The sequence below is a fragment of the Triturus cristatus genome, chromosome 11, assembly GCF_964204655.1.
Source record: "Triturus cristatus chromosome 11, aTriCri1.1, whole genome shotgun sequence".
Classification (NCBI taxonomy): domain Eukaryota; kingdom Metazoa; phylum Chordata; class Amphibia; order Caudata; family Salamandridae; genus Triturus; species Triturus cristatus.
The window spans coordinates 93,430,701-93,502,458 of NC_140594.1; positions in this window are offsets into that span (position 1 = coordinate 93,430,701).

Sequence of the window (71,758 nt, forward strand, 5' to 3'; positions counted from 1 at the left end):
GGGGTGGTGTTTCAAGGTTTAGGGCAGTGCAGTGGTGCCTGGGCAGTGTACTGGGTTGTGCAGGGGATGGTGTTTCAGGGTTTAGGGCAGTGTAGTGATGTTCGGGCAATGTAGGGGGCTTGCTAGGGGTGGTGTTTCAGGGTTTAGGGCAGTGGTGTTTGGGCAGTGTAGGGGGATGTGCTGGGGCTGGTGTTTCAGGGTTTAGGGCAGTGCAGTGGTGTTTGTGTAGTGTAGGGGGTCGTCCTGGGGGTAGTATTTTAGGGTTTAGGGCAGTGCATTGGTGTTCAGGCAATGTAGGGGATTGTGCTGGGGTGTTGTTTAGGGTTTAGGGCAGTGTAGTCATTTTCGGGCACTGGAGGGCGTCATGCTGTGGATGGTGTTTGAGGGTTTAGGGCAGTGCAGTGGTGTTCGGGCAGTGTAAGGGTCGTGCAGGGGTGGTGTTTCAGGGTTTAGGGCAGTGCAGTGGTGCTCGGGCAGTGTACGGGGTCATGCAGGGGATGGTGTTTCAGGGTTTAAGGCAGTGTAGTGATGTTCGGGCAATGTATGGGGTCTTGCTGGGGGTGGTGTTTCAGGGTTTAGGGCAGTGGTGTTTGGGCAGTGTAAGAGGTTGTGCTGGGGCTGGTGTTTCGGGGTTTAGGGCAGTGCAGTGGTGTTTGTGTAGTGTAGGGGGTCGTGCTGGGGGTAGTATTTTAGGGTTTAGGGCAGTGCAGTGGTGTTCGGGCAGTGTTGGGGGTCATGCTGGGGGTTGTGTTTCAGGGTTTAGGGCAGTGCAGTGGTGTTTGGGTGTAGTATGGGGTCATGCGGGGGATGGTGTTTCAGGTTTTGAAGCAGTGCAGTGGTGTTCGGGCAGTGTAGGGGGTCCTGTTGGGGGTGGTGTTTCAGGGTTTAGGGCAGTGGTGTTTGGGCAGTGCAGGGGGTTGTGCTGGGGCTGGTGTTTCAGGGTTTAGGGCAGTGCAGTGGTGTTTGTGTAGTGTAGGGGGTCCTGTTGGGGGTGGTGTTTCAGGGTTTAGGGCAGTGCAGTGGTGTTTGACAGTGTAGGGGGTCCTGCTGGGGTAGTGTTTCAGGGTTTGGGCAGTGGTGTTCGGGCAGTGTAGGAGGTCTTGCTGGGTGTGGTGTTTCAGGGTTTAGGGCCGTGCAGTGGTGTTCGTGCAGTGTAGGGGGTCGTGCTGGGGCTGGTGTTTCAGGGTTTAGGGCAGTGGTGTTCGGGCAGTGTAGGGGGTCTTCCTGGGGGTGGTGTTTCAGGGTTTAGGGCAGCACAGTGGTGTTCGGGCAGTGTAGGGGGTTGTGCTGGGGCTGGTGTTTCAGGGTGTAGGGCAGTGCAGTGGTATTCGGGCAGTGTAGGGGGTCATACTGGGGCTGGTTTTTCAGGGTTTAGGGCATTGCAGTGGTTTTTGAGTAGTGTTGGGGTTGTGCTGGTGGTAGTGTTTTAGGGTTTAGGGTAGTGCAGTGATGTTAGTGTAGTGTAGGGGGTCGTGCTTGGGGTAGATTTAGGGTTTAGGGTACTGCAGTGGGGTTTGTGTAGTGTAGGGGGATGTGATAGGGTAGTGATTTAGGGTTTAGGGCAGTGCAGGGGTTAGGACATTGCAGTGGTGTTCAGGCAATGTAGGGGATTGTGCTGGGGTGTTGTTTAGGGTTTAGGGCAGTGCAGTCATTTTCGGGCACTGGAGGGCGTCATGCTGTGGATGGTGTTTGAGGGTTTAGGGCAGTGCAGTGGTGTTCGGGCAGTGTAGGGGGTCGTGCAGGGGTGGTGTTTCAAGGTTTAGGGCAGTGCAGTGGTGCCTGGGCAGTGTACGGGGTTGTGCAGGGGATGGTGTTTCAGGGTTTAGGGCAGTGTAGTGATGTTCGGGCAATGTAGGGGGCTTGCTAGGGGTGGTGTTTCAGGGTTTAGGGCAGTGGTGTTTGTGCAGTGTAGGGGGTTGTGCTGGGGCTGGTGTTTCAGGGTTTAGGGCAGTGCAGTGGTTTTTGTGTAGTGTAGGGGGTCGTGCTGGGGGTAGTATTTTAGGGTTTAGGGCAGTGCAGTGGTGTTTGGGCAGTGTTGGGGGTCATGCTGGGGGTTGTGTTTCAGGGTTTGGGCAGCGCAGTGGTGTTCGGGCAGTGTAGGGAGTCATGCTGGGGGTGGTGTTTCAGGGTTTAGGGCAGTGCAGTGGTGCTCGGGCAGTGTACGGGGTCATGCAGGGGATGGTGTTTCAGGGTTTAGGGCAGTGTAGTGATGTTTGGGCAATGTATGGGGTCTTGCTGGGGGTGGTGTTTCAGGGTTTAGGGCAGTGGTGTTTGGGCAGTGTAGGAGGTTGTGCTGGGGCTGGTGTTTCAGGGTTTAGGGAAGTGCAGTGGTGTTTGTGTAGTGTAGGGGGTCATGCTGGGGGTAGTATTTTAGGGTTTAGGGCAGTGCAGTGGTGTTCGGGCAGTGTTGGGGGTCATGCTGGGGGTTGTGTTTCAGGGTTTAGGGCAGTGCAGTGGTGTTTGGGTGTAGTATGGGGTCATGCAGGGGATGGTGTTTCAGGTTTTAAAGCAGTGCAGTGGTGTTCGGGCAGTGTAGGGGGTCCTGTTGGGGGTGGTGTTTCAGGGTTTAGGGCAGTGGTGTTTGGGCAGTGTAGGGGGTTGTGCTGGGGCTGGTGTTTCAGGGTTTAGGGCAGTGCAGTGGTGTTTGTGTAGTGTAGGGGGTCGTGCTTGGGGTAGTATTTTAGGGTTTAGGGTAGTGCAGTGGTGTTTGGGCAGTGTTGGGGTCATGCTGGGGGTTGTGTTTCAGGGTTTGGGCAGTGCAGTGGTGTTCAGGCAGTGTAGGGAGTCGTGCTCGGGTGGTGTTTCAGGGTTTAGGGCAGTGCAGTTGTGTTCAGGCAGTGTAGAGGGTCTTGCTGGGGGTGGTGTTTCAGGGTTTGGGGCAGTGGTGTTTGGACAGTGTAGGGGGTCTTGTTGGGGATGGTCTTTCAGGGTTTAGGGCAGTGGTGTTCGGGCAGTGTAGTTGGTGTGGCTGGGGGTGGAGTTTCAGGGTTTAGGGCAGTGGTGTTCGGGCAGTGTAGGGGGTCGTGCTGGGGCTGGTGTTACAGGGTTTAGGGCAGTGGTGTTCGGGCAGTGTAGGGGGTCTGCCTGGGGGTGGTGTTTCAGGGTTTAGGGCAGCGCAGTGGTGTTCGGGCAGTGTAGGGGGTTGTGCTGGGGCTGGTGCTTCAGGGTGTAGGGCAGCGCAGTGGTGTTCGGGCAGTGTAGGAGGTCATACTGGGGCTGGTTTTTCAGGGTTTAGGGCATTGCAGTGGTTTTTTTGTAGTGTAGGGGTTGTGCTGGTGGTAGTGTTTTAGGGTTTAGGGTAGTGCAGTGATGTTAGTGTAGTGTAGGAGGTCGGGCTTGGGTTAGATTTAGGGTTTAGAGTACTGCAGTGGGGTTTGTGTAGTGTAGGGGGATGTGATAGGGTAGTGATTTAGGGTTTAGGGCAGTGCAGGGTTTAGGGCAGTGCAGTGGTGCTCAGGCAGTGTAGGGGATGGTGCAGGGGGTGGTGTTTCAGGGTTTAGGGCAGTACAGTGGTGTTCGGGCAGTGTAGGGGTCGTGCTGGGGCTGGTGTTTCAGGGTTTAGGGCAGTGCAGTGGTGTTCAGTCAATGTAGGGGATCGTGCTGGCATGGTGTTTAGGGTTTAGGGCAGTGCAGTCATATTCGGGCACTGGAGGGCGTCATGCTGTGGATGGTGTTTGAGGGTTTAGGGCAGTGCAGTGGTGTTCGGGCAGTGTAGGGGGTCGTGCAAGGGTAGTGTTTCAAGGTTTAGGGCAGTGCAGTGGTGCTTGGGCAGTGTACGGGGTTGTGCAGGGGATGGTGTTTCAGGGTTTAGGGCAGTGTAGTGATGTTCGGGCAATGTAGGGGGCTTGCTAGGGGTGGTGTTTCAGGGTTTAGGGCAGTGGTGTTTGGGCAGTGTAGGGGGTTGTGCTGGGGCTGGTGTTTCAGGGTTTAGGGCAGTGCAGTGGTGTTTGTGTAGTGTAGGGGATCATGCTGGGGGTAGTATTTTAGGGTTTAGGGCAGTGCAGTGGTGTTCGGGCAGTGTTGGGGGTCATCCTGGGGGTTGTGTTTCAGGGTTTGGGCAGTGCAGTGGTGTTCCGGCAGTGTAGGGTTTCCTGCTGGGGGTCGTGTTTCAGGGTTTAGGGCAGTGGTGTTCCGGCAGTGTTGGGGGTCTTGCTGGGGATGGTGTTTCAGGGTTTAGGGCCGTGCAGTGGTTTTCGGGCAGTGTAGGGGGTCGTGCTGGGGCTGGTGTTTCAGGGTTTAGGGCAGTGCAGTGGTGTTTAGGCAGTGTAGGGGGTTGTGCTGGGGCTGGTGTTTCAGGGTGTAGGGCAGTGCAGTGGTGTTCGGGCAGTGTAGGGGGTCGTACTGGGACTGGTGTTTCAGGGTTTAGGGCATTGCAGTGGTTTTTGTGTAGTGTAGGGGTTGTGCTGGTGGTAGTGTTTTAGGGTTTAGGGTAGTGCAGTGATGTTTGTGTAGTGTAGGGGGTCGTGCTTGGGGTAGATTTAGGGTTTAGGGTACTGCAGTGGTGTTTGTGTAGTGTAGGGGGATGTGATGGGGTAGTGTTTTAGGGTTTAGGGCAGTGCAGTGGTGTTTGTGTAGTGTAGGGGGTCATGCTGGGGGTAGTATTTTAGGGTTTAGGGCAGTGCAGTGGTGTTCGGGCAGTGTTGGGGGTCATCCTGGGGGTTGTGTTTCAGGGTTTGGGCAGTGCAGTGGTGTTCAGGCAGTGTAGGGTTTCCTGCTGGGGGTCGTGTTTCAGGGTTTAGGGCAGTGGTGTTCCGGCAGTGTTGGGGGTCTTGCTGGGGATGGTGTTTCAGGGTTTAGGGCCGTGCAGTGGTTTTCGGGCAGTGTAGGGGGTCGTGCTGGGGCTGGTGTTTCAGGGTTTAGGGCAGTGCAGTGGTGTTTAGGCAGTGTAGGGGGTTGTGCTGGGGCTGGTGTTTCAGGGTGTAGGGCAGTGCAGTGGTGTTCGGGCAGTGTAGGGGGTCGTACTGGGACTTGTGTTTCAGGGTTTAGGGCATTGCAGTGGTTTTTGTGTAGTGTAGGGGTTGTGCTGGTGGTAGTGTTTTAGGGTTTAGGGTAGTGCAGTGATGTTTGTGTAGTGTAGGGGGTCGTGCTTGGGGTAGATTTAGGGTTTAGGGTACTGCAGTGGTGTTTGTGTAGTGTAGGGGGATGTGATGGGGTAGTGTTTCAAGGTTTAGGGCAGTGCAGTGGTGCCTGGGCAGTGTACGGGGTTGTGCAGGGGATGGTGTTTTAGGGTTTAGGGCAGTGTAGTGATGTTCGGGCAATGTAGGGGGCTTGCTAGGGGTGGTGTTTCAGGGTTTAGGGCAGTGGTGTTTGTGCAGTGTAGTTGGTGTGGCTGGGGGTGGAGTTTCAGGGTTTAGGGCAGTGGTGTTTGGGCAGTGTAGGGGGTCTTTCTGGGGGTGATGTTTCAGGGTTTATCAAAGTGCAGTGGTGTTTGGGTAGTGTAGGGGGTCTTGCGGGGGTGGTGTTTCAGGGTTTAGGGCAGTGCAGTGGTGTTCGGGCAGTGTAGGGGGTCCTGTTGGGGGTGGTGTTTCAGGGTTTAGGGCAGTGCAGTGGTGTTTGGCAGTGTAGGGGGTCCTGCTGGGGTAGTGTTTCAGGGTTTAGGGCAGTGGTGTTCGGGCAGTGTAGGAGGTCTTGCTGGGGGTGGTGTTTCAGGGTTTAGGGCCGTGCGGTGGTGTTCGTGCAGTGTAGGGGGTCGTGCTGGGGCTGGTGTTTCAGGGTTTAGGACAGTGGTGTTCGGGCAGTGTAGGGGGTCTTCCTGGGGGTGGTGTTTCAGGGTTTAGGGCAGCGCAGTGGTGTTCGGGCAGTGTAGGGGGTTGTGCTGGGGATGGTGTTTCAGGGTTTAGGGCAGTGTAGTGATGTTTGGGCAATGTATGGGGTCTTGCTGGGGGTGGTGTTTCAGGGTTTAGGGCAGTGGTGTTTGGGCAGTGTAGGAGGTTGTGCTGGGGCTGGTGTTTCAGGGTTTAGGGAAGTGCAGTGGTGTTTGTGTAGTGTAGGGGGTCATGCTGGGGGTAGTATTTTAGGGTTTAGGGCAGTGCAGTGGTGTTCGGGCAGTGTTGGGGGTCATGCTGGGGGTTGTGTTTCAGGGTTTAGGGCAGTGCAGTGGTGTTTGGGTGTAGTATGGGGTCATGCAGGGGATGGTGTTTCAGGTTTTAAAGCAGTGCAGTGGTGTTCGGGCAGTGTAGGGGGTCCTGTTGGGGGTGGTGTTTCAGGGTTTAGGGCAGTGGTGTTTGGGCAGTGTAGGGGGTTGTGCTGGGGCTGGTGTTTCAGGGTTTAGGGCAGTGCAGTGGTGTTTGTGTAGTGTAGGGGGTCGTGCTTGGGGTAGTATTTTAGGGTTTAGGGTAGTGCAGTGGTGTTTGGGCAGTGTTGGGGTCATGCTGGGGGTTGTGTTACAGGGTTTGGGCAGTGCAGTGGTGTTCAGGCAGTGTAGGGAGTCGTGCTCGGGTGGTGTTTCAGGGTTTAGGGAAGTGCAGTTGTGTTCAGGCAGTGTAGAGGGTCTTGCTGGGGGTGGTGTTTCAGGGTTTGGGGCAGTGGTGTTTGGACAGTGTAGGGGGTCTTGTTGGGGATGGTCTTTCAGGGTTTAGGGCAGTGGTGTTCGGGCAGTGTAGTTGGTGTGGCTGGGGGTGGAGTTTCAGGGTTTAGGGCAGTGGTGTTCGGGCAGTGTAGGGGGTCGTGCTGGGGCTGGTGTTACAGGGTTTAGGGCAGTGGTGTTCGGGCAGTGTAGGGGGTCTGCCTGGGGGTGGTGTTTCAGGGTTTAGGGCAGCGCAGTGGTGTTCGGGCAGTGTAGGGGGTTGTGCTGGGGCTGGTGCTTCAGGGTGTAGGGCAGCGCAGTGGTGTTCGGGCAGTGTAGGAGGTCATACTGGGGCTGGTTTTTCAGGGTTTAGGGCATTGCAGTGGTTTTTTTGTAGTGTAGGGGTTGTGCTGGTGGTAGTGTTTTAGGGTTTAGGGTAGTGCAGTGATGTTAGTGTAGTGTAGGAGGTCGGGCTTGGGTTAGATTTAGGGTTTAGAGTACTGCAGTGGGGTTTGTGTAGTGTAGGGGGATGTGATAGGGTAGTGATTTAGGGTTTAGGGCAGTGCAGGGTTTAGGGCAGTGCAGTGGTGCTCAGGCAGTGTAGGGGATGGTGCAGGGGGTGGTGTTTCAGGGTTTAGGGCAGTACAGTGGTGTTCGGGCAGTGTAGGGGTCGTGCTGGGGCTGGTGTTTCAGGGTTTAGGGCAGTGCAGTGGTGTTCAGTCAATGTAGGGGATCGTGCTGGCATGGTTTTTAGGGTTTAGGGCAGTGCAGTCATATTCGGGTACTGGAGGGCGTCATGCTGTGGATGGTGTTTGAGGGTTTAGGGCAGTGCAGTGGTGTTCGGGCAGTGTAGGGGGTCGTGCAAGGGTAGTGTTTCAAGGTTTAGGGCAGTGCAGTGGTGCTTGGGCAGTGTACGGGGTTGTGCAGGGGATGGTGTTTCAGGGTTTAGGGCAGTGTAGTGATGTTCGGGCAATGTAGGGGGCTTGCTAGGGGTGGTGTTTCAGGGTTTAGGGCAGTGGTGTTTGGGCAGTGTAGGGGGTTGTGCTGGGGCTGGTGTTTCAGGGTTTAGGGCAGTGCAGTGGTGTTTGTGTAGTGTAGGGGATCATGCTGGGGGTAGTATTTTAGGGTTTAGGGCAGTGCAGTGGTGTTCGGGCAGTGTTGGGGGTCATCCTGGGGGTTGTGTTTCAGGGTTTGGGCAGTGCAGTGGTGTTCAGGCAGTGTAGGGTTTCCTGCTGGGGGTCGTGTTTCAGGGTTTAGGGCAGTGGTGTTCCGGCAGTGTTGGGGGTCTTGCTGGGGATGGTGTTTCAGGGTTTAGGGCCGTGCAGTGGTTTTCGGGCAGTGTAGGGGGTCGTGCTGGGGCTGGTGTTTCAGGGTTTAGGGCAGTGCAGTGGTGTTTAGGCAGTGTAGGGGGTTGTGCTGGGGCTGGTGTTTCAGGGTGTAGGGCAGTGCAGTGGTGTTCGGGCAGTGTAGGGGGTCGTACTGGGACTGGTGTTTCAGGGTTTAGGGCATTGCAGTGGTTTTTGTGTAGTGTAGGGGTTGTGCTGGTGGTAGTGTTTTAGGGTTTAGGGTAGTGCAGTGATGTTTGTGTAGTGTAGGGGGTCGTGCTTGGGGTAGATTTAGGGTTTAGGGTACTGCAGTGGTGTTTGTGTAGTGTAGGGGGATGTGATGGGGTAGTGTTTTAGGGTTTAGGGCAGTGCAGTGGTGTTTGTGTAGTGTAGGGGGTCATGCTGGGGGTAGTATTTTAGGGTTTAGGGCAGTGCAGTGGTGTTCGGGCAGTGTTGGGGGTCATCCTGGGGGTTGTGTTTCAGGGTTTGGGCAGTGCAGTGGTGTTCAGGCAGTGTAGGGTTTCCTGCTGGGGGTCGTGTTTCAGGGTTTAGGGCAGTGGTGTTCCGGCAGTGTTGGGGGTCTTGCTGGGGATGGTGTTTCAGGGTTTAGGGCCGTGCAGTGGTTTTCGGGCAGTGTAGGGGGTCGTGCTGGGGCTGGTGTTTCAGGGTTTAGGGCAGTGCAGTGGTGTTTAGGCAGTGTAGGGGGTTGTGCTGGGGCTGGTGTTTCAGGGTGTAGGGCAGTGCAGTGGTGTTCGGGCAGTGTAGGGGGTCGTACTGGGACTTGTGTTTCAGGGTTTAGGGCATTGCAGTGGTTTTTGTGTAGTGTAGTGGTTGTGCTGGTGGTAGTGTTTTAGGGTTTAGGGTAGTGCAGTGATGTTTGTGTAGTGTAGGGGGTCGTGCTTGGGGTAGATTTAGGGTTTAGGGTACTGCAGTGGTGTTTGTGTAGTGTAGGGGGATGTGATGGGGTAGTGTTTCAAGGTTTAGGGCAGTGCAGTGGTGCCTGGGCAGTGTACGGGGTTGTGCAGGGGATGGTGTTTTAGGGTTTAGGGCAGTGTAGTGATGTTCGGGCAATGTAGGGGGCTTGCTAGGGGTGGTGTTTCAGGGTTTAGGGCAGTGGTGTTTGTGCAGTGTAGTTGGTGTGGCTGGGGGTGGAGTTTCAGGGTTTAGGGCAGTGGTGTTTGGGCAGTGTAGGGGGTCTTTCTGGGGGTGATGTTTCAGGGTTTATCAAAGTGCAGTGGTGTTTGGGTAGTGTAGGGGGTCTTGCGGGGGTGGTGTTTCAGGGTTTAGGGCAGTGCAGTGGTATTCGGGCAGTGTAGGGGGTCCTGTTGGGGGTGGTGTTTCAGGGTTTAGGGCAGTGCAGTGGTGTTTGGCAGTGTAGGGGGTCCTGCTGGGGTAGTGTTTCAGGGTTTAGGGCAGTGGTGTTCGGGCAGTGTAGGAGGTCTTGCTGGGGGTGGTGTTTCAGGGTTTAGGGCCGTGCGGTGGTGTTCGTGCAGTGTAGGGGGTCGTGCTGGGGCTGGTGTTTCAGGGTTTAGGACAGTGGTGTTCGGGCAGTGTAGGGGGTCTTCCTGGGGGTGGTGTTTCAGGGTTTAGGGCAGCGCAGTGGTGTTCGGGCAGTGTAGGGGGTTGTGCTGGGGCTGGTGTTTCAGGGTGTAGGGCAGTGCAGTGGTATTCGGGCAGTGTAGGGGGTCATACTGGGGCTGGTTTTTCAGGGTTTAGGGCATTGCAGTGGTTTTTGAGTTGTGTTGGGGTTGTGCTGGTGGTAGTGTTTTAGGGTTTAGCGTAGTGCAGTGATGTTAGTGTAGTGTAGGGGGTCGTGCTTGGGGTAGATTTAGGGTTTAGGGTACTGCAGTGGGGTTTGTGTAGTGTAGGGGGATGTGATAGGGTAGTGATTTAGGGTTTAGGGCAGTGCAGGGTTTAGGGCAGTGCAGTGGTGCTCGGGCAGTGTAGGGGATGGTGCAGGGGGTGGTGTTTCAGGGTTTAGGGCAGTACAGTGGTGTTTGGGCAGTGTAGGGGTCGTGCTGGGGCTGGTGTTTCAGGGTTTAGGGCAGTGCAGTGGTGTTCGAGCATTGTAGGGAGTCATGCTGGGGGTAGTGTTTCAGGGTTTAGGGCAGTGCAGTGATGTTCGGGCAGTATAGGTGGTTGTGCGGGGGTGGTGTTTCAGGGTTTAGGGCAGTGCAGTGGTGTTTGGGCGTAGTATGGGGTCATGCGGGGGATGGTGTTTCAGGTTTAAAGCAGTGCAGTGGTGTTCAGGCAGTGTAGGGGATGGTGCAGGGGGTGGTGTTTCAGGGTTTAGGGCAGTGCAGTGGTGTTCAGGCAATGTAGGGGATTGTGCTGGGGTGTTGTTTAGGGTTTAGGGCAGTGCAGTCATTTTCGGGCACTGGAGGGCGTCATGCTGTGGATGGTGTTTGAGGGTTTAGGGCAGTGCAGTGGTGTTCGGGCAGTGTAGGGGGTCTTGCAGGGGTGGTGTTTCAAGGTTTAGGGCAGTGCAGTGGTGCCTGGGCAGTGTACTGGGTTGTGCAGGGGATGGTGTTTCAGGGTTTAGGGCAGTGTAGTGATGTTCGGGCAATGTAGGGGGCTTGCTAGGGGTGGTGTTTCAGGGTTTAGGGCAGTGGTGTTTGGGCAGTGTAGGGGGATGTGCTGGGGCTGGTGTTTCAGGGTTTAGGGCAGTACAGTGGTGTTCGGGCAGTGTAGGGGTCGTGCTGGGGCTGGTGTTTCAGGGTTTAGGGCAGTGCAGTGGTGTTCAGGCAATGTAGGGGATTGTGCTGGGGTGTTGTTTAGGGTTTAGGGCAGTGCAGTCATTTTCGGGCACTGGAGGGCGTCATGCTGTGGATGGTGTTTGAGGGTTTAGGGCAGTGCAGTGGTGTTCGGGCAGTGTAAGGGGTCGTGCAGGGGTGGTGTTTCAGGGTTTAGGGCAGTGCAGTGGTGCTCGGGCAGTGTACGGGGTCATGCAGGGGATGGTGTTTAAGGCAGTGTAGTGATGTTCGGGCAATGTATGGGGTCTTGCTGGGGGTGGTGTTTCAGGGTTTAGGGCAGTGGTGTTTGGGCAGTGTAAGAGGTTGTGCTGGGGCTGGTGTTTCGGGGTTTAGGGCAGTGCAGTGGTGTTTGTGTAGTGTAGGGGGTCGTGCTGGGGGTAGTATTTTAGGGTTTAGGGCAGTGCAGTGGTGTTCGGGCAGTGTTGGGGGTCATGCTGGGGGTTGTGTTTCAGGGTTTAGGGCAGTGCAGTGGTGTTTGGGTGTAGTATGGGGTCATGCGGGGGATGGTGTTTCAGGTTTTGAAGCAGTGCAGTGGTGTTCGGGCAGTGTAGGGGGTCCTGTTGGGGGTGGTGTTTCAGGGTTTAGGGCAGTGGTGTTTGGGCAGTGCAGGGGGTTGTGCTGGGGCTGGTGTTTCAGGGTTTAGGGCAGTGCAGTGGTGTTTGTGTAGTGTAGGGGGTCCTGTTGGGGGTGGTGTTTCAGGGTTTAGGGCAGTGCAGTGGTGTTTGGCAGTGTAGGGGGTCCTGCTGGGGTAGTGTTTCAGGGTTTGGGCAGTGGTGTTCGGGCAGTGTAGGAGGTCTTGCTGGGTGTGGTGTTTCAGGGTTTAGGGCCGTGCAGTGGTGTTCGTGCAGTGTAGGGGTTCGTGCTGGGGCTGGTGTTTCAGGGTTTAGGGCAGTGGTGTTCGGGCAGTGTAGGGGGTCTTCCTGGGGGTGGTGTTTCAGGGTTTAGGGCAGCACAGTGGTGTTCGGGCAGTGTAGGGGGTTGTGCTGGGGCTGGTGTTTCAGGGTGTAGGGCAGTGCAGTGGTATTCGGGCAGTGTAGGGGGTCATACTGGGGCTGGTTTTTCAGGGTTTAGGGCATTGCAGTGGTTTTTGAGTAGTGTTGGGGTTGTGCTGGTGGTAGTGTTTTAGGGTTTAGGGTAGTGCAGTGATGTTAGTGTAGTGTAGGGGGTCGTGCTTGGGGTAGATTTAGGGTTTAGGGTACTGCAGTGGGGTTTGTGTAGTGTAGGGGGATGTGATAGGGTAGTGATTTAGGGTTTAGGGCAGTGGTGTTTGGGCAGTGTAGGGGGATGTGCTGGGGCTGGTGTTTCAGGGTTTAGGGCAGTGCAGTGGTGTTTGTGTAGTGTAGGGGGTCGTCCTGGGGGTAGTATTTTAGGGTTTAGGGCAGTGCATTGGTGTTCAGGCAATGTAGGGGATTGTGCTGGGGTGTTGTTTAGGGTTTAGGGCAGTGTAGTCATTTTCGGGCACTGGAGGGCGTCATGCTGTGGATGGTGTTTGAGGGTTTAGGGCAGTGCAGTGGTGTTCGGGCAGTGTAAGGGGTCGTGCAGGGGTGGTGTTTCAGGGTTTAGGGCAGTGCAGTGGTGCTCGGGCAGTGTACGGGGTCATGCAGGGGATGGTGTTTAAGGCAGTGTAGTGATGTTCGGGCAATGTATGGGGTCTTGCTGGGGGTGGTGTTTCAGGGTTTAGGGCAGTGGTGTTTGGGCAGTGTAAGAGGTTGTGCTGGGGCTGGTGTTTCGGGGTTTAGGGCAGTGCAGTGGTGTTTGTGTAGTGTAGGGGGTCGTGCTGGGGGTAGTATTTTAGGGTTTAGGGCAGTGCAGTGGTGTTCGGGCAGTGTTGGGGGTCATGCTGGGGGTTGTGTTTCAGGGTTTAGGGCAGTGCAGTGGTGTTTGGGTGTAGTATGGGGTCATGCGGGGGATGGTGTTTCAGGTTTTGAAGCAGTGCAGTGGTGTTCGGGCAGTGTAGGGGGTCCTGTTGGGGGTGGTGTTTCAGGGTTTAGGGCAGTGGTGTTTGGGCAGTGCAGGGGGTTGTGCTGGGGCTGGTGTTTCAGGGTTTAGGGCAGTGCAGTGGTGTTTGTGTAGTGTAGGGGGTCCTGTTGGGGGTGGTGTTTCAGGGTTTAGGGCAGTGCAGTGGTGTTTGGCAGTGTAGGGGGTCCTGCTGGGGTAGTGTTTCAGGGTTTGGGCAGTGGTGTTCGGGCAGTGTAGGAGGTCTTGCTGGGTGTGGTGTTTCAGGGTTTAGGGCCGTGCAGTGGTGTTCGTGCAGTGTAGGGGTTCGTGCTGGGGCTGGTGTTTCAGGGTTTAGGGCAGTGGTGTTCGGGCAGTGTAGGGGGTCTTCCTGGGGGTGGTGTTTCAGGGTTTAGGGCAGCACAGTGGTGTTCGGGCAGTGTAGGGGGTTGTGCTGGGGCTGGTGTTTCAGGGTGTAGGGCAGTGCAGTGGTATTCGGGCAGTGTAGGGGGTCATACTGGGGCTGGTTTTTCAGGGTTTAGGGCATTGCAGTGGTTTTTGAGTAGTGTTGGGGTTGTGCTGGTGGTAGTGTTTTAGGGTTTAGGGTAGTGCAGTGATGTTAGTGTAGTGTAGGGGGTCGTGCTTGGGGTAGATTTAGGGTTTAGGGTACTGCAGTGGGGTTTGTGTAGTGTAGGGGGATGTGATAGGGTAGTGATTTAGGGTTTAGGGCAGTGCAGGGGTTAGGACATTGCAGTGGTGCTCGGGCAGTGTAGGGGATGGTGCAGGGGATGGTTTTTCAGGGTTTAGGGCAGTACAGTGGTGTTCGGGCAGTGTAGGGGTCGTGCTGGGGCTGGTGTTTCAGGGTTTAGGGCAGTGCAGTGGTGTTCAGGCAATGTAGGGGATTGTGCTGGGGTGTTGTTTAGGGTTTAGGGCAGTGCAGTCATTTTCGGGCACTGGAGGGCGTCATGCTGTGGATGGTGTTTGAGGGTTTAGGGCAGTGCAGTGGTGTTCGGGCAGTGTAGGGGGTCGTGCAGGGGTGGTGTTTCAAGGTTTAGGGCAGTGCAGTGGTGCCTGGGCAGTGTACGGGGTTGTGCAGGGGATGGTGTTTCAGGGTTTAGGGCAGTGTAGTGATGTTCGGGCAATGTAGGGGGCTTGCTAGGGGTGGTGTTTCAGGGTTTAGGGCAGTGATGTTTGTGCAGTGTAGGGGGTTGTGCTGGGGCTGGTGTTTCAGGGTTAAGGGCAGTGCAGTGGTGTTTGTGTAGTGTAGGGGGTCGTGCTGGGGGTAGTATTTTAGGGTTTAGGGCAGTGCAGTGGTGTTTGGGCAGTGTTGGGGGTCATGCTGGGGGTTGTGTTTCAGGGTTTGGGCAGCGCAGTGGTGTTCGGGCAGTGTAGGGAGTCATGCTGGGGGTGGTGTTTCAGGGTTTAGGGCAGTGCAGTGGTGCTCGGGCAGTGTACGGGGTCATGCAGGGGATGGTGTTTCAGGGTTTAGGGCAGTGTAGTGATGTTTGGGCAATGTATGGGGTCTTGCTGGGGGTGGTGTTTCAGGGTTTAGGGCAGTGGTGTTTGGGCAGTGTAGGAGGTTGTGCTGGGGCTGGTGTTTCAGGGTTTAGGGCAGTGCAGTGGTGTTTGTGTAGTGTAGGGGGTCATGCTGGGGGTAGTATTTTAGGGTTTAGGGCAGTGCAGTGGTGTTCGGGCAGTGTTGGGGGTCATGCTGGGGGTTGTGTTTCAGGGTTTAGGGCAGTGCAGTGGTGTTTGGGTGTAGTATGGGGTCATGCAGGGGATGGTGTTTCAGGTTTTAAAGCAGTGCAGTGGTGTTCGGGCAGTGTAGGGGGTCCTGTTGGGGGTGGTGTTTCAGGGTTTGGGCAGTGCAGTGGTGTTCAGGCAGTGTAGGGAGTCGTGCTCGGGTGGTGTTTCAGGGTTTAGGGCAGTGCAGTTGTGTTCAGGCAGTGTAGAGGGTCTTGCTGGGGGTGGTGTTTCAGGGTTTGGGGCAGTGGTGTTTGGACAGTGTAGGGGGTCTTGTTGGGGATGGTCTTTCAGGGTTTAGGGCAGTGGTGTTCGGGCAGTGTAGTTGGTGTGGCTGGGGGTGGAGTTTCAGGGTTTAGGGCAGTGGTGTTCGGGCAGTGTAGGGGGTCGTGCTGGGGCTGGTGTTACAGGGTTTAGGGCAGTGGTGTTCGGGCAGTGTAGGGGGTCTGCCTGGGGGTGGTGTTTCAGGGTTTAGGGCAGCGCAGTGGTGTTCGGGCAGTGTAGGGGGTTGTGCTGGGGCTGGTGCTTCAGGGTGTAGGGCAGCGCAGTGGTGTTCGGGCAGTGTAGGAGGTCATACTGGGGCTGGTTTTTCAGGGTTTAGGGCATTGCAGTGGTTTTTTTGTAGTGTAGGGGTTGTGCTGGTGGTTGTGTTTTAGGGTTTAGGGTAGTGCAGTGATGTTAGTGTAGTGTAGGAGGTCGGGCTTGGGTTAGATTTAGGGTTTAGAGTACTGCAGTGGGGTTTGTGTAGTGTAGGGGGATGTGATAGGGTAGTGATTTAGGGTTTAGGGCAGTGCAGGGTTTAGGGCAGTGCAGTGGTGCTCAGGCAGTGTAGGGGATGGTGCAGGGGGTGGTGTTTCAGGGTTTAGGGCAGTACAGTGGTGTTCGGGCAGTGTAGGGGTCGTGCTGGGGCTGGTGTTTCAGGGTTTAGGGCAGTGCAGTGGTGTTCAGTCAATGTCGGGGATCGTGCTGGCATGGTGTTTAGGGTTTAGGGCAGTGCAGTCATATTCGGGCACTGGAGGGCGTCATGCTGTGGATGGTGTTTGAGGGTTTAGGGCAGTGCAGTGGTGTTCGGGCAGTGTAGGGGGTCGTGCAAGGGTAGTGTTTCAAGGTTTAGGGCAGTGCAGTGGTGCTTGGGCAGTGTACGGGGTTGTGCAGGGGATGGTGTTTCAGGGTTTAGGACAGTGTAGTGATGTTCGGGCAATGTAGGGGGCTTGCTAGGGGTGGTGTTTCAGGGTTTAGGGCAGTGGTGTTTGGGCAGTGTAGGGGGTTGTGCTGGGGCTGGTGTTTCAGGGTTTAGGGCAGTGCAGTGGTGTTTGTGTAGTGTAGGGGATCATGCTGGGGGTAGTATTTTAGGGTTTAGGGCAGTGCAGTGGTGTTCGGGCAGTGTTGGGGGTCATCCTGGGGGTTGTGTTTCAGGGTTTGGGCAGTGCAGTGGTGTTCAGGCAGTGTAGGGTTTCCTGCTGAGGGTCGTGTTTCAGGGTTTAGGGCAGTGGTGTTCCGGCAGTGTTGGGGGTCTTGCTGGGGATGGTGTTTCAGGGTTTAGGGCCGTGCAGTGGTTTTCGGGCAGTGTAGGGGGTCGTGCTGGGGCTGGTGTTTCAGGGTTTAGGGCAGTGCAGTGGTGTTTAGGCAGTGTAGGGGGTTGTGCTGGGGCTGGTGTTTCAGGGTGTAGGGCAGTGCAGTGGTGTTCGGGCAGTGTAGGGGGTCGTACTGGGACTGGTGTTTCAGGGTTTAGGGCATTGCAGTGGTTTTTGTGTAGTGTAGGGGTTGTGCTGGTGGTAGTGTTTTAGGGTTTAGGGTAGTGCAGTGATGTTTGTGTAGTGTAGGGGGTCGTGCTTGGGGTAGATTTAGGGTTTAGGGTACTGCAGTGGTGTTTGTGTAGTGTAGGGGGATGCGATGGGGTAGTGTTTTAGGGTTTAGGGCAGTGCAGTGGTGTTTGTGTAGTGTAGGGGGTCATGCTGGGGGTAGTATTTTAGGGTTTAGGGCAGTGCAGTGGTGTTCGGGCAGTGTTGGGGGTCATCCTGGGGGTTGTGTTTCAGGGTTTGGGCAGTGCAGTGGTGTTCAGGCAGTGTAGGGTTTCCTGCTGGGGGTCGTGTTTCAGGGTTTAGGGCAGTGGTGTTCCGGCAGTGTTGGGGGTCTTGCTGGGGATGGTGTTTCAGGGTTTAGGGCCGTGCAGTGGTTTTCGGGCAGTGTAGGGGGTCGTGCTGGGGCTGGTGTTTCAGGGTTTAGGGCAGTGCAGTAGTGTTTAGGCAGTGTAGGGGGTTGTGCTGGGGCTGGTGTTTCAGGGTGTAGGGCAGTGCAGTGGTGTTCGGGCAGTGTAGGGGGTCGTACTGGGACTTGTGTTTCAGGGTTTAGGGCATTGCAGTGGTTTTTGTGTAGTGTAGGGGTTGTGCTGGTGGTAGTGTTTTAGGGTTTAGGGTAGTGCAGTGATGTTTGTGTAGTGTAGGGGGTCGTGCTTGGGGTAGATTTAGGGTTTAGGGTACTGCAGTGGTGTTTGTGTAGTGTAGGGGGATGTGATGGGGTAGTGTTTCAAGGTTTAGGGCAGTGCAGTGGTGCCTGGGCAGTGTACGGGGTTGTGCAGGGGATGGTGTTTTAGGGTTTAGGGCAGTGTAGTGATGTTCGGGCAATGTAGGGGGCTTGCTAGGGGTGGTGTTTCAGGGTTTAGGGCAGTGGTGTTTGTGCAGTGTAGGGGGTTGTGCTGGGGCTGGTGTTTCAGGGTTTAGGGCAGTGCAGTGGTGTTTGTGTAGTGTAGGGGGTCGTGCTGGGGGTAGTATTTTAGGGTTTAGGGCAGTGCAGTGGTGTTTGGGCAGTGTTGGGGGTCATGCTGGGGGTTGTGTTTCAGGGTTTGGGCAGCGCAGTGGTGTTCGGGCAGTGTAGGGAGTCATGCTGGGGGTGGTGTTTCAGGGTTTAGGGCAGTGCAGTGGTGCTCGGGCAGTGTACGGGGTCATGCAGGGGATGGTGTTTCAGGGTTTAGGGCAGTGTAGTGATGTTTCGGCAATGTATGGGGTCTTGCTGGGGGTGGTGTTTCAGGGTTTAGGGCAGTGGTGTTTGGGCAGTGTAGGAGGTTGTGCTGGGGCTGGTGTTTCAGGGTTTAGGGCAGTGGTGTTTGTGTTTGTGTAGTGTAGGGGGTCATGCTGGGGGTAGTATTTTAGGGTTTAGGGCAGTGCAGTGGTGTTCGGGCAGTGTTGGGGGTCATGCTGGGGGTTGTGTTTCAGGGTTTAGGGCAGTGCAGTGGTGTTTGGGTGTAGTATGGGGTCATGCAGGGGATGGTGTTTCAGGTTTTAAAGCAGTGCAGTGGTGTTCGGGCAGTGTAGGGGGTCCTGTTGGGGGTGGTGTTTCAGGGTTTAGGGCATCGGTGTTTGGGCAGTGTAGGGGGTTGTGCTGGGGCTGGTGTTTCAGGGTGTAGGGCAGTGCAGTGGTGTTCGGGCAGTGTAAGGGGTCGTACTGGGACTGGTGTTTCAGGGTTTAAGGCATTGCAGTGGTTTTTGTGTAGTGTAGGGGTTGTGCTGGTGGTAGTGTTTTAGGGTTTAGGGTAGAGCAGTGATGTTTGTGTAGTGTAGGGGGTCGTGCTTGGGGTAGATTTAGGGTTTAGGGTACTGCAGTGGTGTTTGTGTAGTGTAGGGGGATGTGATGGGGTAGTGTTTTAGGGTTTAGGGCAGTGCAGGGTTTAGGGCAGTGCAGTGGTGCTCAGGCAGTGTAGGGGGTGGTGCAGGGGGTGGTGTTTCAGGGTTTAGGGCAGTACAGTGGTGTTCGGGCAGTGTAGGGGTCATGCTGGGGCTGGTGTTTCAGGGTTTAGGGCAGTGCAGTGGTGTTCGAGCATTGTAGGGAGTCATGCTGGGGGTAGTGTTTCAGGGTTTAGAGCAGTGCAGTGATGTTCGGGCAGTATAGGTGGTTGTGCGGGGGTGGTGTTTCAGGGTTTAGGGCAGTGCAGTGGTGTTTGGGCGTAGTATGGGGTCATGCGGGGGATGGTGTTTCAGGTTTAAAGCAGTGCAGTGGTGTTCAGGCAGTGTAGGGGGTTGTGCAGGGGGTGGTGTTTCAGGGTTTAGGGCAGTGCAGTTGTGTTCAGGCAGTGTAGAGGGTCTTGCTGGGGGTGGTGTTTCAGGGTTTGGGGCAGTGGTGTTTGGACAGTGTAGGGGGTCTTGTTGGGGATGGTGTTTCAGGGTTTAGGGCAGTGGTGTTCAGGCAGTGCAGTTGGTGTGGCTGGGGGTGGAGTTTCAGGGTTTAGGACAGTGGTGTTTGGGCAGTGTAGGGGGTTGTGCTGGGGCTGGTGTTTCTGGGTTTAGGGCGGTGCAGTGGTGTTTGTGTAGTGTAGGGGGTCGTGCTGGGGGTAGTATTTTAGGGTTTAGGGCAGTGCAGTGGTTTTCGAGCAGTGTTGGGGGTCATGCTGGGGGTTGTGTTTCAGGGTTTAGGGCAGTGCAGTTGTGTTTGGGTGTAGTATGGGGTCATGCGGGGGATGGTGTTTCAGGTTTTAAAGCAGTACAGTGGTGTTCAGGCAGTGTAGGGGGTCGTGCAGGGGTGGTGTTTCAGGGTTTAGGGCAGTGCAGTTGTGTTCAGGCAGTGTAGAGGGTCTTGCTGGGGGTGGTGTTTCATGGTTTGGGGCAGTGGTGTTTGGACAGTGTAGGGGGTCTTTCTGGGGGTGATGTTTCAGGGTTTATCGAAGTGCAGTGGTGTTCGGGCAGTGTAGGGGGTCTTGCGGGGGTGGTGTTTCAGGGTTTAGGGCAGTGCAGTGGTGTTCGGGCAGTGTAGGGGGTCGTGCTAGGGGTGGTGTTTTAGGGTTTAGGGCAGTGCAGCCGTGTTTGTGTAGTGTAGGGGTTCTTGTTGTAGGGTTTAGGGTAGTGAAGTGGTCTTTGGGAAGTGTAGGGGGTCATGCTGAGGGTAGATTTAGGGTTTAGGGTTGTGCAATGGTGTTTGGGTAGTGTAGGGGGTCGTGCTGGGGGTAGATTTAGTGTTTACGGTAGTGCAGTGGTGTTTTAGTAGTGTAGGGATTTGTGCTGTGGTTAGTGGATTAGGGTTTAGGGGAGTGCAGTGGTGTTCGGGTAGTGTGGGGGTACTGCTGTGGGTAGTGTTTTAGGGTTTAGGGTAGTGCAATGGTGTTTGGGTAGTGTAGGGGGTGCTTCTGGGGGTAGTGTTTTAAGGTATAGGATAGTGCAGTGGTGTTTGTGTAGTGTAGGGGTGTTTTTTAGGGTTTAGGGTAGTGCAGTGGTGTTTTTTGTAGTGTAAGGGGTCGTGCTGGGGGTAGTGTTTTAGGGTTTAGGGTAGTGCAGTGGTCTTTGGGAAGTGTAGGGGGTCATGCGGGGTGTAGTGTTTTAGGGTTTAGGGCAGTGCAGTGGAGTTTGGCTAGTGTAGGGGGTCGAGCTGGGGGTAGTGTATTAGGGTTTCGGGTATTGCAGTGGTGTTTGTGTAGTGTAGGGGTTAGTGTTTTAGGGTTTAGGATAGTGCAGTGGTGTTTGTGTAGCGTAATGGGTCATGCTGGGGGTAGTGTTTTAGGGTTTAGTGTAGTGCAGTGGTCATTGGGAAGTGTAGGGAGTCGTGCGGGGTGTAGTGTTTTAGGGTTTATGGTAGTGCAGTGGTGTTTGGGCAGTGTAAGGTTTCGTGCTGGGGGTCGTGTTTCAGGGTTTAGGGCAGTGGTGTTCGGGCAGTGTTGGGGGTCTTGCTGGGGATGGTTTTTCAGGGTTTAGGGCCGTGCAGTGGTTTTCGGGCAGTGTAGGGGGTCGTGCTGGGGCTGGTGTTTCAGGGTTTAGGGCAGTGGTGTTCGGGCAGTGTAGGGGGTCTTCCTGGGGGTGGTGTTACAGGGTTTAGGGCAGTGCAGTGGTGTTCTGGCAGTGTAGGGGGTCGTGCCGGGGGTGGTGTTACAGGGTTTAGGGCAGTGGAGTGGTGTTTGGGTAGTGTAGGGGTTCGTGCTAGGGGTGGTGTTTCAGGGTTTAGGGCAGTGGTGTTTGGTCAGTGTAGGGGGTCGTGCTGGGGGTGGTGTGTCCAGGTTTAGGGCAGTGCTGTGGTGTTCGGGCAGTTTAGGGCATCTTGCTGGGGTTGGTGTTTCAGGGTTTAGGGCAGTGGTGTTCGGGCAGTGTAGTTGGTGTTGCTGGGGGTGGTGTTACAGGGTTTAGGGCAGTGCAGTGGTGTTTGAGCAGTATAGGGGGTAGTGCTGGGTGTGATGTTTTAGCGTTTAGGGCAGTGCAGCGGTGTTCGTGCAGTGTAGGGGGTCGTGCTATGGTGGTATTTTAGGGTTTAAGGCAGTGCAGTGGTGTTCTGGCAGGGTTGGGTGTCTTGCTGGGGGTTGTGTTTCAGGGTTTGAGCAGTGCAGTGGTGTTCGGGCAGTGTAGGGAGTTGTGCAGGGGTGGTGTTTCAGGGTTTAGGGCAGTTCAGTGGTGTTCGGGCAGTATAGGTGGTTGTGCGGGGGGTGGTGTTTCAGGGTTTAGGGCAGTGCAGTGGTGTTTGGGTGTAGTATGGGGTCATGCGGGGGATGGTGTTTCAGGTTTTAAGGCAGTGCAGTGGTGTTCAGGCAGTGTAGGTGGTTGTGCAGGGGGTGGTGTTTCAGGGTTTAGGGCAGTGCAGTTGTGTTCAGGCAGTGTAGGGGGTCTTGCTGGGGGTGGTGTTTCAGGGTTTGGGGCAGTGGTGTTTGGACAGTGTAGGGGGTCTTGTTGGGGACGGTGTTTCAGGGTTTAGGGCAGTGGTGTTCGGGCAGTTTAGTTGGTGTGGCTGGGGGTGGAGTTTCAGGGTTTAGGGCAGTGGTGTTTGGGCAGTGTAGGGGTCTTGTTGGGGATGGTGTTTCAGGGTTTAGGGCAGTGGTGTTCGGGCAGTGTAGTTGGTGTGGCTGGGGGTGGAGTTTCACGGTTTAGGGCAGTGGTGTTTGGGCAGTGTAGGGGGTCTTTCTGGGGGTGATGTTTCAGGGTTTATCGAAGTGCAGTGGTGTTCGGGCAGTGTAGGAGGGCTTGCGGGAGGTGGTGTTTCAGGGTTTAGGGCAGTGCAGTGGTGTTCGGGCAGTGTAGGGGGTCCTGTTGGGGGTGCTGTTTCAGGGTTTAGGGCAGTGCAGTGGTGTTTGGCAGTGTAGGGGGTTGTGCTGGGGGTGGTGTTTCAGGGTTTAGGGCAGTGGTGTTTGGGCAGTGTAGGGGGTCATGCGGGGGTGGTGTTTCAGCTTTTAGGGCAGTGCAGTGGTGTTTGGGCATTGTATGGGGTCATGCGGGGATGGTGTTTCAGTATTTTGGGCAGTGCAGTTTTGTTCAGGTAGTGTAGGGGTCGTGCTTGGGTAGTGTTTCAGGGTTTAGGGCAGTGCAGTGGTGTTCATGCATTGTAGGGGGTCATGCAGGGGTATTGTTTTAGGGTTTAGGGCAGTGCAGTGGTGTTTGTGTAGTGTGCAGAGCATGCGCTGTGTCGCTAGGCAAGACCTAAAAAGCATTGCACCAAGATGGCTGCCAACTTTTCCTGAATTGAAGTGTTGGCAGCTAATTCGAGCCAAGCTTGTGCTGGTGTAGTTAGGTCCCGCCCAGATATATAAAGATTTTTTTCCTTTATTATCTCGAAAACTACTGAATGGATTTACACCATTTTAAAAAAAAGGTCACTTTATGAACCAAGCACTACCTTTTTGTGTAATTCCGTTCAGCAGTTTCAGCTGTAACTGTATCTTAAGTTTCCTATGGGAAATTGATTTTTTGACCTCGATTTTTTGAATTTCTCAGGAACTACTGAATGGATTTACACCATTTAATGAAAAGGTCTCTTTCTGAACCAAGGGCTACCTTTTTGCCAAATTTGGTGTAATTCTGTTCAGCAGTTCGGCGGTAGTCATGTCTAAAGATTCCTTTGGGAAATAACATTGAGAAAACGTGTTTTGGAACCCCCCTTTTTTCTCGGCCCCCGCTTGGTGAATCACCCCGAAACTTTCAGGATAGGAGCGGACTGGAGCGGAACCAACGTTTTGAAAATTTCTGGAAAATTCGTCATCCGGCGCCAAAGTTATTGGGAAAAGAAAATACGCTTTTTGAATGGATACAAGGTCCTAACTATAACTACCTACTGGCGACCGCCAGTACGTAATATAGATCTAAATGTATATATATTTATTAAAAAAACAAATGTTAAAGCAACGTTAAAGTTAGGTGAAATGCTCAGTGACAACGTTAATATATTAAACTAAAATAAACTCAGAAATTTAGCACTTATATCTAATACAACTAATTATAACTTACGCCCCGCCTCGCACTGCTTATGATAACACATGTGACATTATTCATGAAATGTTCTGTGACGTCATTATGACATCACTGATGACAGCTGAAATTACCTGATTACGCACTTACGCCCAGGCCTATTATAAAGTTGGTTACAGTAATGTTAGAGTTTGTCTTTCTGAGGAATTCATGCAAATAAATTGATACTTGCATAGCGCACTACTCACCCGCAAGGGTCTCAAGGCGCTTGTACGAATACCGCTGTGGAACCCATCCTGGCTTTCCCTGTGATGCGTCCACTCCTGGGCACCCCCAAGGTGGAGGCCAGGCATCCTTAGCGTTGTGGGGGCTGTTGTGGAGATTAAGCAAGCTATTGCCCAGAGTTGCAGAGTGGGACTCCATGATTGGCATGGCACAGAGGCGAGAATTATCAGGTCCGTGGAATTTTTGAGCCCAAGACCCACCGAGGCGGGGAATTGAACCCTGGTCCCGGGCTAGATCTCTGCATCAGGGTCTTCCGCTCTAATCATTGAGCCACACTTCTCCACAAATCAACCCTGGCATAGTCTCTTCAGAGTTACGAGCCAGGTAGGTGCACCTAAGTTGCATAACATGCACTTTAGCCTAGTTGTTCCACATTAGCATGCCATGAGACTCATAAGGTTGTACTTAAGATTCTCATCATTCTCATTAACTTTCTCAACATAGTGTATCGCTCTCATTTGAAAAATGTGTGCCCGTTTTTACAATATATTCAAAAGAACATGACAAAACAGAGAGTTTGGTTTCAAAGGGAAGATGAAAGAGATAAGAAATGCTTTGTCTGAATTGCAGATCTTCACTATACAGTCTACTTGATCTGATTTCTGTAGCAGGAATCTGCACTGGATGATCATCATAATGACCTCCTTCTTCTGATGGAAACAGATGTCGAAAGCAGAGAGCTTCTAAACTCTTTTCCCACATACAGAGTTCACCTTTAGCGTGTGTCATTTGATAGCATTCTTCAGCATACATTGTTCAAATACAGAGGATGAATTCAAATATTTCTTCTGCTTTTTCTTCTGCAGAATCTACCCTTTCAAACTATTTATTAACAGTAGACATTAATCTGGGTGTTCCCCCTGAAGTAACATGCTGATCTTCCTCAATGATTGGTCCCTCATAGCGTGGAAATGTACCAGAGACTGGCTCATCCTCATTATAAACACTGCCAAACGTGTTGCTGACGCTGTGCTGATTGAGATTCAGGCTTTGGAATCACAAATAAAAGTGACACTCACTGGTGCGCTGTTCAAGAAACAACAAGAGGAGTCCAGTAAACATAATAAAGAATTCAAAGATACCGTCTTGATGACCAAGATTACTAAATTCAAAAAAGATCTGGCCCGTTTTTCAATGGAGAAAGTATACCCATACACGAGTGCTGACTACGCTCCTCCTCAATTTAATCGACAGGGCCGTAGGTACGGGTCTAACTACTCCACATCGGGCAGCGATGATTGGTCCAGTGGATCAGACACTGCCTCAGGCGAAGAATCCTCACAAAGAGGGAACAAAAGGAGAGGCGGTGCCAACAGGAGAAACCAGAGGGGTACACCCAACCACAGGCACCCTTCCCAATGGTGGCCGCATGCTGCTTACAACTACCCTCCGTTTCCACCATTTGGACAACCCCCTCCCTTTGGACAATCCTGTCCCTATCCCCCGCCTCCACAAGTGTACTCCAACCAGCCTTTTTTAGGGTTTGGCCGAGGACGATCAAGGGGAAGGAGACGGAACCAAGTCCAGTGGTTAGACCGACAACAAGGGACTCCACCATTGAACTCGAGGAACACTCCAGTCGCTCCGAGCACGAGCACGACCTAGTTATTAATTTATCCAGCAGAATCCTCACAGCTGACGAGAACTCCCTTCTTAATAAAGGTCTTGGCTTTGTTCCTTCCTTCAAAGGAGACATGTTCTCCATCCATCAGGAACTCGCCCAATTTTTTAGGAAAATTCGTTTGAATTTTTTCTTCAGAGCAGAATCTCTCAGCTCTCCGAGCGACCATGACTTGAACACGGGCTTACGCATCAAATCCTCTTTTAATCCCTTGCCAAGCCAAATTCCTCCCCAGGTTCTCACCTTCGAGAAAGCAGTGACCTCTCAGGTATCTTCCTTCAGCGGCTCTACTAACCGCCAATATCAGAACCTCACCAAGTCAGAGCGCCTGGCGTTACACTCCCTTACCTCTGATGATTCCATAATGATCAAACCAGCCGACAAGGGCGGCGCCACTGTCTTGATGGACACCACTGCCTACCGCTCTGAATGCTTGAGACAGTTGGGCAACACCAATTTCTATCAACCCCTTGCCGAAGATCCCACCACACGTCTACTTCAGACTATCCGGATCTTAGTTAATGAAGCCAGTGCCAACGGCTGGATCACTTCTAATGAAGCACAATATTTGGTCAATTCCACTGCTACCATACCGTACTTCTACATCTTACCTAAGGTACACAAGAAGGTGCACCCTCCTCCTGGCCGCCCTATCATCTCAGGCCTGGGGTCCTTATTGGAACCCCTGTCGGCATTTACTGACCATTTCCTTCGTCCCTTTGTGTCGAAGATGCCCACCTACCTCAAGGACACCAAGGATATTCTTATCCTCCTTAGGGATTTGTCCTTTGATTGCACTACTGATTTTCTTGTATCATTTGATGTGGAGTCGTTATACACATGTATCCCGCAGGATGAAACTTTAGCTGTCATTGAAACTCTCCTGCTTGCAGATCCACCCGACTCCATTACTCCTGTCTCTTTCATCATGTCATGTGCCAGACTTGCAATGAAAGAGAACTTCTTTCAATTTGAGGACCAGCTATTCTTGCAAGTATCAGGTACTTCAATGGGGAGCATTTTTGCTCCCAGCCTGGCGAACCTGTACGTTCATGTTTTTGAAGAACAACATGTCCTCAGTACCACCAATCCATATAGGGATCACATCACGATATGGAAGAGGTATATAGATGATGTGTTTGTACTGTGGCAGGGATCTCTGTCCTCTCTCTTGGCTTTCAAAGACTGGCTCAACAACTGTGATCCCTTTTTGAAATTTACTTGCGAGTACTCCAAGACTCATTTACCATTCCTTGACATTCTCATCACCCCCTCGGAAGGGCGTTTGGGCACTGAGCTATAAAGAAAACCCATGGTGGTGAATGCTCTTTTAAAATATGATAGCTTTCACCCACGAGCTCTGCGTGATAATCTGCCCTTTGGCCAATTCCTGCGCCTAAAACGAAACTGTTCCTCTAGTGACAAATACAAGGAACACGCCAACAATCTCTCCAAACAATTGAAGGCCAGAGACTATCCTAAACATCTCATTCGCAGGGCTTCTAAACGAGCAGCTAACAACAACCGAGAGGCTCTGTTAGAACCTAAGATTCCTAAGGCATCCGGAAACAGACTCACGTGTGTTCACACCTATTGCCAATTTTCCAATAAATTCAAGAAAATCATTCTAACCAATTGGAAGATTCTCAATATAGGTGAGGGTGGGCTACCTAAACCCCTCTTTGCGTTTAAACGCAGCAGCAATATCAGGGACCAACTGATACATACCCGCCCACGCACTAACCAGAGATGCACCCAACCTACCCTGTGGGGTCTCCCTCCAGTTGTGGGCCATTACCCATGCGGTTCCTGTGCTGCATGCAGTCTTACCTCCGTGACCAAGGAAATTGACATTGGCACTGGCCGACCTTGGACTCTGAGGAGCCATACGAACTGCAACAGCTCTCATCTGATTTATTTGATCACCTGCCCTTGCGAGCTGAGATACATTGGCATGACCACCCACCGTATTAAAACCCGTATCTTGGAACACAAGAGCACGATACGGTGTGGCCGCACCTCCACCAAACTCACAAACCACTTTTTGGAGGTGAATCATGCTCCCGATGATTTACATTGGACCGTCATTGACAAACCCCGCATACCACCACACCTTACAGATAGCTCCGCTTTTCTTTTTAAACGGGAGCAGAGGTGGGTGTACAAACTACAAACACATGTTCGGGGTCTCAACGACGATATCCCTTGGCTATCGTTATAAACACACTTAGCCTGTCCTTTTGACCTTGTTTCACATTTCTGAGAGGGGTACTCGTGATCCAGCCCGCACCACATCATTGCCTTGCCTACCCTCTGTATACACTGGCTTAAACACCCCTGGCCGTTGTATATATACATATATATTTTGTTCCCTAACCGTCTGCCCAATAATCCGTGGCCTCCCCGGGACATCCCACACCACCCATGCGAAAGTAGGTGTTTTACACATCTGCCCGTACTCTCCATGATGCCTCGCGCATTCCAGAGCAACACGTGCCTTGACAGCCTACCTTCTAAACCTGACGGCGGCTTCCGCATTCTTTACGCTCCCGCGTCATCTCCCTGACTCTTCATGACGCTCGAGCCAGCGATTTTGACAGCGTCATTCTTGCCCTGTCATTCCCATCTCCCAGGTTACAGCCAGTTAGTTGAGACAGCGCTTCGTATTGGCTCCTACTCTTGCACGCATACATTACCTGTCGCGCGATTGGCCCTCCATCCGCCGGCAGTTTTTCATTCCTTTCGCCTCCGTCCAACCATACGGGACCTTCGGCTGCAGGCTCATTCCAGCCTGGTTCCCCGACGGACAGGTAGGCTTTTTCGCTCTCTGGGTTTCACTTGATTACTTGAATTTGAAGGCGCCTACCCTCGAGCGTTGCCTTTTTTGCCTCAACTTTGGTTCGCCTCTGTACGGACTTGTATTACCTCACATTACTCTGACTATCTGCTCAGCATTTAGCCACGTTTTAATCTTCACGATGATCTCACCGAGCTCATTTTCGTGTGCAGACACTGCCTCCGGCAGTTCTCCCTCGTTTTCAGTTGATTTTCCCACTTCTTTTACACTTGCTCTTGATATGTAAGCCCCCATCAGCAGCCTTACATTTTCCTTTCAGAGCGGTGTTCCTTCCTGAGCGGCTGCCAGGTGGAGGTCCTCTTACCACCCAGTTTGTACGGGTGAGTGGACCATGCTTCAAGTTTATATTTTTCCTATTAGTCATGACTGAGCATATTAGTTCCACACTTTTTTACACTGTCTCCCCTTCTTCTGTTATCTAGGTGCTGTATGTATCTCTGAGGAGACTTGCACTCTACAATCAAGTTGAGGGTGCCCATCATATCCTTTGTCACGTTGTTTTTTCCTTGCAGTAGCTTCAAGGTCCTGATGAAAGCCTAGCCTAGATAGGCGCTATGGCTGAAACATGTCGACCACATTCTCTCACGTTGCTTCATTGATCACACCAGATTAGTGTTGCCCCCTCTTCTTTTTAATCTAATATCGGTACGGCATTGTTTAACAGAAGTCCTCTGGCCGTCCCGTCACTAGTTTTAATACACTCCCCTTTTCACTACTACCAGCACTGCAATCCCCACTCACTTCAGGCTCATTTGTGGATTTATTCCACTTTCTTGGTGCATAATAATCATAGCACAAAGTACTCACGTCTCACACAAGGGCGCTGTCGCCCCTTGAGATTTTGAGATTTTCTTTGGGATGAAAATCCCATGTGATGGGGTTAGTTACCCACGGTGATTGTATGACCATGGTTTTGGAGCTTTCTCCAGTTTCACTACGTACATTAGGTTTTCCCTCCTCACCCTACATACCACCTATTTCTCTTTACCATTAGACCCCAGGATTTCTTTTGTGTTATATGTACTTCCATGGGGGAATCAATCCTGTGCGGTCTCTAAACTTGTTCCCTCTGACCCTCCGGTGCCCAACCGTCTTGTATTAGGTAACATGCTGATCGACATCTACAGCTTTGTAGAAGCCATTTTCTCTTTTGAGATATCCTATGGCTTTCTATTCTTCTAGATCTGACCCAAGAGTTTCAATATATGACTTAAAGTCTGGTAGAAGGTATACAACTTTTCCATTAAAGCCTTTCAGTTGCAATTTGTGTCTGCCTTCTCATTATTGCTTGAAAATGGTATACTGTTTGGATCAGAATGCTCTCATACATATTGTGCTCTTATAGTTCTGGAGGGAGTGGAATAATTTCTAACTTATTGTGAATACCTACAGCAGCCATTTTCTCACCAGCAAGTTTTCTAATGCGATACTTAGTCAGCACACTAAGAGCAAACTTTAACAGGGGAGACATAAAAAAGTTATTTTGAATATGATGTACTACACACAGCGCTCACCCTGTGCATAACTCTTCACAGAGACCTTACTCCCTCTGGAAACTAAAGCCCCCTTAGATGGTCAAGCCCCTACTATACACAACCTTTGTCCTGCATAAAACTGTTCATGGAGAGCCCAGGTCCTTCAGACACCAAAACCAATTTAGGTGGCTAAACCTCTACTACGTACAGCCTTTACACTGAGCAGACGTCTTCATAAAGTGCCCACTCACTCCAGACACACAAGCATTTTTAGGCGGTCAAACTCATAATGTTCACAGCCTTCTCCCTGTGTGCAACTCATCATGGAAAGCCTACTCCTTCCAAACACCCAAGCCCTCTTAGGGTGTTGAGCCCCTTGTACATGCTAGCTTTACCCTGGGAGTAGAGCTTGAGCATGGAAACAGAAAAAAGTAATGTTTTGAATAACCTATTATAAGTTGTAAAATTAAACTATACTAAAGAAAAATCATCACAAAATCTAAAGGCAAAATTGTCATTGTGCCTCACCTAGTTAATTAGATCTTATTTTTTGTTTAAAAAAAACCCTGGAAATTCCCTGAAAAAATTAAAGTTTAAAGTGATATTATAGTTAGGTATGGTAATAAGATGTTACTTTACTTTTTGAAAAAAAAACAGTAATTCACTGAAAAAATGAAGAAGAAAGTGACTTTTTAATCATGTGAAAATATTAGTCATAGCATGACTTTTACACACAAAAAAAACTGAAATTCACCAGTTAAAGCTCAGTGACCTAACTATAAATGCTGTCCACCATGCATTGCTTACAACCTCACATATTACAACATTCAAGAAAATATCAATGACAACAATGATGACATCACTGATGATATCTCAAATGCCATCATTGATTACCTCACCGATGCCATTATTCAACCTACTGTTGTTCAAATCACTCTATAACCCACTTTAGCATTTCAAATATAAAAATAAGTATGTAATGGCGCAAAGCAATGTGAAACATAAATTACTTAAAAATGTGTGCATATACAAAAGATAAAGCATTGGCCTAATGACAAGTAATAGTTGCTGTAATGCAAGTTAAAAGGTGCACATTATAACTATCAATAAGATATTCAATACAAAGAGTTCTTCAGAAGAGCAAGATAAACACTGTGCACCTATACTAAGAGATGAAGAGGTATGTTTGAAACAGGTCATATATTTAATAAGTGGGATATTCTAAAATAATTAAGGGCCAATGCGATGTTGAGTGGTGAAATATGTGAGTCAATAAGCAGTGCAGTGCTGAGGGTATGATTTACAGTAAACTCAACAAACTATCAATGGTGAATTTCATTGTTTTTGGATAGAAATACTCTAAATATCGCTAAATATAGATATCGCTCTAAAGAGGCATCGCGCCTCAGAATCCCAAGGTACAAGAAAAAAACCATGGGTGGCAGATCCTTCTCTGTTCAAGCAGCCAAACTATGGAACTCTTTACCCCTCAACATAAGATCCACCGACACCCACCTTATCTTCAGAAAACTACTTAAGAGTTGGCTCTTCCCCACATAAGCACCATACACAAACAGAAATGTACCTCATATTCCTCTGTATATAAGCATTTATTTTCACTATAGATATGTTCCTATCTTTATGTATTGCTTTGTATAAACATGTAGAATAATAATGTTGTTGTAAATAAATAAATAAAAATCATCTTTGGTCTACATGTACTTACTTCCATTGTGCATCTATGTACCTTCCATGTACTTGGATCTGTGTGTCTGTTACTTTTCTCCTGAAAAAGCATATCCAATGCGCTACCCTATTTCTCATCCTGTACCGCTATCAATATCTTTAATCTATATATACTTACCTCCGTTATGCATCTATTTACTTTCAATGTACTTATGGATCTAAATAGTTATCACTTTCTTCTAATTTAAGCATTTCAAATGCACTACCCTATTTCTCAGCCTATACTTCTCTCAATATATCCTCTGGCCCAACCTTCTGACTCATCTCAAACTCCTTTCTACTACTCTTTCCAATGCACTACCCTATCTCTCACCCTATACATCTACATCCACTCTCTCCTTTATCCCAAAACCCATACCACTACTATGATCCCCAAAATAATTAATCCTGGGCAAAGCACTACGCTACGCTCGCGTAGTTTGCGAAGTGCGCGCTACTTCGCACTGCGCAAACTGCACATAGCACAGTGCGAACATGCGTAGCGTAGTGTTGCGTAGTGCTGCGGTCATTTTTTGCTTGCTCGCGGTCCTCAACGTCAAGTTGGCGACCGCGAGCAAGCAAAATGACATCCCGGCGAGACTTTTTCCTTGTTCGCGATCAGCAACATCAAGTTGGCGATCGCGAGCATGGAAAATAAACCTCCCGGCGAGATTCCCAACGCGAGGAGGTCAGGTTTCTCATTGCGAGTGGTCGCGTATGCTCGCGACCGCTCGCGATGAGAAACTACCAGTTCGCGTTGAGAAAGCTGCCGCTCGAGTAAAAATCTACTCGAGCAGCAGAAAACTACAGCTCGCACTGTGCAAGATGCCATTTTCAATGATTGCACAGTGCCGGTTGCTTGTCCGCACTGTGCAATCATTGAAAACGACATCTGGCACAGTGCGAACAAGGTACTACGCAGTTCGCGAAGTGCTACGCGTAGCTCGCGTAGTGCGAACTGCACTTTGAGTAGCTTCGCGAAGTGCTACTTCGCGAACTACGCCCAGGGTTAAAAATAACCCTTTCTAGACTCTCTCCTACTCTACCCCTCCTTGCATCATCTGACATCTCTTTTTACTATACCGATCCCACAAAACAAACCTTTGTAAACTCTTCCCTCTGACTCTTCCCCTCAAAAAACCATTTTTACTCATCCAAAAGCCTCCTCCTACTGCTATGACTTCAAAAACAAATCTCACTCTTCTGTCCTTCCACTATCCTTTTCAATCAAAATAACAGACTAACATGTTCACTTCTCAAATTCCATATTTCACTATACTAATTCACCACTAATCCTTTATGGGTTCCAGAGTAGTGTGATTTTCCCTTTTCTACCCCTCCCCAACCCTTCTCAATCCAAATAACTGACTAACATGTCCACCATTCAAATTACTTTCATGTTTCGCCATACTAATTCAACAGTAATCCGCTAGCCTTGGCACTGTACAAAAATCACACAGGGTGGGATAAGAACTCAACCTACCACGTGATCCCGTTAAAAGTTTCACCTAATGCTCAGAGTCAATACGCAATAAAGCAAGAAGCTAAAAAACAGGTCAGGGAGATCTGAGATCAACTTGAATACCAAGGGGTCATTGAATCAATCCTTTGTTTCCTGTAGCTAAACCTGACAATACATATCGTCTAGTTTTAGATTACAGACATTTAAACTCATGCACAAAGACATTTGCTGTCCAAAATGCACACAGTGCCGCATTATTGAATAACACTGTGCACAAAAAATACAAAACCACACATAATATCTCAAATGGATTTTTCAGAAAAAATATAGCGCCTGAAAGCAGGAATCTAACGGCATTCAGTGCGTTAGGGTCCCAACGACAACTCTGTTGGTTTGCACAAGGGCATAAAAATAGCCCAGGTGTATTTTCTGCAAGAGTAACAGAGTTACTTCAAAATTTTGATGAAGAAGCGTTGTCCTATGTGGATGATATTTATCTGACTGACGCCGACTTAGAGAAGCACTTGACCAGGGTAAGCACCATTATTATGGGATTTGCCACAGAAGGCTGCAAGTTCAACTTTAAAAAGTCAAACATAGCCCACCTCAATGTCCTGTTTTTGGGATATGAGCTGTCAAGTCAAGGCAAAAGTCTGGCAGCTAACTTTTTAGAAAAGTGTTCTCTGCTCCTGCCTCCAAAATCATTGAAACATTTACAATCAATACTAGGATTCCTAAATTTCGGCAGAACATACATTTTAGATTATGCACAAAGGGTAAAACCTTTCTATGAATTAATCAAACCTGACTTTTCAGCCAGAGATTGGACACAATAACATACTAATATTCTTCGTTTACTCCAGGAATACATGATTGCTTCCAAACACTTCCAAACACGCGTAAACGTACGCCACTTAGTGATCCGAATAATAGCGGGTCAATGCGGGTACACTTATTTGACCTTTATTGAGGGAGAAACTGTACCTATCGCTTACAAATCACACCTGTGCACACAAATGCAGAAATGCGTTTCGCTTCAAAAGAAAAAATCCTGACAGCCTTTCAGACTGCTGTAGCAGGAGAAAGAGCACTGGCTCAGGGGAAACGCATCATTGTCGTGACTCCAGCACCAGCTTTAGAAGCTGTTCCAAAAGCCAGCATCCCGAATGTGAAGGTGTTACATCGAATATAGATACAATGGGCTAATTCTCTTACTGCAACAGATTTGATCCAAGTTTAAAATTATAAGCATTCCTGCAATATGAACAAGAATATGCTCTACCAAATGAAATCTTGCCTCTAGAAAAATATGAATATATAATTTATACTGACGGATCTGCTCAACTGGCGATAGGAAGTAAGCAGCAATATTTTTTGGCATGTGCTATCATTAAAGGTCGCATGCGTGATGTCAAGTTCCATCCTAGCTGCACAAAGACGCAATCTCTAGGAGACCACAAGGCTCAGTTGGCAGAATTAAAAGCACTAATACATGCACTTGTAAATATGGCTCACGAATTCACCACATTAATCGTGTGTGATTCTTTTTTATTGTGTACAGTCGTACAATGAGTACTTACAGCATTGGGAACAAAACAGGTTTAAGGACACCAAAGGTGGCACAATTAAGTACAAAATACTATGGGAACAGGTAGCGGAATTGAAATCCGAGCTACCAAGGATTTACGTGATCCATACGCTGAGTCATCAACGTAATGGCGTTCACGTTGAAGGGAATTCATTGGCTGATGAAGCAGCAAAGGGGGCTGTACACACATCTTCCGTATCTGTGCTGACTCGCTCTAAAACAAGAACAGATGGAGATAAAATGGTAGCTGTCATCGCTTCACGGAAAGGCAGCACAGCAGTACCTACAGATTTTCTACTCAAATACTCCTACAAGTTAGATGCACAAAACATTCCATATGCTCAGATTCCTGGAATGGGAGGATAGAGTAATACCAAACATTGATCCTAGGCAAGGTTTAATATTAGCTACATACAAGGGTTTGGGCTCTGCGCACACAGGCGTTACAGCGACTATTTCTTTACTGAAACAGCGCTATTGGTGGCCAGGGTTATCTAAGCAAACTAAAGACTATGTTTTGAAATGCTACATCTGCCAGCAGATGAAAGACTCCACCGTGGTACGCCCGGCACAGACACCATTACTAAAGTCAGAAAAACCTCTTGCCTGTGTGTACTTGGACCACTGCGGCCCCTTGCAAACAGACGGGGCTTACAAGTATATTCTGGTGGCAGTGGATTCATGCTCAAGATTCCTACGGGTTTGGCCTCAGCATTGTGCTGGCGCTCAAACTGTTATAAAAGATTTGCTAGTCTTTATCGGTACATAAGCAGTTAGCACGTTACACTCTGACCGCGGCTCTGCTTTTAGCTCTTGGGCTTACAAAGAGGCCATGGAAGGAATGGGCGTAGCATTGCAGTTCTCATCTCCGTATCATCCTGAAGGATATTCTGTTGTGGAGAGAAAAAACCCAGACTTAAAGCAATCTTTAACAGCTAGGGTATTAGGTTAGGGCCGTAGTTGGGTCACACACCTTTATGGGGTACAGCGGGAATTAAATAACCAGCCAAGAAGCTCTCTAGGGGGTGTCACTCCATATGAGGTCCTCTTTGGGACACAAATATGGGTACCTGATCTTGATTGTGAAGGTGTAGTGGCAGATAAAAAAACATTTGACATCCATGATCGTTTTACAGGATCTAAAAGAATCCAGGACAAAACAAAGCAATGTCCATCTAAAGCAGACCGCCACTGAGGAAGTCATGGTAGTCACGGCAAGACCTGTCTGGATCCGAAAGTCGGGGATCGGGTCAGAGAGAAAATTGTAGACAAAAAGGAATTTGGACCTTCTTACAGAAAACCTGTACCAATCCTTGCAGTACACCGAACAAGAACTGTGCTGCTCCCGCCTCTTGCCGGAAAAAAGGGCAAAGATTTGTCTCAATTGACTTAATCAAACCACACTATGTGGCCGGTACTAAACAGTAGGCCTAGTGGACTCTGATGTAGCAGACGTCCTCCTCTAGCTACAATCCAAGAAGTTCAAACAGAAAGACTCATCACGTTTGAAGAACCATCTGTAAGGAATGAAGGATTAAGCAACAATGCTATGGAACTTGTTCCACTTGAACCAGACATTCAAATTCTAAATGAAAAACAGAATAATTCACAAGTTGCAATTAGACCTAATACAGACGTCTATATCAACATGCCTCGTCAAGAGGAAAATAACATTTCAACTAATCCCGATGCAATTCCAAAAATTGATCAAACTGCTTCTGTCTACTTCATTAACTTTGATAGGTTTTCTCTAGATCCAAGCGAGCCGGAAACGACGACAGCCAAAACACCATTCAAGCAAGAATTAAAGAACTTACTTCTCTTTCTTCAAAAGACATATCTGGTATCACCTTGGATTGAACTCTGGGTAATTTCTGGGATAATTTTTTTCTTTTATGGCTAGGTTTAGTATTGACGTTTAGTATGATTATTAATGGACATTATCTTCAACAAGATTCCACAGCCCGAAAGGTCAACATCCTCCTGAAGCCACACACATCGTCACATCGGGGACGAAGAGACTTGTCATTAGTGAACATTACAGCAGGTCCTATACCCGATGGTATAGTATTGGACAAGGTTGATTTCAACATTTTCGGCCCGACCGAACTTTTAAAAATGAATCATGTATTTAAAATAGCTTTGAGTGATATCATTACCTCCAGTACATTTTCTGATGATTGGGACACTGAAGCAGTTAATAACATGTTGTCTGATTTAGAGAAAACTGCTGCATTTTATACTAATGAAATGTTAGAGGGTTCTTCAGACTATGACAAATTGTACTGTTATCAACATTTTGGTCATCATTTCCTGCAAAAATCCATTTCACCCAGGAATGTATTTGAGTACCATCAGTGGGAACATTGCCCAACACCACCAAAAACTAGTTCACAAGTGTTTGCACATAAATTTGCATACTTTTCAGGATTTAACACAACAGATCCAGTCTCATTTTATTATACGTTTGCACCAACATCAGCACAGAAAATTATGTTGACAAACACCAAACAGATTGACTCTGCTTCCTTTTTGGCCCAATTGTCTTAACAGGGTTTCCACCTGTAACGAAAGGAGCAAAAACGCTACGGGTTATCATGCCACTGCGGAAATTGTACACTGCATAGAAGCTTTGGAACTTTGAAAATTCTTGAAACCTGAACTGTAAAAACAATACATGAAATTACGCTCTGTCTTACTGCGAAGCCCTGAAGAAGTCTCTTTAAGAGACAAAACGCGTTGGCTATGGCTAGGATCTCTTGATCTCTGGAAAATAAAGAAAACACTTTAAAGGAAAATAAAGAAGACCTACCTCAAGAATTACATATCTTGGATGATTCATTTATGTGCAAAGTCATTGTTATTTCTGACATTATACATATATTTTATATAGTGCTGAACCATTGTGCATTATATGGAAAGACGAAATTGACTTAAAATCAACTTGGGGTTCGAGGAACTGGCAAGTCCAGGGTACAGAGGCACTTTTTAGAGCATGCCTCATTCCACAGCAGATTATCTTTTTAAATGGTACTGTGCAACAGACATCCTGTCTTGGAATAGCCAAGATAAAGGACCTGAACACTCCAAGGTTAGCTACACCAACAGAGGGGTGGCAGAATTCTTCTACAAAGGAAGGGGCTACAGTTGATGACATACTACAGTACAAAAGATCAGACCCAAATTGGAAGGAGTGGGTGGTTTGGCCCTTAGACACAAACTCATGTCATAGAAGGTTCCTGAACATCACCAAGGGACTCAGCATGCATAGGCTAGACCCACGATATGTACTGAGAGCACATCCAGGGGTAGTGACATCCTATAGTATTGGGAAGTTGTGCCTAGATTGGCTAGAAACCTCAACACTTACAGAAGTGAAACAACACTTATCATCACTCTCACAAGCCATGGATCTTAGGTAACTTTTACAAGGACCTAGGAAACAACGTCAAAAATGTTTCATATATGCAGGCATTTATGCTTCCTATAATGAAATCTGGAAGATTTCCCAACAAGAGCCGCAGAGAGAGTACGGGAAATCGACCGTATAAACTTAGAGCCGCTTAGTTGCTTTTTGGACCTGCTACTCTGCAATCCCTGCTGGTGTGGACTTCGTTGCCCAGGAGGCTCAACGAGGCTGCTAATTGGCCGCAGCTGACACGGGGAAAGGGCTTTAAAAACTCCTCGCCGCTCCCGCTGCGCGGGAGCCGCTTAGTTGCTTTTTTGGACCTGCTACTCTGCAATCCCTGCTGGTGTGGACTTCGTTGCCCAGGAGGCTCAGCGAGGCTGCTAATTGGCCGTAGCTGACGCGGGGCAAGGGCTTTAAAAACTCCTCGCCGCTCCCGCTGCGCGGGAGCCGCTTCGTTGCTTTTTGGACCTGCTACTCTGCAATCCCTGCTGGTGTGGACTTCGTTGCCCAGGAGGCTCAGCGAGGCTGCTAATTGGCCGCAGCTGACGCAGGGCAAGGGCTTTAAAAACTCCTCGCCGCTCCCGCTGTGCGGGACGCACGCGGGTGTGCACCGGGCGATGCCCGGGCCAAGGGCGAGCCCGTTTGAGCCCATTCGAGACAGGTAGAGGCTGGGCTGGGCCCCCCCGTACATGTGCATGGTCAGAGTGCGCTTTGTTTGATCCCGCTACATTGGATTGCAAAATTGATCTGTTAACAGGTTTATCTCTTGTCCCATTTATTGTGTTGTTTATCCAGTCTTGGCCATTCAATTTCATCTTACCATAAATTTGAGGGATGGAAGATCCACAAAATGCCATTCGGGAGGGAGTGTTACAGGGACTTTGGATAATTTTATCGTTCGGGCTGCTTCCCTATTAGAACGGGAAATTACACTAACTGAGAGGCGGCTGTCCTTGGATCCCCAAGGGAATAGAAGATCGTCCCTGGGCTCCTTAGCGACCGTTATAACCCCCGATAGGGTGTCTGTTATGAACGAAGAACCAGCTTCCCATTCCCTAGGAGCTAGTGTTCCTACCTTGATGCACTCTCCTCGCCCTGGTGCGGGGGACGTGGATATTATTCCCAGCCCGAATGGAAGATTACCAATACCTATACATTTTGATTTATCATCTGCCCATATGTTGCCCCGAGTTCTAAGTCAATAAAAAAGCCAGTGCCACAAATTTCATGCAAGGACCCTGTTAATACCAAAAGAAAGCGAGGTGGGAAGCTACATCCTGGAAAACCCGCAAAAATGTCTAGGTCCGCAAAAATTGCCGATGTTAATACATTGCCTTCCCCTTCTCTTTTGGTAACTTATAGCCCCCCTGTGACCACTATTGACTTAGACCCTCCTTTGTTGAGCTCCAATCTGCCTAGCGGTTACGAGGAGTACCTCTTACCGAAATTAAAGGAAGTGCTAACCCTCATGCTGAATCCGGTTTTGGATAAATTGGCCCAGATTGAGCAGAAATTCTTGCTTTGCGACCATTGTGCTAAGGCTAAAATAGCATCAGGGGCTGTTAAATCTGTGGGCCTTCAAACTACTTCTGAGGCTCCCCTTGCTTCTAATTCCAGTTCATCTAGTGGAACTGCCTTGCCTAATCCTTCTGTTCCGTTCCCTTCTCTTGCTTCTTCATCTTCGAGTCACTTAGCGGAGGGTTTTAATTTGTGTCCTTTCACTCATTGTACTCAAGTTAAGGGGTCGGAATCTGCAAATTTGTCAGGGGAATCAGCGTTGTTTATTTCTAGCTCCCCCCCCAAAATTGTAGACGAATGTTCAAGAGGGCCAATTACAGATTTTGAGACCAGGCATACCCGGATACTGGGAAACACTGCCCAAGCAAGCTTGTCTAATAATTTGGGCCAAGCTAGATCAGTTTACGGGCATGCGCCGGGAGTTCTTGACTTGCCCCCGGCAGCAGCCCCGCTGGTGGTAATACTTAGACAAGTGCCCCCAGTGCAAGAGGGACAAAGCGAAACGACTGATCAGCTGATGCTGAAGGTGATGCATTGGCTCAACACCCAAATGAAAAAAAGAGTAAGCCCGGAGTGGGATATCAGTGGGTATCTTATAATGGCGAGGCGTTGTTCTTGGTTGGGCTCAACAGCAAAAACAGAGAGTGGAGACTGTGTTGTGGCTAATTTTAATATTTCTAAAGTAGCCAGTATGATATTAGATTACTTAAGTTTAAACAATGGGGGTTGTTATCCATCCAACATCTTTGTTTGCCCCTTAAGCTCATTTTACAATCCCCCCCGTCATCTCACGCTAAGTTATAGAAGGCAGGGTGTCTCTACAAGAGATAGAGGGGTGTCACAGGTAGGATCCCAGGCGGTCCCTACCTTTAACCGGTTGGCTCCGCTATCAGGGCTTGAAGAGTGCAACTGACACTTGCAGGAGGGGCGGGGAGCTGTGAACCCCAAGCTGCCAAAAATTCTAAAGGAAGGAAAACCACCTCCCAAGGATAAAAGGGCCTGAAGGATAGGTCCCTACATATAACAGACACTCAACATGGAGATGAACGAACAGAAGGGTAAATGCATCAGACAGCAAAAATGGATATAAGGATGTATTTTTTGTCAATTTTTATTTTTTATACATGAAGTATTTTCAAATCTTTTAAATTAATATTTGCATATACAAACATTCAATATTCAATAATACAGACAACAACATGATATATCTAAAACATGTTAACTGTCCCACACATAGCTCAACTCATATAGCACACATTCATTCAACAAACATACTGCACACCAAATCCGGTCAGGATGGAAAAAAACGTCCAGATAAGATTGTATGAGTGGTAAGCTCATGTATCATCCAGATGTAAAGAGGAGATATGGAATGAGCAAGGAGCCGAAAGTTCAGGCGCCAACGCGCGTTTCGGTATTGGACCCAATAGTAGGTCCCACCTTCATCAGGGCGAAGACCGATGGAGAGTGAGGGACAATAATAGTACCTAGGATTAATGAAACATACGTAAATGACCAACGAACAATTTAACAAAGGAAATTGCATATTAATATATGACATCTGATACATAAAATCTAAGCAAACCGCTTAGTCCATTCAATAGAGCTCCATTTGGTGTAAGAAAAAAGGATATCGCTACCAGATATATATATATTTATATAAGGTCCAAAAAGGTACCTAAAAGAAACTATGTGACAGCAGGCCTCCAATAAAAAAAGATATTTCACCATAAGGAAACAGATAATAGTGAGTAATGCAGACAGGGATTAGGAAAACGGTACACCAGGGGGTAGGTTACATAAGAGATTAGTGACAGCAGGATAAACATGCATCAGTGAGCTAACAACAGACCCAGGACCCAAAGAATGTACATACAGTGCAGATATAAACGTAAGTGTACAAGATAGCTAAAGACACTGGGTGTTACGTACCTAAAATCCAACCAGCAAAATGGGGGTCAGAGTAGACGTCATCAACGTGTTAGAAATACTCAATATGTCAGGAGAATGCTCCACTTCAATAAGGGTGGCCTGCCAACTTCATTCACAGATTTGTATGCCAGAGTCCGGACAGGATCAGCATATTCAAGGCACGGTGAGATATAGGGAGCTAACAGCGACTGCCTTTATGTCTAGGGGAAAACACATGGGGTAGGAATAGATGAAATAATTCCAGAACCAATAGTTGAACTGGAAAAAAGACCTTTATGCTAATAGGTTAGGAAAAAGATATTTATTTAATAAATACGTACTTGAAAATCAGACCAACGCCATGGTCGAAGGAGCCAGAGGATTCGAACGAATAAGCACAGTGCTAATTCGTTCGAATCCTCTGGCTCCTTCGATTTTCAAGTACGTATTTATTAAAAAAATATCTTTTCCCTAACCTATTAGCATAAAGGTCTTTTTTCCAGTTCAACTATTGGTTCTGGAATTATTTCATCTATTCCTATCCCATGTGTTTTCCCCTAGACATAAAGGCAGTCGCTGTTAGCTCCCTATATCTCACCGTGCCTTGAATATGCTGATCCTGCCCGGACTCTGGCATACAAATCTGTGAATGAAGTTGGCAGGCCACCCTTATTGAAGTGGAGCATTCTCCTGACATATTGAGTATTTCTAACATGTTGATGACGTCTACTCTGACCCCCATTTTGCTGGTTGGATTTTAAGTACGGAACACCCAGTGTCTTTAGCTATCTTGTACACTTACGTTTATATCTGCACTGTATGTACATTCTTTGGGTCCTGCGTCTGTTGTTAGCTCACTGATGCATGTTTATCCTGCTGTCACTAATCTCTTATGTAACCTACCCCCCGGTGTACCGTTTTCCTAATCCCTGTCTGCATTACTCACTATTATCTGTTTCCTTATGGTGAAATATCTTTTTTTATTGGAGGCCTGCTGTCACATAGTTTCTTTTAGGTACCTTTTTGGACCTTATATAAATATATATATATCTGGTAGCGATATCCTTTTTTCTTACACCAAATGGAGCTCTATTGAATGGACTAAGCGGTTTGCTTAGATTTTATGTATCAGATGTCCTATATTAATATGCAATTTCCTTTGTTAAATTGTTTGTTGGTCATTTCCGTATGTTTCATTAATCCCAGGTACTATTATTGTCCCTCACTCTCCATCGGTCTTCGCCCTGATGAAGGTGGGACCTACTATTGGGTCCAATACCGAAACGCGCGTTGGCGCCTGAACTTTCGGCTCCTTGCTCATCCCATATCTCCTCTTTACATCTGGATGATACATGAGCTTACCACTCATACAATCTTATCTGGACGTTTTTTTCCATCCTGACCGGATTTGGTGTGCAGTATGTTTGTTGAATGAATGTGTGCTATATGAGTTGAGCTATGTGTGGGACAGTTAACATGTTTTAGATATATAATTTTGTTGTCTGTATTATTGAATATTGAATGTTTGTATATGCAAATATTAATTTAAAAGATTTGAAAATACTTCATGTATAAAAAAAAAAATTAACTAAAAATACATCCTTATATCCATTTTTGCTGTCTGATGCATTTACCCTTCTGTTCGTTCAGCTCCATGTTGAGTGTCTGTTATATGTAGGGACCTATCCTTCAGGCCCTTTTATCCTTGGGAGGTGGTTTTTCTTCCTTTAGAAACTTTGTACTTACCCCGATACCGCCTGTCCCGCATCAAACTTTCTTTGGGGTCCCCCTTTCATAATTGGTATTTCCGTCACAGCCCTGCTGCTGTGGGGGCTGCTCTGTGATCGAGCTATGTGCCAGTGAGAACCTCCGTTTATGTCCTTATTTTCCTGTTTATTCCTTGGTCCCACACTATCTATTGGGCCTGTATTGGGTCTATTAGATCCTTTTTCCTAGATAATTGTTGTTCTGTGTATTGTGATTTTCATCTATTCCCCCGTATATTATTTCCCTTTTTCACCCTTGCTGCATTGATCCACTCGCTAGAACTCCTTTTTTTCACGTTTCCGTCCAATTCCTGACACGGTTGGATACGCGTGTGTACCCTACCAGATGGAGAGCATTAAAACATTCGGATTTTCCAACGAGGATTTTGCCCGTATGATAGGTTTATCAGTTGGCAGTGATAGACAATTTTCATTATCGAAGGGTCTTGAAGGTGAATGGACCAAACTCCTTAACCTAAAGAAAAAATCAAAACGTACTGAAGCTCATGCCAACTTTATGCTTGAGTATCTAAAAGCTGGGACTATCCCCTTTGGATTACGAGTACGCAATATCCCAGGACTCTTTGTTGAAATTAGATTATGTTTGGAGAAATGGGCCCTAATCTCCAATAGATGCTCACGCGACTGGATGATGTTGATCATCGAGACGGCTAGAGAAGTTCTAGCCATTATGAACAAGGAAATAGAGGAACTAGAAGAGAGACTAAAAAAAAGATAACTCTGTTGAAATGGCCACTAAAAAACTAGAAGAAATTGCACAAGAACTGAATTCCTTCTCGACCTACCTCCTAAAAAGGAAAACGGATAAACTAAAGAAAGATATCAGGCTATTCTCACAGGAACGGACATATCCCTATCTTATGTCCAACTTTTATAACATGTCGGATATGAATGGACCCAACAATAGTAATATGAGATGGGGCAATAACAAGAAAGTCATCACCTTCTCTGATACGACTGACTCAGAAGGTGAAGGGTCCACTGACTATGAGACTAACTATAACCCGAACTTCCAACCACGACATGAATCCTTTGATAGGCCAGCCATGCCTGATAATTTTTTAGGCAACCGCAGAGGGAACTACCGCCCCAGGTCCAGAACACCGCGAATGAGGAACTACCATCAGGCTCATGGCCAACCACAGATGTATATCCAAACCAGGCACAATCAGTACTGGAAAACACAGTAAATATACCAGTGTTTAATCTCTCCACCACCGATGTTGACATTGAATCCTTAACTCTTATCTCCAGGGGTTTATCATTTGTCCCTACATCTTCCTTCAATAAATTTGAATTCATGAAGGATCTACATTCGTTTTTCAGGAAAAATAGGTTAAAAAAAATTTTCATGAATAAACCTACCCCAGACTCGGGAGACAATCTTTCTGGACTCAGACCCCCTTCCGAGTTTACGCCTTGTCTAGACCTTGTCGGTCCGGAGGTAGGCATTTTTGAGAAGGTTGTTTCATCTAAAATTTCAAAAATTTTAAAGAGCATTCCTAGGTCTGTTAACAACTTACCTTTTAGTGAACAGAAAGCCTTGAAATCCCTACAAGACAATGAGCAGTTGACTATCAAGCCGTGTGATAAGGGAGGGGGTATTGTTGTTTTAAATACTTCTACCTATATTGAAAAAATGAATACTCTTTTGTCGTCCACTAGACACTATAAATGTATTCTGAGAAATCCCGAGACCAACCTCAAACAACGCATCCTATTGATGGTGAAGGCTGCAGCGGATGAGAACTTCATCTGCACCAAGGAAGCTGAATTCCTGACACCCAGCTATACCCGAATGCCCATCATATACGGGGTGCCAAAAAACCTACAAAAACACCTTGAACCCCCCCCTGAGACCTATTGTCTCCACCATCGGCTCGGCTATTGAACCTCTCTCCAAGTACGTTGATTGCTTTTTGAAACCCCTGGTGAGCAATCTTGAATCCTACGTGAAAGATACTGGCCATTTCATTTCCAAGATCGAGAACACTCCTTTTGATCCAGATAGGGAATTCCTGGTCACGCTTGATCTAGAATCCCTATATACCAACATACCCCAGGAGGGTGCACTATCCGTGCTAGAAGAGATATTGGCGATGGAAACTGAAATCACCAATGCCCCATTCATCATTCAATGCCTAAAGATGGTGCTATATGAAAACTATTTTGAATTCAATGGCAAATACTTCCACCAGATCCAGGGCGTCAGCATGGGGGCATCTTGTGCCCCCAGCATAGCATGCCTTTACATGGGTAGATTCGAATAGATTAACATCTACAATGACCTGGCACCATTTTACGAGAACGTTCGGGCGTGGTCACGCTTCATTGATGATATTTTTTTTATCTGGAGTGGTGACAATAGCTCCCTGAGTGAATTCATTGCCTGGTTGAATGCAGCTGATATCAACCTTAAGTTCACTGCCCATGTTAGCAACACCAGGGCTGAATTCCTGGATGTTACGGTTGAACATCAGTAAAACAGCTTATGCGTGTCTTTGTACATAAAACCTACTGCCAGAAACACACTGTTACAATATAGCAGCTACCATCCTAGAAGCCAGAGGGACAGTATTCCCTTTAGCCAATTCCTCCGTGTCCTGAGGAATTGTTCCCACATGAATGACTTTTTACGTCAGGCTGAAAACCTCAAGTCTAAGTTCCTGAGTCGTGGTTACCCTCAGAAATTGATCAAGGACTCATTTAAACGAGCCAGATATTTCAATAGAGATTCCATGTTTGTACAGAGGACTATCAATCCCATGGACAAGTTGGTATATGTTACCAAACACTCTAACATCAACAACACTATCAGACAAACCATCAATTCATCATGGCACCTATTGAACATGGGCAACGATGGGATGAAAATCCCCAAACCCTTGTTCGCCTATCGACGAAACAATAATTTGAAAAACTTTCTCATAAGAGGGAAAATCCTAGAGGAAATTTTTTTATCTCAGACCTTTATCTCTGGACTTAAATCCATTGATGGTAACCACCGCTGTGGTACATGTCAGGCATGCCCTAATGTCATTGTTGGCAATACCATCAGTACCAACAATCGATCCATTACCCTCCAAGGGATGTCTAACTGTCGCACCTCCAATGTTGTTTATATTATTGCATGTCCATGCGACCTTATATACATTGGTGAAACAGGCCGCGAGATACGAATTAGGATCTGTGAACACAAATCAAATATTCGCACAAAAAAAAACAATGCGCCCCTTGTCAACCATTGGCTGGATAAAAATCACATTGACAAAGACCTCAGATGGTCTATCCTGGAAAAAATACGCACTCCCCCTGGAAGGGATCCAACGTCCATCAGAAAAAAGAGGGAGACATTCTGGATCTTTTACCTTGACTCAGTCCACCATGGGTTGAATGAAATGATCCAGTGGGAAAATGCTATCATGTAATGCCTTTTCCATCCTTACACCCCTCCCCTTCTGATCTCTATCAGAAGTTTGTTGCTCATGTACCTTAGACCTAATTTGGGAATTTCGTGCTATATCTGATGTTAGGATTCTGACTTGCTCCTAATGACCCTTGAGTGATGTCCTTTTACTCTTCACGCTCTGTTTTCTTTGCCTACGATCCGTCAGTTTTATCGGACCTGAGGCTTCGTTCCTACCTTGGCTGCTATTGGGCGCTTGTTCTATATATTAAGTTTTCTCCTGCAGTCCTCGTTTTAACTCGTATCTGACCTTTATCAGATTTTGGTTGCTCTCACACTCTAGACTTTGAATAGCTAATATGCGCCCTACTTTATGCCAGCATCTACGAACTTTTTGCTCCGTTCCAATATGGCCGCCTTTGGGCGCCTTCGTTACATATTAATTTCACCCTTGCAGTCCTCTCTCTACTTGTATCTGCTTTTTCAGCAGGGAATCCTCTGATTGGCCCGTGAGAATTCCTTTCCGTCCACTTAAGGAAGTCCCCTATCAGTATAACCAGCTGAGGCGTCCGGGCTGGTTCATCCGACGTATCGCTGATGGTTCCATAGACTCCCGCTCCAGGATTTTCGATCAGGTATGCAGCTTTGTGAGATCCGGTTTGGTATGCGTTACCGGGATCATGGGTGGATATATACCCCCTCCCCCGTCGGGGCCTCTGTTGATTGTATTTTACCTCTCTTTTGTTTAGCCACTATTAGCTGCCATCGTTCATACCTGACCTCTATGCCCTGACTGAGGTTGCCCCTATTGGGTGTATATTTGTTATATCGTGTCCATCTTGTTTGTGAATCCTCCTAGTGATTCCTGCGCTGCTCACACCCCCCCATGACGCCATTAACCCTACTTCCACTGCCCCGTAAAATCCCACAGTGTCCCTTTGGTGGTTCGTTGCTTATTTCTGCCTATATTCAGCGACGTCATGCCTGTTCATTGTATTTTATATATTGCAGGAGATCCCTGAGATCTAAAAGAAAACTTGCTCTTCTAGCGTTTTTTCTGCCACCATTTCGCCACGAGCTCCCCTGCTTTACAAACTGTGCTTATTCGTTCGAATCCTCTGGCTCCTTCGACCATGGCGTTGGTCTGATTTTCAAGTACGTATTTATTAAATAAATATCTTTTTCCTAACCTATTAGCATAAAGGTCTTTTTTCCAGTTCAACTATTGGTTCTGGAATTATTTCATCTATTCCTACCCCATGTGTTTTCCCCTAGACATAAAGGCAGTCTCTGTTAGCTCCCTATATCTCACCGTGCCTTGAATATGCTGATCCTGTCCAGACTCTGGCATACAAATCTGTGAATGAAGTTGGCAGGCCACCCATATTGAAGTGGAGCATTCTCCTGACCTATTGAGTATTTCTAACACGTTGATGACGTCTACTCTGACCCCCATTTTACTGGTTGGATTTTAAGTACGTAACACCCAGTGTCTTTAGCTATCTTGTACACTTACGTTTATATCTGCACTGTATGTACATTCTTTGGGTCCTGCGTCTGTTGTTAGCTCACTGATGCATGTTTATCCTGCTGTCACTAATCTCTTATGTAACCTACCCCCCGGTGTACCGTTTTCCTAATCCCTGTCTGCATTACTCACTATTATCTGTTTCCTTATGGTGAAATAACTTTTTTTATTGGAGGCCTGCTGTCACATAGTTTCTTTTAGGTACCTTTTTGGACCTTATATAAATATATATAGATCTGGTAGCGATATCCTTTTTTCTTACACCAAATGGAGCTCTATTGAATGGACTAAGCAGTTTGCTTAGATTTTATGTATCAGAAGTCATATATTAATATGCAATTTCCTTTGTTAAATTGTTTGTTGGTCATTTACGTATGTTTCATTAATCCGAGGTACTATTATTGTCTCTCACTCTCCATCGGTATTTGCCCTGATGAAGGTAGGACCTACTATTGGGTCCAATACCGAAACACGCGTTGGCGACTGAACTTTCGGCACCTTGCTCATCCCATATCTCCTCTTTACATCTGGATGATACATGAGCTTACCACTCATACAATCTTATCTGGACGTTTTTTTCCATCCTGACCGGATTTGGTGTGCAGTATGTTTGTTGAATGAATGTGTGCTATATGAGTTGAGCTATGTGTGGGACAGTTAACATGTTTTAGATATATCATTTTGTTGTCTGTATTATTGAATATTGAATGTTTGTATATGCAAATATTAATTTAAAAGATTTGAAAATACTTCATGTATAAAAAATAAAAATTGACTAAAAATACATCCTTATATCCATTTTTCTGTCTGATGCATTTACTCTTCTGTTTGTTCAGCTCCATGTTGAGTGTCTGTTATATGTATGTTGAAAAATGAAAACAGCGATGTGATTAAGCATTCACTAAAGACATGAATTCCCCCTTTAGGACCGAGTTTCTTCCCTTATGTTGACTAATGTCTGGACTCCATTTTGTATTGTCATGTCTCCACGTGCTCAGCACGAGAAGAGTCCTATCTTCGTGTCAGTTGCTCTTGTTATCTGCCTAGTAACAGTCTATAAATAGCTCCTTTGTCCGTCTGGCGCATGCCCAGACTTGACCACATCTGTTATCAGTTAGTCTTTGCTTGACCATGTTTTCGCGGGCTCAAGGAGTGTGTTAACTCCGCCCATATATTGATTCTGTATCGAAAATGTCCATAAAAGGCAATATTGTTTGCTTCATGTTGTATCCACCCACTTATGAGCCCCTCTGTTGTGTATAAAAGGGGACCGTGTACGCAAGTTCTTTGTACTACTCTATGCAATACTGAAGAGTGTTGTATAGGTTGTAGGACCACCCTTAAGGGTTAATAAACTTTGTCTTTGTACTTTGCAGTTTCCGTGCCAACTTCCTTCTAGTTTCCGTTACAGGAGAGCGAACCCTGGTACTCTGCGGGCCTAGCTGGGGCCTATATTCATCAATTGGCGCCCGTCACGTGGGGCTCATCGGCGACTCGGATGCTCGAAGGACTGGTCGTGACGAAGGTGAGGAATTTGCCCGGGGATGTGATCACTGCCAGAGGCATTTTAGTCCTGGCATCCCGAAGTTTTCTTCCTTCCCTTCCGAACTGACCATCTGGGTGGCGCCGGTCCTCGACTGAGACCTCTTCTGTCGGTTTTGCCGTGACAGCCGTTTGGGCGAATTTTGGAGCTTGGCAGTTGGAATCTGGACACTCTTGATTGGTAAGAACCGTTGTACGGTACTTGCTCCGAGTTTTTGACGCCTGGGTTGGCCATTTGAGTTTGATTTGTGATGACCGGTCATATTTTGTATTGATTACTGTGAGAATATATGCGTTGCAAAACATATAGGCAGGTAATGTGGAGATATTTCTCCGGAGCTGTGTAAATTTGAACGGCACAAAGTTTAAGTGCCATTTTTTTTTTTTTTATAATACTGCATATTTTGCATTATTTTTGAGCATGCCTGCTTTTAGCGCACTCCGTAAGTGGTGCTGCTGCTTTGGAAACTGGTTGAACCTCGAGGAACCTGCTCCAGCTCCCCCAGAGGGGACTCCTAATAGGGATATGTATGTGAAACATGGTCTTTCTTCTATAATGTACAGCACAGTATGGAGGAAATACACCAAGAAGGATCCTGAGTTGCGCTGACCTTTGTATGGATCATTTGATATGCGTAAGATTGAGTATGTGGAACAGTGTATGTGTAAACGGCGTGCTCGTCAAGATATGTGTGAATGTGTGCGGTTATGGGTGAAGGAAGTGTGTGAGCGAGAGAAACGTGAGAAAGCGCTGTTTGATAAAGAGCAACGGAAGAATGATCATGTGCGAGCACAGGAAGCGAAGCGTCGGGAGGAAAGAGAACTGACGGAGAGACAAGAGAAAGAGCGTAGGTTGCAAGTCTCGGGTCAATATGCTGTCCGTCAGCCACTTTATCCTGTCCTTACTAATCTTGAAGATGATTTTTATTTATTAGATCGTTCTCCGCCTCCTTATGCTGGCGCGTCTGCTCCGAGATCACAGGATTCTGGATTGGTTGCGGGTAAGGTAGACACGCGGTCCATGTTATCAGTTGACCGAATGGGTGAGCTTCGGCAAGTTTCCTTTCGTGCACTCAAGGGCAAGCTATCCCTTACTGAATTGTTGGACTCTTGGAAAAAGTGGCAGGATAGAGAGAAGTTGTATTTTTTGGGACACTTTTCTGAGGAAGTAATTACTGTTTTTCGGAAATATTCAGACGTTTTTGAGCCTGATGATGTGGTATTAGATGCTAAAGCATTACGTAACGGTGTTTTTTCTCCCTCTAAGGCGCCTGATGCGGCTCGACGGCTGTTTGCATTACGGGACGCGGCGAGTGACCTTAAAGAGAGAGCGCGCCTAAAAGCAGAGGAGGAAAAGCAGTCGGATTCACGTATCGGCGATGACCGCTCATCTACCTCCCACTCAGATAAGAGCGAACTAGTGCATGCTAAACCAATGCGAGAGGCGGCACCTTTGTATGTTCCTCCTAAAGGAGCGGGAACTAGTTCGGATATTACTTCCGCCGATGCTAAGGGATATTTTGTGTATAATTGGGTTTATACTCCCTGGCATAGGGCTGATGTTATGGCCTTAAAGAATGCATTGCCTGACCCCCGCAAGAATCCAGCGGCCTTTTACGAAGAAGTCGAAGGGGCCTTGAATTCTTGTACTATGACCTTAGCAGATATAGATTTGTTCTTTGGGCTTATCTTACCACTGGATATGTGGCGATCTGTGCGGAAGGTGGATGATCAAGCCGCTTTTAGGGCCAAGTGGTCTGAGATTGAGGATGAGGATAGGGAGAGGAAACCCGCGCAAAAACCGCCTCAGATTATTTTAAATCTCCCCGCTGCTATTTTGACCAAATTGAAGACAATTATTCCCCCTAAAAAGATTGACTGGAATATGTTAGCTTCGTGTAAACAGAAGGTTGATGAATCAGTCTCAGATTTCTTTACGCGCTTTGAGGAGACATTTCACGATTTCAGTGGTCAGTCACTTACAGATGATACGGGTCGCCATCTTTTTGTGGATAAGTATGTGGCGAATTTATTACCGGGAATAGCAGCTCGTCTAAAAGCGAGTGAAAGTTCCTGGTCCACTTCGTCTCCGGCATCCCTCCTGACTATGGCTCAGTATTATGAGCGTCAGGAACAAGAAGCGAAGGGACAGGAGGAGAAGAAATCGAAGGATTTGAAAACAAAGGTGATGTTAGCGCAAGTGTATGGTCCGCCTCGTCGGGGTTTTGATAGAGGTAGGGGAGGATTCTATGGTCCCCCTTCGGGTCGGTCAGATGTAAATAGGAATCAATGTGCGTATTGTAAACAGTCGGGTCATTGGGCCAGAGATTGCCCGGCGTTGTATGCATCTCGTCAGGGACGTGGCCAAGGACCACAGAGAGGTAGAGGGGGCTTTTCGAATTTCAGAGGAAATTCTAATGATCGTACTCGGTTTGAACCTAACGTGCAGCAACGAGATAGACCTAACATATTTGATCGACAACATCAGTATCAGATGTCTGGGACTGACCGCTCTGGGTATCATGATTCGCAGCATGCGTAGGATTGCGTTGGATGGGGGTTGGAATCAGTTGAAGTGCCGGTTGATCAGAAGGGTCCTTATGTTTCAGCAAAGGTTTTGGGTTCTACTGATCGGTTCCTAGTTGATACAGGAGCCACCCGTAGTGCGCTGTCCAAACAATTGGTTCCGAGGGCTCCCCCATCTGGCTTAATGGTTACATTGGTAGGGTTTGATGGTACACTCTCTCGAAGCCCTCTTTCCCGACCCCTTGCATTCCATGTTGATCCCTTTTCTGCACCCTGTCCATTTCTGCTTGCCCCGAACACGCCTGACAACATTATGGGTCTTGATATGCTCAAGCACTTCAGAGCTACGATCCGCTGCTCCCCTGCTGGAGTACGCGTGATATTGAATGATAATCACCCGATGACGGACCGGATGTGTGTGGTCGTGGAGGATACTGTGTTAGCTTCTCTCCCTCATTCTTTGTGGGCTACTTCAGATACCGATGTGGGACAGATGGTTATTCCACCTGTCCAGATTAGTGTCCAGGAGGGTGCGGTGTTACCACGCCTCCCTCAGTATCGCATTTCTAAGGTGGGGGAGGAGGCACTCATTCAGATTGTGCAGGATTTGATTAAGGTGGGAGTAGTGGAAGAAGTTCCCTATAATGTTTGCAACAGTCCTATTTTACCCATCTTGAAGAAAGATACGGATGCCAAGGTTTATCGGTTTATTATTGATTTAAGGGAAGTGAACAAGATTGTGATTCCCCAGTATCCAGTGGTTTCTGATATCACGACGTTGCTCACTTGGTCCCGCCAACGGCGACCACGTTCTCAGTTATTGATTTGAAAAATGCCTTCTTTTCGATCCCTATTCATTCTGATAGCCGATACCTTTTTGGTTTTACTTTGAATAATAGGTCTTATCGATTTTGTAGAGTCCCTCAGGGCTACACAGAAAGCCCTAGCATTTACAGTCAAGCATTGAAAAGGCAATTGGATTTCTTTGTTCTGCCCAACCGTGTCGCCCTTATACAATATGTCGATGACATCTTGTTGGCGGCTGACACTCCTGAGCTGTGTGAGAAGAGTACGTTATCCTTGCTTTCCTTTTTGGCATCTCACAATCACAAAGTGTCGAGGAAGAAATTGCAATTCTGTAGACCAAAGGTGACTTATTAGGGTCACCTTTTGTCTAAGGAGGGGCGTGCACTCACACCAGATCGCATTCAAGCCATTTTGGACACGCCAGTGCCTTCCACACAGAAGGACGTGCGTGCATTTTTGGGTCTTGTTTCTTTTTGTAGGCAATGGATATTAGGGTTTTCACACATAGCTAAGCCATTGTTAGCCCTTTTGACAAAAGACACGCCAATTCCTCTTCCCTGGTCAAATGAGTGTGAAATTGCCTTCCAGCAATTGCGACAGGCCCTTTGTTCAGCACCAGTGTTAGGGACCCCTGATTATATGAAGCCCTTTTCACTGTATGTGCATGAGAAAGATGGATGGACATTATCAGTTTTAGTGCAGATGCACGGCGACAAGCAGCGCCCTTGTGCATATTTTTCGGCTGTACTTGACCCTGTTGCCCGAGCATTGCCTGGTTGTTTTCGCTCGGTTGCGGCGACAGCTGTGTCAATACGTCAAAGTGAGGGAATTGTGTTATCTCACAAACTGTTGGTATTAGTCCCCCATGCTGTTGATGCCCTGCTTAATCAGACAAAGACGCAGCATTTGACCAGTGCCCGTTTAACGGGATATGAGTTGACGCTTTTGGCTCCTCATATTACGTTAAAGAGGTGTGTAACGTTAAATCCGGCCACATTGTTGCCGTTCCCGGAAACTCAGTCTGAAGTACAAAAAGCACACAACTGTATTCTTGTGACTGAGGAACAGACAAAGGGTCGTATTGATCTCCAGGATACTCCTTTTTCAGATGTAGATGGAGAACTGTGGGTGAACGGATCATGCCTGAAGCTACCAGATGGTACGACTTCAGCAGCGTATGCAATTACCACACTGCAAACAATAGTGGAGACAGCACGCATACCACAGAAATCAAGCAGCGGAACTGATAGCATTAACACGAGCATGTGAGCTCAGTGCAGGATTGTGTGTGAATGTTTATACAGATAGCCACTATGCCTTCGGAGTAGCGCACGATTTCGGCCTACTCTGGAAGGAGAGAGGGTTTCTAACGTCACATGGAGCACAGATAATGCATGGAGAGTTAGTTCACAACCTTTTGACTGCATTAACATACCCGAAGAAGATTGCTATAATTAAATGTAGTGCCCATAAGAAAGTGGTTGATAAAGTTGGAGAAGGGAATGCTTTGGCAGACCGGGTGGCACGAGAGACTGCGATGCAGCCTGGTGCTACTGCAATGTACGTTGTGAAGTCGCAGGCAGAAAGATGGCACGATGCGAGGAGAGAAGTGCTGGAAATACAGAGGACCGCTTCCGATAAGGAACGGGAGCAATGGTCTAATGATGGAGAATTGGATGATGAAGGTTGTTGGAGGAACAAGCAGATGGATAGATGGAAGTTACCCACAGCTTTTGTACAACCTATGGTTCAGATGGCACATGGGCTAGCACATGTTGGAGCTTCCGCAATTGTAAAATTGCTTACTCAAGTCTGGGAGCATCCAGAGATTGCTAGTACGGCAAAGAGGGTGGTACAGACTTGTATGATTTGTCTGAAGTACAACCCTGGAAAAGGGACACGAACTCCAGCAGGAGGGTTTGTAACACCCACTGCACCTTTTGAGGTACTGCAGATGGATTACATTCAGCTTGAACGCTGTAATAATCTGAAGTATGTTTTAGTAGTGGTTTGTGCCTTCAGCAAATGGGTTGAGGCCTACCCTACGAAAGACAATACTGCAATGACTACGGCCAAGATGCTATTGAAGGAGTTTTTCCCCCGATATGGCGTTTGCAGACTGTTGTGGAGTGATAACGGCCCCATTTTATAGCAGATGTTATTAAGTATGTACTGAAAGGACTGGGAGTTTCCCAGAAATTTCATGCAGTGTTTCACCCTCAGTCTGCGGGATTAGTTGAGAAGTACAATGGCACTTTGAAGCTTAAGATCGCGAAGATTCAAGCTTCGACTTCTTTGACTTGGCCAGATGCTTTACCGCTGGCATTATTGTCAATTAGATCGATACCGCATTCTCGAACCGGTCTCACGCCATATGAGATCGTGTTCGGACGCCCAATGAATATTTGGGGTACACCAAACCCAAAATTAGTGTATGACCTACCTTGTATAATGATGAGCGATTACTTGGCACAATTGACTGATAATTTGGTTTCTATTCATCAACAGGTTCGAGAAGCGCTCCCTGACCGATCCACTGGTGAAGGCCATTCTCTTCGACCTGGAGATTATGTCCTAATCAAAGCGTTCGAGAGGACGAACAGTCTGGAGCCGAGGTGGTCGGGTCCTGAGCAGGTGTTGTTGGCAACAAGAACAGCGGTGCGAGTCTCCAATAGGAAGAACTGGATTCATTCCACGCACTGTCGGAAAGTGCCGCCAGGTTTGGTGGAGCCTGCTGTGTTGACCGACCATCGAGAGATCCTGACTACCCAGAAAGGCCGTGTTGTGGAACCGAACGACAGCGAGGAGCTCTTCTCTGACCAAACGATTCCGGAAGTAAGGCGATATCATCTCAGACCAAGGAAGTGAATTCTTCAGTATCGGGACAAATTGTCAGAACGGCCCTTGGGTTAGTGAAACGGAGAGCCAATGAGGCAAGGGGGGGGGGATCAGCCCTGCATTAGCGTAGTGACACCCGTCTTGGCCCGCTGGTGAAGAAATCAACGGCTGCCTAAGGGGAAGAGTTCTGACAACCTTTTAGTTTCAGGAAGATATTGGTTTCTTACTACAAGATGGAGAAGAAAAGGATTCTTTGTGCAACAAGCTTTATTATCATTGAGGCTGCTGTTGGTATAACCACATGGTTTGTTGAGGATGTGACTCCTGCCCGTGAGTTGCTTGTTTTGACCACTCCAGTGCCTGAGGAGCACTACTTTTATACCCTTCCGTATCAAGAATTGAAGCATCGTCAGTCTTATTTGAATAACACTTTCATCCAGATGTTGCATCATACCCATGTTGCTACAAATGCTACGAACTGTTGGATATGTGGTATGATGCCAGCTCATCAGAAGAAAGGAGGGACGCCATTCATATCTCTTCCTTTTTCTCATAATGGCTCTTGTAGAGCATGGTACACTTTGCTCTTTGCCACATGGAAACCTACAGTGGGACGGTTACTTTTCAGACTTAATAGGGAATGTCACCAAGATAAAGATGGTTATCCACAAGCGAATGGGACAGTATGGGAATGGGAAGAGTATCGACCAGACAATGAATCGATTCCCTACATTTTCACGAACACTAGAGACACTGTGGGGAAGGACCGATTCGTGATTCAAGTGGCACAAGCTCAAGCGGACCTGTGCGTCCAGAGTGTGGGTTATATTCCTGTTGGTGTTAGTGACTGTATCACTATCTTGAACATTGATGGGTTGAATAATAGTACCTTCTTAGCATCCCATAATACATACTTTGTATGTGGGAATAAGGGTTATTATCGTTTGCCAGCCGGTTGGTCTGGAGTATGTTATGTAGCATTCCTATTACCTCCTGTATTCTTGGCACCTGCATCTTATCATAAAGATTTGAAGTTGTTGAATAATGTGACTGTAAATAGGTATAAACGTACTCTATCTGTTGAAGATGTTGACCAAACTGATACTAGCCTGCAGCAGTATATTGATTTCAACTTGGGATTGTTTTTCTTTGTTGGAGCTGCCCTAAATAGTAGAAAAGTTCAAAGATTAACTAGAGTTGTAGAGGCTGTGACGAATCAAACTGCTGCTGCACTTGGGAATCTTACTGAAGAATTGCAAATTACTAGAATTGTTGCATTACAGAATCGTATGGTGTTAGATGTTATGTTAGCTGACCGAGGTGGAGCATGTAAAATTATCGGAAGTAGTTGTTGTGTGTTCATCCCTGACCACACGCCATCAGTCTATAATGCTATCAATAAATTACATAAAATTGCAGCTGAAATCCATACAGAAAATGGCACTTGGACCTTTTCTGGATGGTTTTGGGCATTGATCACCACATGGGGGTGGAAGGTTTTAACTGGTCTCTGTATTATCGTGGCAATTCTGTTTTCTTGTTGCATTTGTGTCCAATGTGGTCCTTTACTCTGTTCCCTATGTGTGTCATTCTGTATTCCTGATAAGAAAGCTATTGCCAATGTCACTTATCAGAAACATTTAACTAAAGAAATAGAAGAAATGATGAAAATTGACATATATGATGATTATTCTAATAAACCGGATGTCTTCAGTAAATGCTGAAAGGGTCGTCTGTTGAAAAATGAAAACAGCGATGTGATTAAGCATTCACTAAAGACATGAATTCCCCCTTTAGGACCGAGTTTCTTCCCTTATGTTGACTAATGTCTGGACTCCATTTTGTATTGTCATGTCTCCACGTGCTCAGCACGAGAAGAGTCCTATCTTCGTGTCAGTTGCTCTCGTTATCTGCCTAGTAACAGTCTATAAATAGCTCCTTTGTCCGTCTGGCGCATGCCCAGACTTGACCACATCTGTTATCAGTTAGTCTTTGCTTGACCATGTTTTCGCGGGCTCAAGGAGTGTGTTAACTCCGCCCATATATTGATTCTGTATCGAAAATGTCCATAAAAGGCAATATTCTTTGCTTCATGTTGTATCCACCCACTTATGAGCCCCTCTGTTGTGTATAAAAGGGGACTGTGTACGCAAGTTCTTTGTACTACTCTATGCAATACTGAAGAGTGTTGTATAGGTTGTAGGACCACCCTTAAGGGTTAATAAACTTTGTCTTTGTACTTTGCAGTTTCCGTGCCAACTTCCTTCTAGTTTCCGTTACAGGAGAGCGAACCCTGGTACTCTGCGGGCCTAGCTGGGGCCTATATTCATCATGTAGGGACCTATCCTTCCGGCCCTTTTATCCTTGGGAGGTGGTTTTTCTTCCTTTAGAATTTTTGTACTTACCCCGATACCGCCTGTCCCGCATCAAAATTTCTTTGGGGTCCCCCTTTCGTAATTGGTATAACCCCAAGCTGCCATCCATCACCTTGGAAGATTCTACTGAGTTCCCTGTGGTTGACAATGGCAACTCTAGAGTTATTTCTGTCGCCGAGAGAACTGACAACTCGGGGTCACCTAGTCTATTTGTGTCCTGTATATTTAAAATACTTTCATGGAACATAGCGGGCTTAGGATCCAAAGTTGACTCAGACGATTGGTCTTCCTTTATAGAAGAGGCTGATATTATAATGTTACAAGAAACTTGGGCAAGGGAAATGCACTTTAGGCCAGGTTTCCTGTCCTTTGGGAAACTGGCCACCCCTGCACCTAGAAATAAGGGTAGATCTATGGGAGGTCTTCTAATTTTGGTCCGACAACGGGCAGATATTACAGTTAAGGAGATGGAAATAGAAGATTTGGATATCCTGGCTCTCTCTATTTCGGTTGATAATGGCCTCAAGTGCACCTTAGTGAATGTCTATGCTAGAGGTCAGGTGGGTGGAAGAATATCCCCAACAGTGATTGCTCTTGACACCTTTTTGCAGTCCCAAAAAAATTCTGGGAATCTAATTATTGCTGGAGATTTTAATTGTACCTTCGAACCATTTTGAAGATGGTAATCTCACGCGTGATGAGGATTCAGTTTGGGGTATCCCGTCTTTGACATTAGATCATGTCAAAAATTGGTCGGCAGCCGCACTCCAGCTAAAAGCACTCACAATGGAGTATGGGCTCCGGGCAGTCAATGGTAGGTCTAAATCAGATCCTCAGGGCAAATCCACGTATAACATGGGTAGTAAACATAGCAGGATAGATTATTTCATTTTAAATGTTGAATTGTGGCACAAATTGATCGACATGGAGGTACGGTCTAGGACAGAGAGTGATCACGACCCTCTTCCAGTACAGTTGGAAGTCTTTACGAAAGAGAGAGTAGACACTGAGAAAGCTGGTGTTCCGTCCTCTATTTTAGTTACCAACAATAGTCGTAGAGTTAAGTGGGATCAGATTATAAATGACGAAGCTAGATGCTCTATGATTAGGCAAATTTTATTAGATACCCTAGCTGTTGTCACCCAGTTAAACTTAGATGCTGCAGGAGTTAACGTTCAAGAGGTAACAGCACATCACTTAGCATTGGTTAAGAAGTTGCGGTCAATCCTTTTTAAATCAGGCCCAAGTCAAAATTGTACTAATAATAAAAAAATACAAGTTGGCCAAATGGTACAACGGCGACTGTAAGAGGGCTTTTAGAGCCCTATCTTGTGCAATTAAAGCGGGGTTAATCCAGAAATAACGAGATGCCATACGGCATATAAGCAAACCCAATATTTAGCAAAGCGGATGTTTGATGAGTCTCGTTGGAGGGATTTGTTGTTATCTTGTAGGGATAGGAACTGGAGTAAATTCTGGCATCTAATTAAATGGGGAAGTGGTATTGATAATCCAAATCCGGTAAACCATGTATCCCCGGAGGACTGGGTTATCTTCTTTCAAACCCAGTTCGCCTGTCCCAATTCAATGATTCCCTTTTCCACTTGTCTGACTCTAGAGTGGGGACACTATCATTTACTTATGCAGAGGTGGAGCATGTATTGGATGGTCTACCGACCGGGAAAGCACCAGGCCCGGACGGGATCCCTTCTGATATATTTAAAATTGAACGCGTAAACTGGGTTAAGTATATTCAAATACTGATTAATGGTATCGCAGGAGGCGCTCCTTTACCCGATTCATGGCTCGGGCAGAAATCATCCCTATTTATAAGAAGGGTGATCAGGCCCTGCCATCTAATTACAGGCCCATCAGCCTGATCGACACAACTCAGAAGCTGGTGGCCAAAATTGTACTTAATCGGGTATTAGAGTGGATAGATGAAAATGATATACTATCTAATTTCCAGGCGGGTTTCCGGAGCCATATTAGCACTATTGACCAGGTCTTTAGATTCATGATGTTGTATTGGAATACAGTAGTGCTGGGTGGTGGTGTCCTATATGCAGCTTTTGTGGATCTTAAATCCGCCTTTGATCTGGTTCCACGAAATAAGCTCTGGGAATCCCTGGAAAGGGCTGGGAAGCCATTAGAGATTTTATTGTTTATTGTAAGGCTCCATGGAAATAACTCTGCTTGTGTGAGATGGGGACGGCAAGGGGAGACTACTAATAGTTTTAAAGTGGCTAAAGGTGTGCGGCAGGGGTGCGTGCTAGCCCCCACCTTATTCTCCCTTTCTATTAACAATGTCGTCCCCTATTTTACTGATTACCCCACGGACGCCCCCAAACTTGATGGGTTAAGAATTCCGATTTTAATGTTTGCGTACGATACCCTTTTATTGTCCAAAACTAAATCTGGCCTCCAACGTGCTCTGGATCGCTTCCAACTCTTTTGTAGCGATAATGAGTTGGAGGTTAATGTTGGGAAGACAAAATGTATGGTCCTACACAAGAGGAAAAAAATCAGTACTACGTTTACAATGAATAATGCCCCTATTGATCAAACTGATTTTTTTGTATACCTAGGGGTGACTCTGGGACAGAGACTTAATTGGAATCATCAGTTGGATCTCTCTGTAATTAAACATAATCAATTAGCGGGAGTCCTTCTAAAAGAACACAGATCCTCCCTAACTAAACCCATAGCTCCAGTAATGAAGTTGTATCATGGGAAGGTTAGAGCGTCAATACTTTACGGTGCGGAACTTTGGGGTTTTGAAAACTTGCGACCCCTGGTACTTGCCCAAAATAAGTTTTTGCGATCTCTTACGCGTTTACCCCATTCTACACCCCTAAAACCATTGCTGCAGGATTTGGGGTGTGTGTCTTTTGAAGAGACAGCAGGGTTTAGACCATTGGCGTCCTGGAGACGCTTGTGGACCACCCCAGAGTTAGCACCTTACGCTTTGGCTCTTAAATATCTTATAGGGGTGGACAAGTGCCGTAAAATCCCTTGGTTGTATAACATCAGAGCAGTCCTCATGGCTATGAATCCAGGTCATCTTTGGTTAGATCCAGAAGGGACTCCCTTCCCATCGAATAGTGAGCTTAAGAGACTGTATGTTGAGATGTTTCAATCTAAGTCTCACGCCCAGATTACCAGGGATTCATTAACTGATCTCTTTATGGACCATAAGGTCGATTATTCATAGGAACCCTATTGGGACATTATTATTGGAAACAGTGATAGGAAGTTGTACCATCAATTCAGAGTTGGAAGTTTACCCTTAAACTTTTTTACTAAAAATTGGGGCAAAAATCAGGGTTTAAACACGGATACTTCCTGTCACTGTTGCCCAGGGATCCCTGAGACTATTCCACATGTGCTATTCGTCTGCCCAGCATACAGAGCACCTCGTATAAAGAAGTGGATCAAGCCCCTGTGCAAACAGTTAGGCATAAGTTCAGCGCAAACAGCTCTGCGTATCCTCAAGTGTGATACTAAGGAGGTCATTGTTGTTGCTGTGGCAAAGTTCTGGTCCACGTGTTGGGCTATAAGAAGGAAATATCTGCAAATTTAAAGCAATTATTGGGTTTTTCGTGTGAATACTGTTTTATTGACTTGTTATTATACTAGTCTTGGTGTATTTAATACTTGTTTTATGTAATTTATTGATGTGGCTTATACATTTGTTGATACTGTGGGCCTCATGTAGGTAGCCAAATACCGGTCGGTAACGGCCGATTTTCGGTAATTATACCGTTACCGACCGGTATTTTGGCTTTTGGTATGTAGGGGGTGAATTTCTGTATTCGGAATTTACCGAATCGGTAAAATTACCGATTCGGTAATTTTACCGATTCGGTAAATTCCAAATACAGAAATGAGATGTAGGGGGAGTGTGTGGGTGATGTTTGGAGTCGGTATTTACCACCAACTAATAGTTGGTGGTAAATAAAGTATGGATGGTGAAATGCATTTTATAGCGCCTACAAGCGTGCAATGTGGCAGACATACATGCCCTTCGGGCATGTATGTGTGCCACATGTGCACACATGACCGTTTCAGGGGTGCAACAGGGTGTCAATGTGACACCCTGCCACCCTTGCATGTGTTCCCCCCATTACCGAATCGGTATTTACCGATTCGGTAATGAGGCATACCTTCCCATCAATGGGAAGGTATGCCTCATTACCGAATCGGTAAATACCGATTCGGTAATTACCGAATTATTCCGAATCGGTAATATTTACCGACCAATTACCTACATATCATTTACCACTTCATAAATACCGAATCGGTAAAATTCGGTATTTATGAAGTGGTAAATGTGTCCCTACCTACATATGGCCCTGTGTTTTTTATGATTTTTAATCGAATAAAGACTAGGGGCCTCATGTAGGTAGCGTACCAGTTACCACTTCTTAAATACCGAGCCGTACCGACTCGGTATTTAAGAAGTGGTAACTGGTATGTAGGTAATGAGTCGGTATTTTTTACCGAATCGTTACTAGTCGGTAATTACCGAATCGGTATTTACCGATTCGGTAATGAGGCATACCTTCCCATTGAGGGGAAGGTATGCCTCATTACCGAATCGGTAAATACCGATTCGGTAATGGGGGGAACACATACAAGGGTGGCAGGGTGTCACATTGACACCCTGTTGCACCCCTGATTCGGCCATGTGTGCACATGTGGCACACATACATGCCCTAAGGGCATGTATGTATGCCACATTGCACACTGCTACGCGCGTAAAAATGCATTTACACATACATTCATTATTTACCACCAACTATAAGTTGGTGGTAAATACCGACTCTTAAACACACACACACACTCCCCCTACATCTCGATTTTGCTTTCGGAATTTACCGAATCGGTAAAATTACCGATTCGGAAAAGTTACCGATTCGTAACATTACCGATTCGGTATTTTTACCGAATCGGTAATTTTACCGATTCGGTAAATTCCGAAAGCAAAATTTGTACCCCTACAAACCAATGGCCAAAATACCGGTCGGTAACGGTATAATTACCGAAAATCGGCCGTTACCGACCGGTATTTGGCTACCTACATGAGGCCCTAGATGATGATGATGAACTTAGAAAAAGCTTTTGCTGTGGTGGATAATGGGTTAACTATTTTGACCTCCAGAGTATATTCATTGGGCAACAATGTGTCTTCTGCTATTGACATACTGGAACAGGATTTTGCCATATTACAACACGGCCAATCACAGTTACGTTCTATTATGTTATTGAGCTGGATGCTACAATCGTTGCATGCAGGCCTGGCGCCTTGGCGTTTCATAAACAGTACGTCCCTGTTTTCAGAATACAATCTAACTGATACACAGATTGAAATGGCACAATACTGCAAATTGAAAAACTAGACAGACTACCATTTACAGTAGCTGATTTACCTTTAACTGAGGTGCTAATCCATGGCCAAATCACTCTCCCGGACACAACATTTCAGTTTCACTATTGCCTTGAGCAAAGGCAGGCAGGCAGATATGAAAAATTGGGTACAAAAAGAAATTCTGGGATTTACCATATAGATTTTGATGCCGGAGTGGGAATCGAGAAGTGTTTCTTAGTGGTACCAACTGCAAGAACGCTTTTAGCGGTTCTCTCATATGCCAAGATATAGTTTTGCATGGATCCCGTAATGGTTCAGTTTCAAATCTGTCTTACCACATGAAAGGAACACCAGCTGCCGTAATATCGCCAGTGTTCGAGTTACTTTCGTATGGGAGTTACTTCATGCTGAACGATCAAGGTTGTTGTGGCATGCTTCCAGGCATTGCATATCTGGTCACTGTGAACACCATGGTTACTTGCTGTTTGCAAGTTTTGTTTCCTCCGACAAATACAGTCAGGGAGGAACCTTTACTGAATGTTTCATTGATACAGTTTAATGCTTTGAGCAGAATGAAAGCCATGCTTTTACAGAAAACCGTGCCATTGACCTCCGCTTGAGAAACCTTTGAACTTCAAGTTGCAAGGACCTCGACAGAGATACAGGCACTAATTCGAACAAATTGCCCGCTACATTTCGTAGAAATGGTGGGACGTATCTTTAACATGTCTGATACGAGTGGCATTATACACCTATTTAGAACCATAGGGTCCGAATTCCTTAGCACTTTCCAGACTATCCTCAGAGTTACTCCTAACTTCATACACTCCTTGTTTGGAAGTATTTTCAGAGGTCTACATCTGATACTGCTAGCTGTAGCTGGAATCCTGATTATCGTCTACCTGCTGCGTAATGGACGGACCATCCGCCAGAGAGATTGCGAAGGCTCTCCTGGAAAGACATTAATGTGAGCACATGGTACAGCATCTCGGTGCACCTCGCCTACGAGAACTAAGTGCTCCTTCAGACCAGTCTTTGAGGACTGCATCGTACCTGTCTTCTGATGCCTGTTCTGCAGAGGCGAATGCGAGTTGGACATCTGTCTGACACCTCTGATGGAGATGTAAGCGGACTTAGACTCCAGGCTGGAACCCTTGTGGTCCTATGCACGTCTCTGTCCCCAGCGTACTCCCATCTTGACGCATGCCTTCCTTGAGGAACCGCAGGTGCCTTTCACAAGTGAATTAAATTTCAGCTCCAGCATTGACACCGAGGTTTAGAATCCGGTACCGGAAGCCTACACACCAGCGGTTGGCAGCAAGGAGTTTCATCTATGGACACTTGACGTGCTATGCGAGGTATTGCAATGTTTGTCCCCTGCTGTAGCAGACAGTGATAATATTATGTCTCTCAGCCAGGACATTTAATCTGAATCTGGCTCACCGTGTGCTGGGAAAGAATATGGAACTTTTTCCTTCCCTTTATATTTCTAAAATAACTTTTTCAAATTGACACTTCCTATCATGAAGCATGGCCTTCTACGTACGCTTGCAGTAATTCAACTTTTGTGATCGAACTCGTTTAGATCTGTGATTTGCAGAACTTTAAGACATTGTCAAACCTTACCAAAGAACATTTGTCTCATTTTTTAAAATGTCTTTCAATGATTTTTTAAACATTTTTAGAAACATTTTAAATGAATGCTTGATAATTTTATAAACTGACACTGTTATGAAAATGTGTATCTCAGAATGTGTATTATTATTGTTAAGTATAAGGTGGAGTGGGTGCTATATTTCACATCGGTACCCTAAAATAGGTCCAGGGAACATCGTACACTTTGCCTACATCAGCTCCCGTTATTTCATGTGAACGAGCCTTATAAGGACATAACTCCAAATAAGAACAGAATGCCTTATAGGGACCTCACTCCTTATAAGGACTGTAGCCTTTTATGGACTAAACCTTTCACCTAGTTCTTGCCAGGGGTGGGTTTTTCCCAATCGATATTGCTAAGGCAGGAGGGAACTGAGACTTCAAGACTGACACACTGACCAGAGATGCTGCAGCTACGGCATGCCATCGCTCTAGCTGACAGTGGTCTGATGATCCCTTGCGGGGTATCCAGTTCAAGTCCAGGACGAAGTCCCACACTCTCACTATTCAAGTATGGGGGTTCAACGCAATCCTAGCGGGATTCTTGGCTCATAGGCTCTTAGGCTTAGGCTCTGTAGCACCTACTCACATGCAAGGTACACTTAGGTACATCTAGACAGGCATCTTAGGAGTACACACTTTATTTTATAAATGCATTTCATAATCATGTATATGTTTGTGAATATTGCAAAATGGTAGAACAATACTATTCCTTTTTAATCACTGTACTGCTAGTTCTATATCTCTGCTACTGTGTTACAGTTGTAACAGCGCACTTATTCTACATGAGAAGAACTATGGTACAATACATTCTTATTGTAAAAACACTTGACTGTTTCTTCTCTGTATCTCTCTGAGAACAAAACAAGCAAGCACAAGTGACTGGGTGAAAAGTATTATATTGTTTCCATGAGTCTGAGGTTATTGTGTTCTGAGGTTGTCAAAATCGAATCTCTCTGATAGCAGGACATTCTAGTGGCACTGCAAGCTAGTTAATGCACACCGTAGGCTAACATATGCGGCGGGGTGAACGGAGTCAGTCTGCCACCAGACCCACAGTATATGTTATCCGTAAAAAGTGTAGGTCCTGTATGACAGGGTACTATTAGGACTACACTACATGATCACAAGTCATAACCCCAACTGTGAGAAGATTCATACTTTCTTGCCGGGCCCTCCCGGCCACAGCAGATTAAAGCTATACAATTGTTTCAACTTGTGCAACATACAATGTAGATAGTTGCCTTGAACGTACAGATATGATAACAGTTCCAAGCATCTCATGTACCTTGTTTTAACTCAGGCATCATATTATTAAGTCGTTGAAGCAAGAGCTGGTGGACAGCCGTCCCACAGAATGGCATTGGTCTGTCCTGTTCACCTCTGGCCAAATATTAGTCAACAGTTGTTGGACTTGGCCCTTTTTGCAGGGTCATCCCTGAACTTTTTGCCTTCCTCCTGTATTTTTTCTGACCTGTTGTTAGCTGTTTTATGACTTTGGGCACCTTACCACTGCTGATCAGTGCTAAGGTGCATATGCTCTCCCTATGAAAAATGTATACATTGATTGGTGTTAATAATAAACAACAAAAGAGTATGGGACAATTATTACTGAAAGAAAGGGGAAAGAACCTATATTGCCAAAAAACAATCAAAATTTGTTAAAAGAGTCCTCACTCACCAACCTAGTTGGTGACATGCTTCATCATTGGACTCCCACCAGGGAGGTCTAGCACCTCCCCGGTGTGCTACAACGCCTGATTACAGCGGAGCGGGTGATTGATGTGTCACGTGTGATAGTGCAGGTGATGTGCAGAGTGAATGTAAAAAATGTCAGGTTTCAACCAAAAACCTTTATTGTGGCAAACCTGGCATTGATTAAAAAGGGTATAATAACTAAGTACCAAATTTTGGTTAGTTAACCCTAGTAGTGGGAAGGATAAAATTTGGTCAACATGTTTCTGCCATTAATAGTTGATTCACCAGGCATTCGTCAGGACCATACTGCCCCGGTGGTATGCACACGCTAAGGTGCACCCAACCGTTAGCAGTGTTGTTACTTAAAAACTCACGGTTCTTGTTACCGGAGAGTCTTCAGGATTTCTGAAGAAAGGAAGGTGTCTGTAAAAATAAACAGAAACAACATACGACATAAAAAGAACATTGCTTCGTGGAATTGGCAAGCATTTACATGTTTTCAATCGGAGGAAAACCCCTTTCACTTAACAAAATCGTTAATTAGTGCACACGAAATTTCATCAGGAACTACTATAGTGTGCAGGAAGCTATAAGTATTTAGCAATGTGCGTAGCATTTGTTTCGTTTCTGAAGCAATTCGCAGCTATTCAACTTCCTCTTATTTAGGAATGTACTTCTTGGCCAGAAGGCCAGTTTCTCATAAACAAAGAACTCCAATATTACCGGACCTGTCAGGGCCCCAATGGGAATCAACAGAGGACAAACAAGGTCTCCTAAGGCTTAGTCATAATCATGCCTTATATCAGCACTCATTCGTAAAAAGACTTACTAATGGCTAAGATCAGCCTCACACCATGGACCCAGGGAGGGGGATGCGCACTTGTAGTCACACACTGCAAAAAACAATATTCAAAACGTTACCATCCGGTAACAGAAAAAGGTTTTTTGAGATAGATTATGCAGTTGCGAGAGACCACTTACTTCGTCAAAGCGCCGCACCCACCGGAACACCTAGCGTTCCCTCCAATTTGGATCCCGTAGGTATCGCAACTGATCAAGGTAAGAGGTTAAATACCCTCGACATCCAATCAGTAAAACAAACAGAACGGGTGTTGCTCGTTTCTCAAAGGCGGAAGCCTCACAATGCGTGTTACGTCATGGTACGTCTTACTAGCCAATCAGGGAAAAGAAGGCTGGGGGAATCGCTAAAAGACTAGAGCGTTAAACCCACTAAACGGTCCAGCCATCCTAACGAACCTGTCGAACAGGATACAAAAGGCGTCACCACACCACAGAACTGCATCACATGAATGCAGACAATAAGCAACCACAAATGCCATAATTCTTCATTAAAAATATGAAGTCAAAATAAATCGAAAAAAATCGAAAAAAAGGGGGGGGGGGGAAATACCTCTTTTTTCAAAGCGTTTTTTTTAAAATCAATAACTTTATTTAATGGCACTCGTGGACATTCCAGCTAAGGTTTCATAAAGTTACGGCCCCTCTTTTTTCATATGGTGACCACACTAGCCTACCAAAAGCCTGAATGAAAATTCAGTGCTGCATTACACTATTCCAGGGTATATTATCGTTAAGGCCTGAGGTGTGAGTGGCCAGACGATATACCCATCGTTGTTCTTTCTCAAACAGTCTCTGGGTTATATTATTACCTCCTTGTAGATGTTCAATGATGGTCCACATTAGGTCATCAATTGTGTGGTTGAAACAGAGAAAGTGTTCAGTGAGCTTGGTAGTATTGCGTTTGCACCTTATATTGCTCCGATGTTCACACATTCGTTGCTTAATTTTTCTCGTGGTCATTCCTATATATCTTAGCCCACATGGGCAGGTAATAAGGTAGACCACGTTGTTGGTATTGCAATTAGTGTGTTGTCTTTGCGTCCAGACTTTGTCGCTTTCCAGGAGCAAGATCTTACTTGTTTTTGTTAGGTGGCAAACACTACACGACCCACATGGGTAGTGTCCCGTTATTCTAGGCAGGCCCCAAGCATTACAGAGGGTGTTTTCACCTTGCATAGTTGTGTTCTTGGGACGAGTATGTACTAAAGCATCTTTGATGCTTCTTGCCTTCTTAAAAGAAAACAGGGGTTTCTCCCAATTCCTGTTGTTACTGACCAAAATACGCCAATGTTTGCGTATAGAGTTAGTAACAGCATTGGAGGCCGTGCTATAGGTTGTTACGCACGTCAAGGGGATACCCGTGTCTGTCTTTACTGTATCTTCAAGGAGAGCTTCCCTTGGTTGATTACGGGCTCTTTTGCAGCTTTTTGTAAGAAGTCTCTTGGGATAACCTCTATTACTCAGTTTTTGGGTCAAATCCTCTGATTGTTTACGAAAAACAGCCACCTCACTGCAATTACGTCTTAGACGTAAATACTGGCCATATGGTAGGTTTTCACGTAAAGTACGTGGATGGAAACTCGAAAAAGCCAGTAAATTGTTCTTGCTGTGGGCTTATAATGGGTACGTGTTGTTAGTGACCCATTGGATTTTGTTATCACCAAATCAAGAAAAATCATCTCTGTATGGTGATAAGTGTACGTAAACTTGAGGTGTCTGTCGCAAGTATTAATCCAATTGAAAAAATCCAAAAGGCGACTTTCCGTGCCCTGCCAGATAATGAACACATCATCAATGTATCTGCGCCACAAGGACAGATGCTGTCCAAACGGGTTACTGTCATGTAAGATGTATTTGCTCTCAAAATCAAAGACGTATAAACCCGCTACACTAGGGGCAAAAACACTGCCCATAGATGTGCCTGTGGTTTGTAAGAACAAATCTCCTTGATATTCAAAAAAGTTCTTTTTTAATGCTAAAGTGGCGCATTCAATCACAAAAGACCTGGGAGTGTTGTAGTCCCATTGTGCTGTATCTAGGACCTCAGTAAGGACCCTAATCGTTTCATCTTGAGGTATACTCGTGTAAAGGCTCTCTATGTCCAGTGAGACCAAAATAGTGTTATCATTGTCCACATTCAGTGTCTGTATAAGGGCCAAAAGGTTTTTGGTATCCTTCAAATATGTGGAAGTACCTTGTACCAAGGGTTTCAAGAATTCGTCGCAGTACCTGGAGAGAGGTTCTAAAAGTGACCCAATCCCGGACACTATAGGACGTCCGGGAGGCGGAGTCCTATTTTTATGGGTTTTTGGCAGAGTGTAAAAGTAGGGTACCACCCCTGCACTAGTGGTTAAAAATTGTGCCTCCTGTTTGGAAATATGCTCGTTACATTCTGCTGTGTGAACCAGGTTACATATAACCTCTTTTAGATCCATGGATGGATCCTTGGTTAGACGGGTATAACTGACAGAGTCATTCAGGAGTCGTCTACATTCCTTATCGTAATCATCGGCATCCTGTATCACCACCCCACCGCCCTTATCTGCAGGTTTTATTACAATTGCAGTGTTATTTTGTAATGACTGTAATGCCTGGAATTCTGTTGTGGTCATATTTTTGAAGACCTCTCTATCCTCCAAAGCTTCCACATCCAGAAAAACTGCACGTTCAAAGGCAATTATTTCAGCTGGTACTGTGTGGGGAGGGGGATTGAAGGTAGACTTGATCCTAAGGTCAGTATCACTGGTATTTTCAGGTGTCTCTACTGGTTCCGTATTTTCAAAAAAAGCTTTTAATTTGAGTTTTCTAAAAAAGTTTGCCAACTCACAATGTAGTCGAAATTTATCCAAACGTGCCGTGGGCACGAAACCCAGTCCTTTCTCCAGTACTGAGAGTTCACTAGGCGACAAGGTGATACTTGAAAGGTTGGTAACTAAACTCGCGTGTTGCTGACACCCGCTTGTAGATTCTGTGTCTTGCTCCGGGTGTTGTTCCCTACTATCTCCTCCGCACCCCAATGGACTTGACCTCTTCGTCTGCCCCGCCCTATTCTGCCCCTGTCTAAAAAAGGGGGGCGATAAGTGTTTGGGGTAAAGGGTTGAGGGGGCATGAATGCAGGGTTCCAACCCATCATTGGGAAATGAGGTTGTTGGAATTGATTATGGTAGTTCATACCTCCTGCCATAGGAAAAGGCGGCCAGGAGTCCTGCTGGTGGTAATGTCTGCTCCAGCCCCGCCCCCTTCCTCTTTGTTTTTGTCGAGTACTGCCCCTACTAGAACCACTAGTAGTGGATCCATCATCTTCCGAAACATCTGAATTGTAGGTGTCTTTGGTAGGAGGGAGATAATCGGGGTCAGCATAGGGATAAACTTGCAAGAACGAGAATTTTTTAAGGTCTTTTTGGAACTTCTGAGCCTTAGACTGTGTCAAATTATCTTTGTACTCATTGATTTCTTTGTTGAGTTCGTCTAATTTCTTTTTGTAGCCTGTCAGTGTTGTCCTAAAGTGGGTTTCGACTAGTTGTATCTCAACCATTATGGCCTCAGAAAGTCTCAATGCTGTTTTTATAATTAAAACCAGCCAGTCGCGGGTACATCGCCACGCTATCTGAGCCCATTCTTTCCTAAATAACGCATCGTCAAGAAAGATGCGTGGAGCATTGGTCACTAATAGCCCTCTTGGTGCTATATTATTCCTCAAATATTCGGTAAGGATAGTGCCATGTAAAATGGTGCGTATCCTATTGCGTTTCTGTTCTGAAAGGTTATCCCATTCACTAGTCTGGGAAATTGTCTGTGAAATGGAGACATCCGCAAAAAGGGAGGGACCCGCCAACAGGGCGTCCACTTCCTCATTGGAATAAGCTAAGCCCAAATTGTCCATTGTGACACCCGGGACCCAAAAGGGTGAAGTTCTGAAATGGAGTTCGAAAGAATATGAGTTCAAATGAATAGACTCTCGCAGCTGTGCGCTGCCTTAACTAGAATCAAACAACAAGAGAGAGAGGGTCAAGAAACACACTCTTCGTCCCCCTAGAATACTAATAATAAACAACAAAAGAGTATGGGACAATTATTACTGAAAGAAAGGGGAAAGAACCTATATTGCCACAAAACAATCAAAATTTGTTAAAAGAGTCCTCACTCACCAACCTAGTTGGTGACATGCTTCATCATTGGACTCCCACCAGGGAGGTCTAGCACCTCCCCGGTGTGCTACAACGCCTGATTACAGCGGAGCGGGTGATTGATGTGTCACGTGTGATAGTGCAGGTGATGTGCAGAGTGAATGTAAAAAATGTCAGGTTTCAACCAAAAACCTTTATTGTGGCAAACCTGGCATTGATTAAAAAGGGTATAATAACTAAGTACCAAATTTTGGTTAGTTAACCCTAGTAGTGGGAAGGATAAAATTTGGTCAACATGTTTCTGCCATTAATAGTTGATTCACCAGGCATTCGTCAGGACCATACTGCCCCGGTGGTATGCACACGCTAAGGTGCACCCAACCGTTAGCAGTGTTGTTACTTAAAAACTCACGGTTCTTGTTACCGGAGAGTCTTCAGGATTTCTGAAGAAAGGAAGGTGTCTGTAAAAATAAACAGAAACAACATACGACATAAAAAGAACATTGCTTCGTGGAATTGGCAAGCATTTACATGTTTTCAATCGGAGGAAAACCCCTTTCACTTAACAAAATCGTTAATTAGTGCACACGAAATTTCATCAGGAACTACTATAGTGTGCAGGAAGCTATAAGTATTTAGCAATGTGCGTAGCATTTGTTTCGTTTCTGAAGCAATTCGCAGCTATTCATCTTCCTCTTATTTAGGAATGTACTTCTTGGCCAGAAGGCCAGTTTCTCATAAACAAAGAACTCCAATATTACCGGACCTGTCAGGGCCCCAATGGGAATCAACAGAGGACAAACAAGGTCTCCTAAGGCTTAGTCATAATCATGCCTTATATCAGCACTCATTCGTAAAAAGACTTACTAATGGCTAAGATCAGCCTCACACCATGGACCCAGGGAGGGGGATGCGCACTTGTAGTCACACACTGCAAAAAACAATATTCAAAACGTTACCATCCGGTAACAGAAAAAGGT